The sequence below is a fragment of the Homo sapiens genome, chromosome 1 (genome assembly GCF_000001405.40).
Source record: "Homo sapiens chromosome 1, GRCh38.p14 Primary Assembly".
Lineage (NCBI taxonomy): Eukaryota > Metazoa > Chordata > Mammalia > Primates > Hominidae > Homo > Homo sapiens.
The window spans coordinates 173088560-173160648 of NC_000001.11; the positions used below are offsets into that span (position 1 = coordinate 173088560).

General features: G+C 39.4%; 1 pseudogene, besides 2 other annotated features; it reads right to left on the reverse strand.

Annotated features, from left to right (window-relative positions):
* Positions 34119–34684: an enhancer, noted in NCBI's record as "H3K27ac hESC enhancer chr1:173091817-173092382 (GRCh37/hg19 assembly coordinates)". NCBI's record gives its function as "activates a minimal SCP1, AML or CMV promoter by ChIP-STARR-seq in naive H9 embryonic stem cells {active_cell/tissue: H9 hESC(naive)}" and the evidence as "EXISTENCE:reporter gene assay evidence [ECO:0000049][PMID:30033119]".
* Positions 34711–35005: a silencer, noted in NCBI's record as "tiled region #615; HepG2 Repressive non-DNase unmatched - State 5:Enh". NCBI's record gives its function as "represses a minimal TATA promoter and a strong SV40 promoter by Sharpr-MPRA in HepG2 cells {active_cell/tissue: HepG2}" and the evidence as "EXISTENCE:reporter gene assay evidence [ECO:0000049][PMID:27701403]".
* On the reverse strand, positions 51945–53813 carry GOT2P2 (GOT2 pseudogene 2; annotated as a pseudogene).

The following is a 72089-nucleotide window of genomic DNA, read 5'->3' on the forward strand; positions in this document are numbered from 1 at the left end:
TGCCAGCACACCTGCCCATGATGTCTTCACTATTAACCGACTATGTGACAGGGTCTCGCTTTGTCATCCAGGCTGGAGTGCAGTGACACAATCACAGCTCACTGCACCCTCAACCTCCCAGGCTCAAGTGATTCCCCTGCCTCAGCCTCACAAGTAGCTGAGTCTACAAACATGAGCCACCACACCTGCCTAATTTTTTTTTTCACTCCGTCTCATTCTGTCGCCCAGGCTGAAGTGCAGTGGTGTGAACTCAGCTCACTGCAACCTCCGCCTCTTGGGTTCCAGTGATTCTCCTGCCTCAGCCTCCTGAGTAGCAGGGATTACAGGCACATACCACCATGCCCGGTTAATTTTTGTATTTTGTATTTTTAGTAGAGATGAGGTTTCACCATGTTGGCCAGGCTGTTCTCAAACTCCTGACCTCAAGTGATCCACCTGCCTCAGCCTCCCAAAGCTCTGGGATTACACGTGTGAGCCAGCACTCCCAGCCTTAATTTTTTGTTTAGAGACAAGTTGTCCCTATATTGCCCAGGCTGGTCTCAAACTCCTGGGCTCAGGAAATCCTCCCACCTTGGCCTCCCAAAGTGCTGGGATTACAGTCCTATACATTTTCTTTAGTTATTTAACAAATTCTTTTAACTTTTATTTTAGGTTTGAAGGTACATGTGAAGGTTTGCTATATAGGTATATTTGTGTCATCAGTGTTTGTCGTGCAAATTATTTAGGTATTAAGCCTAGTACCCAATAGTTATTTTATTCTGCTTCTCTTCCTCCTCCCACCCTCCTCCCTCAAGTAGACCCCAGTGTCTGTTGTTCCCTTCTTTGGGTTCATGAGGTCTCATCATTTAGCTCCCACTTAGAAGTGAGAACATTCAGAATATGATTTTCTGTTCCTGCATTAGTTTGCTAAGGATAATAACCTCTAGCTCTATGCATGTCCCTGCAAAGGACATGATCTTATTCTTTTTCATAGCTGCATGGTATTTCATGGTGTATATATACCATATATATATACCACATTTTCTTTATCCAGTCTACCATTGATGGGCATTTAGGTTAATTCCATATCTTTGCTATTGTGAATCATGGTGCAGTGAACATTCACGTGCATGTATCTTTATGACAGAATGCTTTATATTCCTCTGGGCGTATACTCAGTAATGGAATTGCTGAGTGGAATGGTAGTTCTTCTTTTAGCTCTTTGAGAAATCACCATACTGCTTTCCACAATGGTGGAACTAATTTACACTCCCACCAACAGTGTATAAGTGTTGCCTTTTCCCTGCAAACTCACCAGCATCTGTTAGTTTTTGACATTTTAATAGTAGCCCTTCTGACTTGTATGAGATGGTATCTCATTGTGGTTTCAATTTGCATTTATCTAATGATCAGTGATATTAAACTTTTCATCATATGCTTGTTGGCCACATGTATGTTTTCTTTAAAAAGTGTCTGTCCATGTCCTTTGCCCACTTTTTAATAGGATTGTTTGTTTTTCTCTTATAAATTTGTTAATTTCTCTATAGATGCTGGATATTAGACCATTTTCAGACACATAGTTTACAAATATTTTCTCTCATTCTGTTGGTTACCTGTTGACTATGTTGATAATTTCTTTCACTGTACAGAAAGAAGCTCTTTAATTTAATTAGATCCCATTTGTCAATTTTTGCTTTTGTTGTGATTGTTTTTGGTGTCTTTGTCATGAAATCTTTGCCTGTTCCTATGTCTAGGATATTATTACCTAGGTGATCTTCCAGTGTTTTTATAGTTTTGGGTTATCCACTTAAGTCTTTAATCCAACTTGAGTTAATTTTTGTATATGGGGTAAGAAAGGGGTCCAGTTTCAATCTTTTGTATATGGCTAGCCAGTTATCCCAGTGCCATTTATTGAATAGGGAATATTTTCCCCATTGCCTGTCAAAGATCCGATGGTCATAGGTATGTGCCCTTATTTCTTGGCTCTCTATTCTGTTCCACTGGTCTATGTGTCTGTTTTTGTACCACTACCATGCTGTTTTTGTTACTGTAGCGCTGTAGTACAGTTTGAAGTCAGTTAAATTGATGTCTCCAGCTTTGTTCTTTTTGCTTAGGATTACCTTGGCTATTCAGGCTCTTTCTTGACTCCATATGAATTATTTTGCTGGACTTGCAGTAAACGGTAGGTCCCATACAAATTTTAAATAGTTTTTTCTAGTTCTGTGAAGAACGTAATTGGTAATTTGACAGGAATAGCATTGAATCTGTGACTTGCTTTGGGCAGTATAATCATTCTAATGGTATTGATTCTTCCTATCCATGAGCATGGAATGCTTTTCCATTTGTTTGTGTCTTCTCTGATTTCTTTGAGCCGTGCTTTGTAAAAATCCTCAACAAAATACTTGCAAACTGGTTCCAGCTGCACATCAAATGCTAATCCACCATAATCAAGTAGGTGTCATCCCTTGGATACAAGGTTGGTTAACATACACAAATCAATAAATGTGATTCATCCCATAAATCAAACTAAAGGCAAAAGCCACATGATTATCTCAGTAGATGCAGAAAAGCCTTTCACTAAAATTCAACAACTCTTCATGTTAAAAATTCTCAATAAACTAGGTATTGAAGGAACATATCTCAAAATATTATGAACCATGTACGTCAAACCCATATCCAACATCATACTAAATGGGCAAAACCTGGAAGCATTCATTCCACTTGAAAACCAGCACAAGACAAGGATGCCCTCTCTCCCACTCCTATTCAACATAATATTGGAAGTGTTAGCCAGAACAATCAGGCAAGATAAAGAAATAAAGAGCATTTGAATAGGAAGAGTGGAAGTCAAACTATCCCTGTTTGCAGATGACGTGATTCTATATCTAGAAAACCCCATAGTCTCAGCCTTAAAGTTAACAGCAGCTTCTTCTGCTGATAACTGCAGCAAAGTTTCAGGATACAAAATGGATGTATAAAAATCACTAGCATTTTTATACAGCAACAACAAGCAAGTCGAGAGCCAAATCACGGAGGCAATCCCATTCACAATTGCCACAAGAAGAATAAAATACCTAGGAATACAGCTAACCAGGTCAGTGAAAGAGCTCCACAATGAGAATTACAAAACACTGCTTAGTTATTTAAAAAAAATTATTTTAAGGGAACCCATTACATGACAGGCACTGTTCTAAGTGCTTTGCAAGTATTAAATCATTGAACCCTCATAACAATCTTATAAGGTATGTTCACTACCGTTCACATCTTATAGATTAAAAGACTGAGGCACAGAGAGCTTATGCACTCATTTTACAGGTGAAAAAACTGGGACACAAAGTAGTTTTCCCAACATCAAACCACTAGCTAGCAGCAAAGCAGAATTTAAATCCCAGTAGTCAGGACTCAGCCTGTTTTTTTAACTTCTAAACTAAACTACCTCAATTTGTAGTTTCATTTATTTTAAAAAACAATGTACTGGTGAACCAAATAATTCTTGCTATTTACTAGTCAATAGATTGATAATAAAATAGAGATTATAACTTAGGGATAATTTTCCTGCTTGCTTTGAATCTCATATCTTCTTTAAGAGAATTGATTCCATGGCCAAAGACAATCTTGATTTTCCCAATACCCATTATGAAAATGATTTTTATAATTATAATGTGAAGTCAGGTGAGAGAGTGTAGAAGAAACCATATAGTTTTGTATTTATTCTAAAAGAAAAATTCATAAAAACATGCCAAGGTTTTTAAATGACAACATTGAGATATGAAGAGGATTTAGTTTTCCTACACTAACACCAATCAATCGACTCCAGCCACTAACTCCACAGTGGCTTTCTGGGAGCACTATGTTAAGCAGGTTTCTAAAACCATGTTTTGCTACAAATGATTACAAAGAAAGTTCAATTTTCAAATTATGTAGGAGATTGTAAACAGCTGTCTGGCTTCCCTCAGACTTTCTTCCTCCTCTGTACAAAAGGCCTTTCATACAGCTGGAGAGATATCCTTTCTCTTTCCAGTCAGCACCCCACCATGAACAGATTTAAACTCAGCAAAGCATCTAAGAATAAAATTCAAGGTGGTCCATCTTAAAGAAAGTAGCCCAACATAGCTTGAGTTCCTACTGGGGGCCACGGCATAGGCTTTCATTTATTTCACGCAAATACCTTAATGAAATGACAGTGAGTTTATCCATTTTGCGCAAAAGGAGATTGGGATACATAGAGATCAAGTGTCTTGCCAAGTTCACAGAAATGCCAAAATGTAGAGCTGAGATTTGAACCCTGTTCTGACCTATGAACAAAGGCCATGCTATTTCTGGTACAGAAGCCACTATGATACCATACAGTACAGAGGGGCATTAACAGGTGAAGGACCAACTAGCATATGGTATTTGAGCAATATATTTGGCTCTAAATTCCCTGGCAGACATGGAAAAAGAGAAGCAAACATGATAGGTGATAAAGTGTTTATTTTCTAATTTCATAAAAAGGCACAAATAGTACTTCCAGGAATTATGTATATCTGTGAGTGACATGAAAATAGTATCTGATAGTATCTTCTATTATGGTTTTATGTAAGACTTAAAAATCAAATGTACCAAATGATCCTATATAAAGGCAGAAGAATAATCTATAGAAATGTCAGATGAAAGCCATTTCTGTAAAAGATGATAATAACAGGGCCTGGCCAATTTAATTCTTGGGGTAAAAATGAAAGAATGCACACTTTAATACAAGCCAGAAAGTTGGAAGACCTCTCCTGTGACAACAAATTGTTGTAGGTCATTTCTCACTCACCATAGGCAGTATCTGATGAGTGAGTGAGAAATGTAAAAGAGGGAGAATTTTTATTCATCCTCTTGCCATCTGAAAGACAATAAGGAAAAGCATATATTGATAATGTAGCCTAGTAGTCATTTCTAACTTTTATTCAGTGCTGGATTTCTCAGCAAACATCAAAAGTGAATCAGCTACATTCCTTTGAGGCTAGGCTTCGAGCTAATTCAATATTTTATTACAGCTACTACCTCTAGAGAACCCAACTAGTTGAGGTCTATTTCCTCTTAGTGGAGGCATAAGTATGGCTGCCAAAGCCACAGATTTTCTAATTGGCTTTAAGTGTTTTTCTATGATCAAAATTAGCTCAAATGGAAAAAAGCAACTAAAAAAAGAAGTAAAGGCAATTTCCAAGCACTCACAAGCCTGAGCAGATAAATTTCACACCAATTACAGGAAGTGAAATTGTTTTTATTCCTGTTTTTAACTACAAGAAGTATTTTTCCAAAATTTTTTCTTTCTCTGAGTGACTGATAAGGTACCCAATTTCCAGAATTGTGACCAGACTTGTTAAAGTAAGCTGATTCAGGGTGCTGCTGAGTCCAAATGGGAACTGCTCTATGAACCACAAAGTCAAGCCTTCATGAATCATTAGTACTAGCTCTAGCAAATATGTGACACCAGCCACTCTGCAATACATAATCTAAGATATCTACCCTCTATCACACCCACAAGAGCCCCATTTCCCATATTTATTAACTGAAAATAAATTATTTAAGTTTAGTTGCTTTAGAGAATAAGAGGTTCACCCAGGAAACCACTGTAAGCAGTAGGCAGTAAAATAGAAAGTTAGGAGAAAAGTCACCCTTTTCTAAAACATATGGTGTTTGCCATGTAATGAGATAGCATGCCAACAGACTAACTGCTGCCATACATATCTGTACAAATAACTCAGCTACAGATTTTCTAAAGTTTTCAAAGAAAATGACCAGTCATTCTTTGTAAAGGAAAACAATGTGCTCTCAGAAGAGCATGGACTTCAAATACTTGGGAGCAGAGGAAGAATGTGTTCTGACAACCAAGAATTACTTATTGAGCACCAATTTTAAACTCAACAGTGGCACAAGAAGTTTATAATCAAATTAGGGAAACATAACTCAGAGAAGCACCATTTCCAGAACATGTCTCTGAGCTTTGGCATGACCTACTACTCTTTCCTTCTTTAAACACTCTTTGGTTTCTCTGTCCTACTTTCCACTTCTCTGTTCCATCCTCTTTAGTCTTTACAGTCAGCTCCTCTTTCCTTATTCATTCCTAAACGATTGGTATTCATGGATATTTGGTCCATGTTCTTTTTCTCTTCTCGTGTGGCCACTCCTGATGTACATATATCCGACTTTCTACTGATCATCATTATTTGGAAATTTGATTACTCAGCATGTCCAAAATGGAATTCATTAGATACCCATTTAAACTAATTTCTTCTTTTGGATTCCTTATCCTAGTGAATCCATCACTCCACCCGCTAATCAATTCAGTACCCCTCTCTTTATGCCTCTTTCTGCCTCACTGCCTCTTCTCTCATCATTTAAATCTTGAATAACTCTTGAATCCATCCATTTTTCTCTGGTCCCACTATCATTACTCAAGTTGCAACATCAGTAATCTCTACTCTTGCTTCCTCCAATTCATTCTCTACCATTATTTTTCTGAAGGAAGGAGAGGAGGGAAAAGAGAGAGCGATGAAGAGAAGGGAGGAAGAAAGAAACTGATTACAATAGTCCCCCCATGAAACTCTTTTTATGGATTTTCACTGCCTTCGGATAAATTCTGATTCCTTAGTCTGGCTGCAAAGACTTTTCCTCATATCTTGCCATTCTCTTTATCTATCTTTAAAAGAGTCTTTTCCCACTTTGCAAAAAGTGTATTTGGGAAGAGCAACAGACCAAACAACTGTCAGCATGCTGGGCTAAGTGCTCACAGAGAAATTTGAGATAATAATGTCAAATATTCAGTTGATACATATACTGAGCTTCCCTGAAGTCTCCTCTCATTAACTCCCAAACTTTCAATAAAACTCTGCTGCAAATATATTTTGTAAACAGTCCTGGGACAGAGTTGTGTGGGGGAGATGGCAAGGAACAAAACAAATAGTATTTCATGCCAAAAATAATATGAACATAGAAAAAAGACAGGCATAACCAGAATCAGGTTCAGAGTAGGAAAGTTTGCTGCAGTACTGAATGACCAAGGGAATATAGATTTGTCCACTTCCCCTCACTCCCAAAGACTTTTTGATCATGGGAACCATAGCCGACTTCCTACGGCTCCTGGGATAGGGACTGAGCCAGTCCAATCAATTATCAAGCAAAAGGTCAATGACGAGAGCTGCAGAACTTGGAGCATTTGAATTCTGTCAGTACTCATCTCACATGCCACTGTTTCCTATTTATAAGCAAGTATAAGGCATGATTAAGTCTGTGGTCATGTGGGTTCCAGAGTCATACTGCTGGTATTCAAACTTGGCCTCTGCCATTTACTGCTCGTGTGGCAGGACAACTCGGCACTTAACTTCTATGTGCCTTAACTTTGTCATCATTTAAACTGGGCAAAATAATAGCACTTGTCTTAATCGGGTTAATGTGAGGACTATAGTATACATGTCATATGCTTTGAACAGTGACTGGAACTGTTGATTGTTGATGACTGTCCTGTTTACTGAGATATCCTTAATGCCTAGGACATAGTAGATGCTCTGTAAGTATGGGTTGAGTTCATTAAGGAGAGAGTAAATTGTGTATCATTTCTTCTGCCTAATCCATTCTTTCATCTCTTTTCCCTACCTAAGAAAATTCTTCCCCATCTTTTGTTTTGTTTTGGGCCACAGGTACATCATCCTTAGTCCATGAAAAGCCCTATTTCTCTCTCTTTTTTTTAAATTTCAATCCCCCATTTCTATCTCCTTTATCCCCACAAGGACTCACTGTAACATGTCTAATATATGTCCATGTCCATGTCTGTGTCTGTGTGTGTGCGCCCAGGCATGCGCATATGTGTATATCCTTCAAAAATACAGATCTAAATTTTATATTTATATATTAATATTTTTACTGTAATGTATAAATATATTACAAGTATGACAAATATACACATATTTGAAAAATATGGTATTGATTTGGATATTTATGTATTTTAATTTTATTTACATAAACTCCCCCTGAATTAATCTCTTGTCTATACCCAGGGGAAAGCACACAATACCTCCCAGATGGGCAAATTTATAAGACTATGGCAGAATGTTAAATTTGCAATTACGAAGGCAAGAAGAGGTTTTCTGCAAAGGTTTTCAGAAGACATAAAGTGTGTAGCCACTGTGCCAGCCAGTGGGGGTATAAGGAATGGAAGCATGCTTAACCAAGGGACCTGAGGTTCTAAAGAATGTGTGGATTTACACTTAGACACAAAATGTTTAGCTGGAACTATTAAACATTGCTCTATTCAGTGCTGGCAAAGGGGAGCTAAATTAATTGCACAAAGGGCAATGGTTGCTAAAAAAAACAAAAGTCATTTTCCTAGGCATTGCACTGAAACCCAAAAAGTCTCAGACCAGATCTACTGTGAGTGGTAGGTTCCCAGCAGAAAAATAACTGGGAAGCGCCCCCTACCCCATTATTATTGCCTAGAGTTTTGTGGGCTCAAAATTATTTCAATTGCACAAAATCTATTTGGAATAGGGTCAGCTTGGACAGATTGCTTCTTCATTTTCGACTCCTGTGGTACAAAGACTTTCAGGCCCTACTCTACTACTTCCTCTCTTTGTTTCTCAGGAAGAACTTTAGGAGTCTACAGGCCCATTTATTCCTCAAGTAGAACTTTTTGCCAACCACACTTACCTCTTTGGAATGTTTACATCAGCTCATAAAGATGCTGCTGTGGGTGTTCCTTTATGGGCTGGTATTCATTTATATCCCACATCCAGGGCTGGATTATCATCATTTTCAAATCTGGCTCTATTAATTTTACTAGTTTCTCTTTAGAGAATGATATGCCACCAATTTGGGATTTATAAAATATTGCATTTGGATTCAACATTTGAAGGTAGAAATCAATGGTATCATGGGCTTCTGGCCTTTTAGAAAAAAAATAACAAACTCCCTGGGAGATTTATTTTTAAAAAATCACAGGCTGGGCGCGATGGCTCACGCCTGTAATCCCAGCACTTTGGGAGGCCGAGGCAGGAGGATCACAAGGTCAGGAGATCTAGACCATCCTGGCTAACACGGTGAAACCCCGTCTCTACTAAAAATACAAAAAATTAGCCAGGCGTAGAGGCGGGCGCCTGTAGTCCCAGCTACTCGGGAGGCTGAGGTAGGAGAATGGCGTGAACCCGGGAGGCGGAGCTTGCAGTGAGCCGAGATTGCGCCACTGTACTCCAGCCTGGGCGACAGAGCGAGACTCCGTCTCAAAAAAAAAAAAAAAACAAAAAAACAAAAAACAAAACAAAACAAAAAAAATCACAGACAAAGGATAGAGGTTTATGCTTAAAATTGAAATGTTGATTACATGGGTGACAAAATTTTCTATACACTGAACTCCCATGACTACAATTTACCCATGTAACAAATCTTCACATGTACCCCTTGAACCAAAATAAAAGGTTGGAAAGAAAAAACATTGAAATATGTGGCCTTAAATATTTTCAAATATGCTGATATGACTGGGAATCCCTGAAAAGAAATATGACTAACAGATAGGCCTGGGAAGAATATGGTTCCAGAGCATTGCTGTGCCTCAGTGAGAGGCATTTTAGAACTGGGTTTCCTACACTAAGGAGAATCATGAAGAGAGAAATACAAGTTATTTGAGAGTGGAGGGGAACAGGGAAGAGGCTTCTAGCAGGCCCAGGAAGAGAGTCAGGAAAGAAGAGAAAACAAGATTTCTAATGGCAGGGCCAAACCAGCTGTGTCATGGGAGTTTGTGCTTGTGACTTAACATCTTTGGGTGTAACTTGGCCATGTTATCCTGTCATGCTATTGAGAATTTGCAAAACTGTATTTCTTGGAATATGGTAAAAGAAAAAGGCTATTGCTGAAAAAAAAAATGGAGGAGGATCATGACTTAAAGAGAAACTGCCTCCTTTTATTTAACCCTCAGGTAGTACTTGTGGAACAGCAACCAAAAGCAGAGATAGGAAAGGAGACCTACTGATTTTAGTCCCTCTAGATTCAGTAGCATGTGCAGGAAGAGGTCCTATTGTTCCCTAGGCTGGGAGAAAGGACAAAAACGCTGTGGAACAAGAAGACAGGGCAAGGAAGAAAAATCCTGCTTGTTCCCATTTTTTCTTTCGAAGGCACAAATACTCTGAAGGGCAGGAGGAAGAGGCAAGAGCTGAAATTTCTCTTTCTTTCATTCCTTTCTTTCCTCTCTCTATTCTTTCTTTCCTCTCTTTAGTTTCCAAAGTAGCTGGGACTACAAGTGCACACCACCAAGCCCAGCAATTTTTTTTTTTTTTTTTTTTTTTTGTACAGATAAGATCTCCCTCCATTGCCCAGGATGGTCTCAATCTCCTGGGCTCAAGTGATCCTCCCACATCAGACTCCAAAAGTACTGGGATTACAGCCATGAGCCACCATGCCTGACCCTGAAATTTCTTTATTAGTAAAGAAATAACTTTGTTCAGGTTGAGAATTTTACTTGCAACTTGGTGCTTTCTTAGTAAAGGAGCAATCTTTGGACCATCGAATGCACCACAACACATATTTATTGTCACTCTTGCATGTGCTAGGTGCTGAGGATACAACAGAGAATATCAGGGGCCCCATCTTCTTAAAAATCTACAGTCTAATGGGGATTCTCTGCTTGAAGAAAGTTGCCAAGTGAAGCTTCCTGGTTTCGTCTCTCTTGGAGTGCTCTACAATGGAACAGGCTCTTGAGACCTCTTTCTCCAAGGAACTCTGATCTGGCTGCTGGGCTTGCTGCATTCCAATCCCAGGGGAAATAGTTAATGATATACATAGTTTGTCAGTCAAGGCTATTTTTCTTTTTGGTAATGCCACTGATCGGTGCAATGCTGTTGGCTGATAGTGTCCAGAAGCAAGTTATAAATCAACTCAAATGGGGTTGTGGCCTGACCTTGTGAAAATGGTTCTTCTTCTATCCAGTGACCTTTTGATTGCTTTGTAATTATCATTATTATTCTTATCATTTTTTATAAGTGGAAAGGAAATCCCTCAACACTACACAGGTAACTTTATCTTATTGAGTGATTCATGCTTTGAGAGAAACTTAAATTCACAGAAGCTAAAATAAGGAATCTGAAGGATTACCAAAGAAGTCCCTGGGTGTGAGAGTGAGTATGACAAAAGCTTGCTCTCCCTGGGCTTTTCTTGTGTTTATTTTATTTTTATTAAGATTTTTTTTTTTTTTTTTTTTTTTTTTTTTTGTGAGACAGAGTTTCACTCTTGTTGCCCAGGTTGGAGAGCAATGGTGCAATCTTGGCTCACCACAAACTCCGCCTCCCGGGTTCCAGTGATTCTCCTGCCTCAGCCTCCTGAGTAGCTGGAATTACAGGCATGCACCACCACGCCAGGTTAATTTTGTATTTTTAGTAGAGATGGGGTTTCTCCATGTTGGTCAGGCTGGTCTCGAACTCCTGACTTCAGGTGACCCACCCGCCTCAGCCTCCTAAAATGCTAGGATTACAGTCGTGAGCCACCACGCCCGGCCCCTCCTGTGTTTATTTTCTTGGAGTCTCCAGAACTCTGAATTAGGCCAAGGAGCAGTTATCTTTTCACTTTCAAGATGGCTATGTTCTCTATAGCACCCTGAGGGCACCATCCTTTTTCCATCATGAGCTCACCAACGTCTTTCCAGACCCAGCTTAACTACAGACCCCATGAAGCCTCCCCACACCTTCTGTCACAACCAGTCATTGCCATACCAACTGTTCACACCATTACAATGCCATTTGTAGTCCTGAATTGGAGTTGTTTATGCACAAAGCTTTCTGACTAAACTGTGAGTGCTTCCAGAAAAAGAGCCTTGTCTCATTCCCTTTTGAGAAATTTCCCTCCTCTGCCCTATGGAATATAACAGAAGTTTGATCTATTTTGTGGAATAAATAAATGAATGAATAGTATTTTACTTAGATGATAGTACTTTACAACTTTATTTACTATAACGATAAACATTTGGATGGTATTTTAAGAGCTAACAGAGTATAGTCAGGTACATTATTATGTTTAGTTCTTGAAATCTTACAGGGTAAAGCCAGTGTAATTAGCACCCCTTTTTTTTATACATGCCAACATTTAGATGAACAAGTTCTGGAAATGGATAATGGGGATGTAACAGTTGCACAATATTTTGAATTGCTTAATGCCACTGAATTGTACATTTAAAATTGATTAAATGACAAGTTTCAGGTTATGTATATTTTACCACAAAATAAATAAATAAAAAGGCCAAGAGAATCCAGTCTTTATCTCTAAGAAGCAGGAAGTGAGGGCCTGATTAAAAGTGAGGGTGGGAAAGAAAATGCAAGAGAATGGCAGCCTTAGAGGCAAGCTGACTAGGAGGAGGCTGTTGGAACAAGAGAAGACTGTTCTTCAGCCATGACAGAGAGACAGGGGTGAGAAGAAGGAAGTCATGGGCCAGTTGATTGGGAGAAAGGAACAGGGCCTTATTAGAGAAAAGAGTGTGGGAGTAAAGAGGGGTTTTAAATTAGAGATTGATGAGAAAATCATGACCTTTAAGGATAATTTGTTTATTTTAAAATTTTCTCTGACATTAATTTTATCTTGCCCAACCTATTGTTGTGCCTGACCTCCTAGTAGTTTGCTAATACATTTTAAAGAGGGGATTTGTAATTACTTTATAATTCCCCATTAGTTAAAAGTGGGAATTTACAATTCCTTCCATCCAGATATCTCATATGGTAACTAAATTTAGTACTTTGGTCCCTGTTTCTTTATAGTACCCTAACTAATTGTATTTGGCTTTTGTCAATGAATTCATAATTATAAAGATCCAAAAACGTGTCACCTAAAATATGTTTTGACTGCTTCTCTCCTGTGCTTTCTTTCCCATCTTCACTTTTAATCAGGCCATCATATCCTGTTTTTAATGATAAGGGCTAAATTCCCATTGTCTTTTGAGCAACACCAATGACTAGAAATACAGTTTGTATATGATTCGGGATACTTGCTTATGCTGCTTTCTCCGTCTTTTAGCATTCCCATTAAGGGACTGATATAGATAAATGTAGACCCATATTTCACAAAGCATATTATGCAGAATGGTAATGACTATTTCTTGAAATTGTTGTTTTGTCATCATATAAGTTGTGAAATAGTTAAAACAGATTTCTTTGTGCAACATTCAAACTTAAGTTCCATCACGTCAAGAATTTTGTCTATCTTGTTTTCTACTGTGTCTCCAAGGCCCAGAATAGTGCCTTACACTTAGGAGGCACTGAATAAATATTTGTTGAGTGAATGAAACTTTTAAGAGCCTTTAATAGTCTCATGTTCCTTAAGAATTTCCAAGGGAAAAAAAAATCCTGTACAGAGCTTCCTAAACAGTTTTGACTATGGAACTCCTTTTTTGTGTTTTTTTTCCCACCCAAAACATTTAGCAAAACTGATGTTCCTTGGCACACATTGAGGGGGAAATGCTGTTTAAAGACTTCCTAAATAGTTTGAGCTTCTTGTTTAATTCTTATAAAATACTGTGAGGAAAAGAAAATTAAAAATTACATGAGACATTAGCAGTGTTTGTCTTTCTGTCCAAATAAAATGACATGTGTAAAACTCTTTGACATGTGTGAAATATCACTTATAACCCATATGATTTAGCTTAATAGTTTAAAATTAGTGCTTAGAAATGTAGAGATCTGAATAAATAGATATTAGCCAGGGGACACACTACATGCTAGCACATTATCGATTCTCCAAAAGCAGCTAGTTAGCAGAGCCAGTGATAAGCACTGTTTAGGGAACCTAATATGCTATGCATTCTACCCACTAACCTTTCACATTTTCTATGGTATTCCTCCCTCCTCTTTTTAACAACTTTATTGATATATAATTCAAATACCATAAAATTCACTCATTTAAAGTATATAGTTCAGTAGTTTTCAGAATGGTATAACCATCACCAAAATTTCAATTTGGAACATTTTCATCCCACCAAGCAGAAACTCCATACCCATTGGCAATCACTCCCCTTCCCTGCAGCCCCTGGAAATCACTAATGTACTTTCTGTCACTGTGGATTTGCCTATTCTGGACATTTTAGATAAATGGCATCATATACTATATGGCCTTTTATGGTTGGTTTCTTTCACTTAGCATGTATTCAGGTTCATCCTTGAATTACAACACTTATCAAACTTTTTTATGGATGAATTATATTACATTTTATGAACATACCTCTGTCAAAAGGAAAAATCTTAAACTAATTAAATTCAACAGCATTTATTTGAGCAATTATAACCAAAACAGAACAAAGCAAAACAAAACAGAAACAATTCGAGAATATGGCAGTCCTCTGGTAGAGCAGACTCAGAGAACTCCAACCAGTAATATGATCTGACAGCATGTATAGGAAACAGAAATGTGGTACATACACACTTTAATTGGTTATGGAGTCTTCTGCAATTAACTAAAGCTCAGCTACTGTACTTAAACTCATATTGGTTTGTTCTCTTAGGCTTAGTGTGGGAGTTCAGTTCAAGTCCACGGCCTCCTACAAAATTATATTTAACACCATGTTTGTTTATTTATTCATCAGTTGATGGACACTTGAGAGAGAGAGGTGGCAGGGTTTTGGAAGAGGCATATCTGACAGTTTGACATTTTCAGTCACCTTCTGGGATCCTGGACAAGCCCCCAGTTGAAATGGGAAAAGTTCCCTTATCCGCCTCACAGGGTGTGCAACAGGGGGAGTGGCTCACTTCTTTGGTTCCTCACTGCTCAAACCCCTAAGGGGAGGATGCAGACAGGTGGGTTGTGGGGCTCCAACCCAACAGCAGTGTCTAGGGGTGAATATTTAAAGCTGAAGCTCCAGAGGGCATGTGTTACAGTGTGCTCTTTTAGTTTTGCCATCTATAGGTGGCTTGTGTTATCAGCTCAATTAGACCATATACCCTATCACAAGGACAGAGGGCTTTCTGTATCGGGGTTCTTGCCTTGGTGTACTGGAAGAATTGGGTTACATGTGGGTTTGGAGAATGAGTGCAAGGTTTTTTATTGAGTGGTGATAGCTCTCAGCAAGCTGGATGGGGAAGTCAGAAGGGGGATGGCATGGGAAGGTGGTGATTTTCCCCTAGACTTGGGCCACCCAGCAGCCAGGCTGTCCTCCAACCACCCCGCCAAACTCCACATCATTCCACTGGTCAATGGCCTGCCAATGTCTGCCAGTGCCTGTTGGTGTGCTCTTCCGCCAGTGTGTTCCTCTCAAGGTCCAGCTCCATGTGTGCACTTCTGCTGGTGCATTCCTCTTGATGTCCAGCTGCTTGTGCCTGTGCTTGCCTGTGTCTCAGAGTTTTTATAGGCACAGGATGGGGGGTATGGCGGGCCAGGGTGGTCTTGGAAAATGCAACACTTGGGCATAAAAACAGGAGTGCCTGTCCTCACCTAGGTCCATGGGCACAGGCCCGAGTGCGGAGCCCTCACCAGGGACCCGCCCTTCTCTACCCACCACTTCCCTGCCCCACTTCCATATCAATAGGGATTGCAATGAATCTATAGATCAATATGGGAGTATTGCTGTCCTAACGATATCAACTATTCCAATGCGTGAATATAGGATGTCTTTCCATTTATCTAAATCTTTAATTTTTTAAATAATATTTTATAGTTTTTAAAGTATAAGGCTTGTACTTCTTTTGTTAAATGTATTCCTAAGTATTTTATTCTTTTAGATGCTAGTATAAATAAAATTGTTTTCTTAATTTCATTTTTAGATTGCTGATTACTAATATAAAGAAATGCATATGATTTTCATATATTGATATTATATTCTGCAACCTTGCTGAACTCATTTATTCTGTTAGGCTTCTAATAGGCTATTCTAATAGGATTTCTAGTTCTAATGTATTGTTTAGGATTTTCTATGTACAAGATCATGGCATCTTTCAGTAGAGATAGTTGTACTTCTTTTCAAATCTGATTGCTTTTAATTTACTTTTTTGGCTTAAATGCCCTGGTTAGGTCTCTAACATAATGTTGCATAGAATTGGTGAGAAAGCCTTTTATCTGATCTTAGGGGGAATGTCTTTAACATTAAGTATGAATTTAACTGTGGGATTTTAGTAGATGCCTTTTATCAAGTTGAGGAACTTTCCTTCCACTCCTAATATGTTGAGTGCTTTTATATTAAAAGAGTGCTGGATTTTCTCAAATGTTTTTCTGTCTCAGTTGAAATAATCACCTGGGTTTTTGTTCTTTATTAATGTGTATTACATGTGTTGACTTTCATATGTTGAAATGACTGCATTTCTGGGATAAATCCCTGTTGGTCATGTTGTATAATCCTTCTTACATGTCACTAGATTCATTTTTGCTAGTAATTTGTGAAGATTTTTACATTTACATTCATAAGGCATATTGGCCTATAGTTTTAAGATGCCTTTGTCTGATTATGTAATGGTAGTACTAGCTTTATAGAATAAATTGAGAAGCGTTTCCTTGCCTTCACTTTTTTGATAGTGTTATTTTTTAGAATAGTTTGTGAAGGATTGGTAGTAATTTTTTTTATGTTTGGTAGAATTCACCAGTGAAACCTGAACTTGGTCTTTTATTAAAAGTTTTAAAATTACTAATTCAACCTATTTATTTGTTATAGGCATATTCAGATTTTCTATTTCTGCTTGAGTCTATTTTGGCAGTTTGTGTCCTTCTAGGAGTTTGTCCATTTTACCTAAGTTATAAAACGTGTTGTTATACAGTTTTTTATAGTTTCCCCTTTCAATCCTTCTATAAGTTTCACTAGTGAGTTTTCTCACCTCTTTATTCCTCAGAGTAGTTCAGTCACTTAAATCGTCTTTCTTTTTTTCTTGGTCAGTGTAGCTAAAAGTTTGCTAATTTTGTTTATTTTTTTTCAAATAACCAACTTTTGGCTTCTTTGATTGTCTGTGCTGTTTTTCTATTCTTTATCTTGTCTCTTTCTCCTCTGATATTTATTATTCCTTAATTCTGCCTCTTTGAAGTTTAGTTTTTTTCTTCTTTTCCTAGTTTCTTAAAGTGGAAAACCTGATTATTGACTTAAGATTTTTCTTCTTTTTAAATATAGGCATTTACAGCTATATATCTCCCTGTAAAAACTGCTACAACCATTTTCTGTAAGTTCAGTGTGTTGCGTTTTCATTTTCATTCATCTTAATGCATTTTCTAATTTCCCTTAGGATTTCTTCAACACATTGATTATTTGAGTATATTTAATTTCTGTATATCTGTGGATTTCCTAAATTTTCTTCTAATTATTGATCTCTAATGTAATTTTAGATCAGAGAAAGTAATTTGTATGATTTCAATACACTGAAATTTACTAAAGCTTGTTTTATGGCCTGTCTAATATGCGCTCTATCATGGCAAAGTTTTATGTGGTTTTGAGAAAAATGTATATTTAACCCTTTACTTTGTTGAGGTGAAATATTTTATAGATGTCAGCTAGGCCTAGTTGATTGCAGTTTAAGTCTTCCAATTCTTTCTTGACCTTTTGGGATTGAAAAGTCCGCAACTATTATTGTTTAATTTTCTATTTTTCCCTTCAACTCTACGAATTTTTGCTTATTTCATTTTGGGACTCTGTTTTCAGGTACATACATATTTATAATTAATATGTATTTCTGGTGGATTAACCATTTCATTTATTTTTTTAAATGTCCTTCATTTTATTTAGTAATAGTTTTTATTTTAAAAATCTTATTTGTCTGATACTAGTATAGCCATCCCAGCTATCTTTTGGTTACTGTTTTTTGGTATATCATTTCTATCTTTTTACTTTCAACCTAATCATATCTTTGAATCCAAAGCATGTTTTTTAGACAGCCTATAATTAGATGTTTTCTTATATATTTTGCCAACTTATACTTTTGATTGGAGTGTTTACATTTACTGTCACTACTGGTAAGTAGTATTTATGTCTGCTATTTTGCTGTTTATTTTTCGTATGTTATGTCTTTTTGTTCCTCTGTTTCTCTGTTACTACCTTCTTTTGTGTTAAATACATATTTTCTATTGTACCTTTTGATTCTTTTATTGTTTCTGTTACTATGTGTTTAAAGTTACTTTAATAGTGGTTGCCCTGGGGACTAAAATTACCATTTTCACTTAAAAAATCTAGTTCAAATTAATACTAACTTTATTTTGACAGTATACAAAATCTTTGCTCCAAAATACCTGTTCCCTCCACCTCTTCTTTGTGCTATTATTTGCATGCAAATTATATATTTATACTTTACAAATATATCAACTCAATTTTATGTGTACTGCTTATGGAGTTGCCTTTTAAGTCAGAAGAAAGGAATTAGAAACAAAAATGTTTTATATTTAATCTATGTACTTACCTTTTCCAGTGCCCTTTGTTTCTTCATGTAAAACTTTAGTTATCATCTAATGTCCTTGCATTTTAGCCTATAGCACCTCCTTTAGTATGTCTTTGGACAGCTCTGCTATTAACAGTTATCTCAGGGTTTTGTGTTGATTGTTGTTATTTTTTAAATCTGGGAATGTCATTTCCCCTCATTTGTGAAGAATAGTTTTTCTGGATATAGAATTCTTGTTTGTTAGTTTTTTTTCCTTCAGCATTTTGAATATGTTACCCACTGCCTTATGACTTCCTTCATTTCTGATAAGAAGCCTTTGTATGTGATGAGTGACTTCTCTTGCTGCTTTCAAGATTCTCTCTTGGTCTTTGTCCTTTTAGAGTTTGATTATGATGTATCTTGGTGTGGATCTCTTTCAGTTTATCTTACTTACAGTTCACTGAGATTCTTGGATATGTAAATTGATGCTTTCATCAAATATGGGAAGTTTTGGCCATTATTTCTTCAAGTATCCTTTCTACTGTTTTCTCTTTTCTCTTCTGGAACTCTCATTTTGTCTATGTTCATATACTTAATTGTATCCACAGGTCCCTGAGATGTTATTAGTTTTTCTTCATTCTTTTTTCTTTCTGTTGCTAGAACAGGATAATTTCGACTAATCTGTCTTCAAGTTCACCAGTTCTTCTGCAAGCTCAGATCTGCTTTTAAGCTCCTCTAGTGAATTTTTAAATTTCAATTATTACACTTTTCAACTCCAAAATGTCTACTGGGCTTTTAAAAGTGATTTCTATCTCCTTATTGATATTCTCTAATTGATGAGACATTATTATCATAATTTCTTTTAACTTTCTAGTTATTTGAACATATTTATAATCGATAATTTAAAGTCTTTGTCTTTAAATTATCAGTTACCCCTTGGGGACCAGTATCAGTTACCCCTTAAGGACATTTAACTCTTAGCTACCTTTTTCTTATGTATGTGTCATATTTTCATTATTCTCTTTATGTCTTATAATTTTTGCTGAATCTGGATATTTTAGTTAATATAGTGTAACAACCATACTATCAGATCATCCATCACCACCCCCAAAGTTTGTTGTTGTTGCTATTTTCTTTCTTTTCTTTTTTCTTTTTTTGTTATTGTTGTTTTCACTGCTTGTTAGGCAAGCAGCAAAGAGGAAACTAATTCTGAACTAATTCGACAGTATCTGTGGTTACTGAGTTATCTTCTAGGTTTTGTTTTAAGTTATTGTGTGACCAAAACACTGGGGGTTTGGTCTATGTCCTGCATCTCACCACACAGAAAGCCAACCACCACAACAACAAATATCACCAAGGAAGAAGGATTTAATCAGGTGCTGCAGCTGAGATGTGAGCTCAGTCTCAAATCTGTCTCCCTAACTGACTAAAAAAAAGGGTTTATATAGCAGGGAAGAAATGTAACAATGTGTAAAAAAACAGAAACTAGGGAGGGGAAAGGAAGCAATCATGATGAATGAGGGGTCCTGCATCTGGTGCAGTGACCTGGTGAGTTTCAGTTCTTTCATACTTTTTTAAAGGCCTGAAGGCATTTTCCTGAGAAAGGAACTCAGATAAAACAAATTTAAATTTCAAGCTTTAAGACCAGAAGGGTCAATTTCTATGTTTATCAAAAAGAACAGTCTATGAGACTATAGGGTTGGTTTCATTTGTTTTAATTTTAAGCCTATATGCCCTAGGGATTATCCTTGGGACAGTATACTTTATTAGCCAGCCAATGATCTGCCGAAGGTTTCTTTAAATGCTTTGCTTATATGTTTTCCACCCTTTGCCAAAGGGCTCTGTATATGAAGGCATTCCTTCAAACTTCAGGCAATTTGCAAAACAGCCTTAGATTTTACCTCCTGCTTGTGGAGGACCTCAATGTCAGCTGGGCATGAAAGGGAGTGACTGGAGCCTTCTCCTTTCTCAGGTGCAACCATGCACACAGACACAAAGACACAGACACACAGACATACACACACACACACATACACACACACTGTTTTCTAGTTCTTCAGAAATATGTCAGAGTTCTTTGAAGCTCCCTATGTTTGTGTAGATCTCCAGGATGTTCCTTCAAATTTTTGGCCATGCTGTTGTTTTTCTCTACTGAAATCACAGATTTAGCACAGCAGTGGTGGTGTTACCAGAGAATTACTATTGTTTTAGGCAACACCTTGGGAATAGAGCCTTTTTGTTGTTGTTATTGAGCTAAGCTCTGAGTCAAATCAAATAACACCAGTGCCCTGGGAATAGAAATTTTCCCAGTAGCTGCTAATTCAGATAAAATATTTATTTTATTCTATTAATGGGACTTTTAATTGAGTTCCAGAAGTAGTCAGTCATCTCTACTGTGAGACTGCTGTCTTTTTACAACTACCACACCACTGGGCTGCAGAGGTGGGTTATGAGAGAGGGATCACCCCAAGTTAAAATGACAGACTCTTTTTTTGTTTGTTTTTTGGAACAGAGTTTCACTCTTGTCACCCAGGCTGGAGTGCAATGGCACGATCTCAGCTCACTGCAACCTCTGCCTCCCGGGTTCAAGCCATTCTCCTGCCTCAGCCTTCCAAGTAGCTGGGATTACAGGTGCCCACCACCACGCTCAGCTAATTTTTGTATTTTAAGTAGAGAAGGGATTTCATCATGTTGGCCAGGCTGGTCTCAAACTCCTGACCTCAGGTGATCCACCTGCCTCAGCCTCCCAAAGTGCTGAGATTACAGGCATGAGCCACTGCGCCTGGCTGACATAGACTTCTAACTAAATTACCTGTTAATTACAGGTAGTTTCTCTTGAATTGACAATTTTCAGTTTTTTCTGTAGTTTGGTTATTTTCTAGAGTTCTGAAATAGAGGATTTTAGTTGTTTTGCATGTATTTTCTATGTTTTTGTAAGATTATAGGTCCATTGAAGGCCTTGTTCTTCCATATCAGAACACTTCTGTCTTTTGAATTTTGCTTTTTGCCATGGTAGTACTCTTGTGATTGAGTGATATGTGGGGTCATTAAACTAGGTTATTATCTCTGACCTTTATCAAGAGCAGCCTGACCAATTAATATTTTAGAGTTTCTTCTCAAATTATTTTTTGTCCCATGATATGAAAATAATACTCCTTCCCTACTAAGGAGGAAGAAGGAGGATATGATGTAATGGAAGTCTATGCTGAGAAAGAAGAAATAGAACAGTTGCCCCTTCTATCCTAATATATTATAGGAAATAAAAGAGAGTTGACTAAATGCTATGGAGAGATTTTTTATGTCTTTATTTCCCCGACTCAAGATGAACCCCAACGGGAAGGGACCAAGTGAAAACACCCAGATGCCAAGTCTGTAGATCCTGAGGGAGGGTGCTCAGAAAGATGATCCTAAAGCATCTTTACTTATTTCCCTAAGTTGTGTATGGTACTCAACCATGTGAGTAGATACTGAGGTATTGATAGGAGCAGGAGACTTGCTAAGACCTAGAGTCTGAATAAAGTGGTTGTCATATGTAAACCATCAGGCAAATGCCCTGACTTTAGATTACAGTCATGGCCACTTGCATGTCCTCTAAAAGGCCAAATGAAACCAGCTGCACCTTGATCGTCAATAGTCCAGGGAACATATTTGACTGGCTGCCCTGTAGAAGAGCCCAGAGGAGACTAATGAGATTCCAGAGAATGCTACATGATTTCCATTCATTTGTCTTCTCTGTTGACATGAGATTAGACTTGAAAAAGAGCAAGGGTCGTAGTCAAGAGGAGAAATGGGGAGAGGAAATCCGAAATTCCGAGAATTTACCCAAAAGAGACGGAGTCATTCAAAATATACTATTCAAACTGAAAACTTGTGATGCAGGAAGTAGGAAGCTAACAGTCTCTGCCCTTCCCATCCAAGGAGGTGTGGAGGAATTTTAAGAAAGATTAGACATACCACAGAAAATAAAGAAAGCAGCTAATTTTCTTTGTAGATCTAAGTGCAATGTGAGTCAATTTGTGACTGAGAGGCATTCTCTTCTCTTTTTCCTAGTCAGATGGAAATAAACTACTCTCCCTTCTAGTTGAGCATGGGTTTATGCTCTCTCCAGCTATTCTCTTGTGCACTTCCGTCATTCCCCTTTTCCTCTCTTGTACACCCAGCAGACACACCGGGGCCACAACTCCACCTGGTAGAAGCAAATTTCTGTTTGTTCTCACCACTGGGAATTTCCACGCAAAGCTTTATGATCAAGTTTTATTAAGATAGGCCTTCCATGAGGACTTCAACGCTTCTGTTTCCACCACCTTGATTACCCCCCACCTATTTCCTTTCTCCACCTGAGTGACTTCTACCTGTCCTTAATGAATCAACTTGAACTTGTCTTTTATTCCTCTGAGACAGAGGCCAGTCCTATGGGCTCTCAAGGCCCCTTACCCATGTCTGGCTTCCTCCCTCTAGCCATATTGCATGTGTTCACACACTTCTGTTTCCCTCACTGGACTGTGAGCTCCTAGATGCCTATTCCGTGTTTCATTTGCTTTTTCTCAGCACCTAATTAATATCTGGCAAACAGAAGATACTTATTTTGGTACTTGGTGTTTAAAACTTTTGTTCTGTCTCATATTTTACTACTTTGTCTGTATTTTTTATTCATTCAGAAACATATTGAGTACCTACTATAGGTCTGACATAAAATAAAACTCAATCCTTTAAGTTGAGGAGATTATAATTCTATAAAGCAGATAAATACACCTAATGGAAATACAATGTGTTTAGTACTTTGAGAAAAAATTATTGTGGAAGTAGAACAGACAAAGTCCTAACTTTTATGAAGGATCAAGTCAGCTTCATAGAGAGGATACATTTTATTTGAATCTCCAAAAATGAGCCATGTTCTACAAGAAAAGTATGGGTGGTGTGGGGAATCATTGAACAGTATATGAAAAGCAAGGAAACAGAATTCACGTTTATATGTTTAAGAATTATTCAATCCAAGAGTTGAAAGGATAAGTATAGATTGACTCAACACTTTAGCTGTATGTACTAGCTGGAACCTAGGAGAGTTTGAGTTACAACCTCATGTCCTAGGCCTAAGCTTTCATTGCCAACTTAATATCTAGGTAAAACTACAGACTTAATTATTATTTTTAGACTGCCAGTGTCTTTCATTTACTCATGCCATCATAGAGTAGAAAAGGATTTTCCATTGTCATCTCTTCCGGTTTCCCTGATAATGTGGAATCTTTCCTAGAATATCCATGTAAGGAGGTCATCCTGTAGTCTGGCCCATGTTCTTGCAGTGGTTCCTTTCAAGTAAAATGCTGAAGGAGGACATTTACTGCTTGGTCCCAAAAGCCTTCTACAATCATAAACAGTGGTGTTGAAACAAATGAAGATTGTGTCTGAAGCATATCTGGATTTCCTAACACTGCTTTGGTTTGAGGAAGTGAGTAACAGGAGAGAGGGGAGAGAAGGAAATAGTTATTTTTGTGTGTGTGAAACTCTTGAATATTCAGGTGCATGACATCAGAACAATGTCCTGCTTCTCTATTTCTCTCTCTCTCTCCACCTCTGTGTGCATGTGCATGTATGTGTGTGTCTGTCTATCTATTTGCATAAACTATATTCTACTGTTTCTCTTTCACTGGTTAAGTAAATTTCTGCCTCTTCTGTGCTTTGATGTAACTGTCATTCACTCATTCATTAATTACTAATTCAATAAATATTCACTGAGCACCTCTAATGAAATCTTAACTATAAAAGTAAAGAATAGACTATAGCAACACAGAGTATAGACATCAAAAAATATTATCTAAATATATATATATTTTTTTGAGACAAGAGTCTCACTCTGTCACCAAGGCTGGAGTGCAGTCACACAATCTCAGCTCACTACAACCTCTGCCACCCAGATTCAAGAGATTCCCCTGCCTCAGCCTCCCAAGTAGCTGGAATTACAGGCTCCTGCTACTGCACCCAGCTAATTTTTGTAGTTTTAGTAGAGACAGGGTTTCACCATCTTGGCCAGGCTGGTCTTGAACTCCTGACCTCGTGATCCACCCGCCCTGGCCTCCCAAAGTGCTGGAATTACAGGCATGAGCCACTGCACCCGCCCCTTTATCTGAAGATATATACAGTGAAAGCAAAATAATGTAAGTAAGACAAGAAGGATATCATTAATATACATTTATTTAAAAATTTTTTTTTCAGATGCCAAATGAAAGTTAAAGAACCCAAGTGTTTCCAAGATGAGAGAGGGGAGCCTCCCGAGGGCTGTATGAAGTCAAAGGAAAGATTATGGAGGTAAGGTGAGGTGGGGGAATGTGTCCTGACCTGAGAACTGATTAACAGGGGTGGTGAATATTTACTTTTGGCAGTAAGAGAAGGAGATGTAATTTGTAAAGGGCAGACAGAGGCCTTCCAAAGAGCCAACAATGTTCTAATTTTTGAATGAGGTGTTAGTCACATGAGTATTCTTTTTATGATATCTCAGTAGGCTATTCATTTGTTTTATTACATTTTCTGTATGTGTTAAGTTTCACCATAAAGTTGTTTTGAAAAGAGATTAATATGTGAGTAGACTCTATTCATTAAAAATGCAGGGTTCGCTAAGCCTCCATTATGATACTGGGAAGTCACAGATGAGTAAGACATAGTCATGGCTCTCAGGAAGCTCCCATTCTTCACATCAGAAGGAGGGGGGCGGTGACTGGAGATGAGCTCAGAAAGGTAGTTGGAGACAGGGTCATGAACACTGAGTATGCAATGCTAAGGTACTACAACATTTTCCAGTATATAACAGTGAGCCACTGATGGGTTTTGAGCAGATTGTTGACATGAGATTTTCATTTTGGAATGACAACTTTGGTTATTACATAAAATGTGGGCTGAGGAAATTAGATAAAACTTGGAGTACAACACCTGATAAAGTATTATGTTGTTTTCACTTTCTGAAATATGTGTTTTCCTTCCCCAACGAGTTTTAAGTTACTGGACAGTTGTGTCACAATCTTATGTTTTCCAGAAGTGTACACAATTCTTGTCATAGAAACACAATACATAAAATTTAGTTGCTTTGATCCTTTTTGTTAGAATAAGAGTAATATAATAGAAGGATTAGTGGAATGAATTAATGGGCTGATGAATTATCTTAATGTCATAGCCTCATAAAACCTGCTGAGTTGTGCCCAATCTTATCAACATTATGAAGTCAGCTCCTTAATTTGTATTTGATTCTGAATGCATTCGTCCCATCTTCATCTTCAATCTCCTTCACCATACCAGGAAAATTTAAAGAGCTATTTGTAGCAAATAAGCCCTCAATCTGCATATATCGCCATAAAAAATATAATTGCAAGTTTAAGGCAGGGGGGTGGGGACAGCTCTAGAATTTGTCTCTGGGAGCTTGATTACAAGGTTGCAATCAAGAGTCACTGCCCAGAACATGGCTTTGAGAAAACATTGATGGGAAAGAAGGAAGACAAGAGCCAAGGACCAGAAATCATGTTATTGGAGTCAACAGTTCCTGAACTTGATAATGCTTGCATCATATCTATAGGGAAATATGAGAATATGAGCTATTTTTAGAATTTTATTTTCCATGCTCTGACAAGAACTCTTCCCTTTTTATTTTTCCTAAGGGTGTTTTTTTCTATTTCTTTTGAGTCAACAGTTTTGAGTGGAAAATGCACTAGAGCAGTAAAGGAGGAAGGAAACACCAGAGAACCTCAGTGGTGAGAACAAGAGTTCCAGTTTTTACAGGAATTTCACGTGGCTGTGTACATGTATGTGCATGTATTTCCAAGGTTGGCGTGGAGAAAAGAGAGGGGGTAGTGCAGAGGACTTTGGCTTTCTCTGCTAATTTTCAACACTTCCTGGATAGAGAAAAACTTCAGGAAGGACCTAAGAAAACATGACAGGTTAAGTGCAAGTTAGAGACCAATTTGAAAAGCTATATAAGACCCCCTTGCTTTAAAACAGTGAGAAAATAAAGGTCAGCCAGTGATCAGGTTTGAAGGTATTTTATATCCACCTCCAACAGTGAATTTTATGATGGAAATTCCACTGGAAGTTTATCCAGAAAAAAGAAAAGCAGATTCTATGAGGAAAAAGAAAATATTTCTAAGCACTTTTACTCCTCACATTCTCAGGTCCAGTTATAGAAAAATAAATGGAGACCCACGTACCATATTTTAAATATTTTAAAGTTATAAATCAAGCTAAGAGGCTGTTAAATGAAATGTTTTCTCATATTACGTTGATTACAATAGTTTAGAAGAAAGTGATGAGCCATAAACACTTGCACATGGGCAAACCAACCTGCCCATCCAGGCTCTGTCTGTATCCCTGCAAGGAGAAACCCTGTGGCCATCCTTTGGGCCTAGAGGCAGGTCTTCTTTCAGGAACACAGGCCTGGGGAAGAGGCCCATGAAGGCCCTGGAAAAGGGACTGGAACTATTTGGACAAGGAGTTCTGTATACCTGGAGAGAGGTCTCCAAGTGGGAGATCCCAGGCTCTGGATAGGCATGTCCCTTAGCCTCCCATACTCCTTACTCATGAGTTTCTGTCTATCTGTCTATCTATCATCTATCTATCTATCTATCTATCTATCTATTTATCTCTCCTTAGGTTAATTTAGTCTAAACCATCTTTTCTGAGACTGGGCCTAGACTTACCTGGTGTATGTAATGCCACATTGTACTCACTTCATAAATGACAGCATGTACTGGTTGCTGAACTACAAGTTTAAAAAAGCACTTAGCTTCATTGGATAGTGAATTAATAAGGAATTTCTGAGGCTTCTCTGAGACCTAGATTAGTGAATAATGTATAATGCGTTCTATTTTTTCTCCTCTCACCCTTTTCAAGTAATACTATTAGTCAAGATAGAATAGACTGTGCTTCAAAAACAAAATGTCCATAACTTAACATTAGAAAAACTTAAGTATCACTCATACAAATTCCACTGCAGGTGTTGCAAACTCTTCAGGACCACTATTCTCCATTCTGGGATTCAACAATCTAGGTTGTTTCCTTCTCTGCCATCTCAGTAGGAAGCCTCCATATTTGCTGAGGCAAAGGAAGGGAAGGAGAAAGAGTCACACACTGGCAATTAAATGCTGTAGACCAGAAGGTAACATTTGTCATTTCTGTGGCTGCCATAACAGATTATCACAAATTTGGTGGCTTGAAGTAACAGGAATTTATTCTCTCACCATGCTAGATATTGGAAATCTGAAACCAAGGGATCAGCAGGCACATGCACTGCTGTAGGAAGAAGAATATTTTCTCTGAAGGCTGTAGGAAAGAATTTTTTCTTGCCTTTCTCTATCTTCCCGTGGCTCTTGGCAATCCTTGGTGATCCCTTGGCTTATGCATGCACCACTCCAATCTCTACCTCCATCTTCATATTATTCTCTTCTCTGGCTCTGTGTATCTTTTCTTCTTCTTATAAGGACACCAGTCATTGGACTTAGGGTTTATCTGAGTCTTAACTGATTATATCTTCAAAGACCCCATTGCCAAATAATGTTGCATTCTAAGGTTCTGGCTGGATGTGAATTTTAGGGGGATACCATTCAACTCACTATACACACCCAGTGTCCAGAGCTAATCACATAGCCCTGCCTAATGTTAAGAAGACTGGGTAATACAGGTAAGTACATGGGATATTTGGTGCTATAAATGGAATGCTCGTGTTCCCCTAAAATGTTTATGTTGAAGCCCTAATCCCCTACATGGTGGTATTCAGGAGTAAGGCTTTTGGGAGGTAATTTGGGTTAGATGGGGTCATGTTGTTGCCATGATGGGATTAGTGTCCTTATAAAAGGAGAGAGAAGTTTTTTTCCCTCATGTGAGGGCATAGTGAGAAGGCAGCCATCTGCAAGCTGGGAAGAGTCCTCACCAGGAACTAAATGTGCCAGTACCTTGATCTTGGACTTCCCATTTCCAGAACTGTGAGAAATAAATGTCCGTTATTTAAGCCAGACAGTCTCTGGTATTTTGTTCTAGCAGCCCAACCTGACCATGGCAGTGAGTCTTACTATTTCTGCCACAGATATAAGTTTCAATTTTCACCTAAGAAGAAAAAAGAACATCTTAATTTTTACCCCTTTTTCTTTATAGCAAAAAAATGTCATAGCATAATATAATCTTAGAGCTGGAAATAATTTGAGAGATTTCTTAGGCTATGAAATGAGGATTAATTTCTTTTTTTTTCTCTTTGGGTATGCAGCCCCAAAATGAGTATCTTCTTGTTGGGGAAGCCACTAACCCAATTCCAGGCAATGATTTCTATTTTAACAGCCCTGGAAAGTGTTCCTAACAGTAAGTGAAATCTACCTTTCTATGATTCCCATATGTTAATTCTGCATTCTAGAGGCAGATAAGGCCCTCTCTCTGCCACATGACATCTCTACTCATATTCAGAGCTGGCCCTCATGCCAAAGTTCTCTCTTCTCAGGGTAAGCATTCCTAGTTCCTCAATCAAATCTCTTGTGACCGGGTATCACATCTCTTCACTATTACAATTATCTTCTGGATGAACTCCAGCTTGTCAGTGTCACTTCTAAAGTTTTCTCAGAGGTGAAAATAGTGCATAGTCTGGGGAGCACTGAGCAGACTATTTTGCTTCCTTTATCAGGAAATCATACTGGTCTCAAATATTGTTGATTTAAACTCTTAGCTATTAAACTTTTAGCTATTGTTTACATGTGCCCTTACAAAGCCCCAGAGTATCTATCCAGTGAATCTGCTTTTCTTTCATTTGGGTTTGTTTTTGGTCCTAAATCTATAAATTTACATTATCACTGTCATTTAACTTGCTAATGCTGTCCATAACTTTAGAATTTAGAGACATTTTTAGATCCTGATTCTGTTATCCAATGTACCCCATGGGGGTTACACCTTTGAGTCAGGTTCAGGTTTGATCAGCTTCTCCAAGTCTTTGTTGCTTATTATTACATTAGAACCTAAGTCAAAGTTTTTGTTACTTGTATATTCAATGGAATTTTTGTTTTCTGGGCCCCAAACTCTTTTGAATGCTCAATAACAGAACCCTTTTTCCAAATAAATAATATGTGAAACCACGATATGTAAAACAGACAAAAGGGGAATTAGGATGGGTGACTCCAGATTTGGCCAAATCAGCTTCCTCCTCCCACTGAGAACTAATCTTAATACATCTCTTTGAAACCCTACAGCTCCTTGGGAACACAGTGTGAAATGTGTACCTATTATACAAGGTGTTTCACAGACTGATATCTTGAAGCATTTTGCTCATAAGCGAGGTGCAGAGGCCACAGAGGTGAGTATTATGTGGTTGGCCCTCCTATCAGAAACAGTATGGCATAGTTAGTGGTCAAGAGCAAAGCATCCAGACCCAGATTACCTGAGTATGAACTCTAGTTCCACTCCTAGTAAGATGTGTAATCTTGTACAGGCTACATAACTTCCCTGTGCCCCAGTTTCCTAAAATGAGGTCCAGGAAAGAAAAAAATATCTTTTCTTCCCATTGGAGGTTTATGGCTGAGGCTCGTATGAAAGTCAGATTAACAAGAGAAAAGCATGCAAATTTATTTAATATGTTTTATGTGACACAGGAGACTTCAGAAATGAAGACTCAAAAAAAAAAAAACAAGGAAATCTGTGCATTTTTATGCTTAGTCTGATAAAGAAGTGGATAGTCCTAGAGAAGTATGCCTGAACAAAGCGGGTAGGATCTAACAGTAATAAACTGGGGAAAACAGCAAGTTCTGTTTGTTCAGATTCTTCTCATGTCTCCTGTGTCTTCAGAGATAAGGACGTTCCTTGACCTCAGATATAAGGAGGGCACCTCTGTAATGAACATTGTATGACCTGCTTCAGGGAAAAGGGAGAGGGGAAGGTGAGAGAAACCTTCCTGCTTCTGCTGTTTTCTCAAATGCCAAGGTGCCATATTTTGAGGAAGTATGCCCTGCACCTCATCAGAGCACAACAGTACCAATTTAATGAGGCTAATAATAGTACCAACTTCATCAAGATGCTATGAAGACTAAATGAGTTAATACATGTGAAATATTTAGATCCATGCTAACACATAGTAAGAACTACGTAAATGCTGGCTTTCATTATTAGAGCTTTGTTGCTCTGATTTACCGTGTGACCATGGCAATACTCACAAAGCTTCTTAAAATATATGATGTTGTTTTCCACTAGATTAGATGCTTCCACATTGGTCTGAACTACCATTTGAAATGCTCGATCAAAATTTTGGTAAGAAAAAATGTCAGAGACTGTGAATAACTGAGTGAACAAATATTTTTTAAGTGAACTAACAGATGAAATCTATTGAAATTGTAGAACAACTTTCCCTGTAGAGGTGTATCTAACACAATTCAGCTATTATTACTGGCTCTCCTTTGGCCTCCAAGAAGGGAATAAGTAATGGGCCTTGTCCTCATAGGCTGACTTTTCTTTCTTTCTTTTTCTTTCTTTCTTTCTTTCTTTTTCTCTCTTTATCTCTTTCTTTTTCTTCTTTCTTTCCTTCTTTCTTTCTCTCTTTCTTTTTTAATATATGCTCTTGCTCTGTCACTCAGGCTAGAGTGCAGTGGTAAGATCATAACTCACTGCAACCTCAAATTCCTGGGCTTAAGCAGTCCTCCTGCCTCCACATCCCAAGTAGCTAGGACTACTGATGCATATCACCACACCCAGCTAATTTTTTAAAAACTATTTTGTAGCAATAGGGTTTCATTATGTTGTACAGGTTGGTCTCAAACACCTGGCCTTAAGCAATTCTCCACCCTCGGCCTCCCAAAGTGCTGGGGTTACAGGCATGAGCCACTGTGTCAGGCAAGGCTGAAATGTTTTTATCTTTCCCAATGTACACATGTATCTGAGCCACGCATATAATTTTGTTCAAGCAATAACCACCAATACATATAACAGATGCTTCATATGCTTTCTAGATTTTTCTCTATAGTTGCATCGTGGAATTATCCTTTTTCCCTCAGGATAATTATGTATTTATTCATGAAATATATATCTTTTTGGGCTATGTACCTTACAAAATGTTCTTTCAGGACCTTTAGGGTCAGATGTTTCTATTGTATAATCTAAACACTGCTTAACAAAATGCACCAATTCTGCTTGACTTTGGAGAACTAACCTGCAGATCTGTACCCTTGAAGAGGCTGCACAGGCATTGGCCTACCTGGTAGTACATAAGCCCTTCATCTCTTACCCCTCAAAAATCCAACATCCCTGAAGGCCAATGTCCTATATAGCCTTCAAATGCAAATATTCCTGAGAGTGGTAATTGTTGAGATAAATTCACACAAATATAACACTTGTCCTGAGAAGGACTTGAGAGAGAGTGCTCCTGGGGCACAGCAGAGCCTGGAAAGAGAAGGGTCAGAGAAGCCTGAGCACCCAAAACAAACTGCTTTATAGCTTAACCTAGAGTGAGCATGCTTTCTCCAATGCAGCCTCAGATTTCTTACTTGACCAGCAGAGTAAAACTGCAAGAAACATAGGAGAAGCAGTTGTTCTTAGTAAGGGTGAAGAAGGCTCATGAAAAGAGCTGAACAAACTGGGCGCAGGCGCCCAAGATACATGCTAAATTGTGATCAGAGATCTGTCACTCACCAACAGGTCCACACACAAAATTTGTGAAGCCATGGTAAGAGTACAAAGGGAGGCCCTCATACTATACATATAAATACATGAATGTTACAATCGAGTACCAAACTGTTAAATAAAACATATCCTCCCCTCTTACTTGGAGATATGGCTTCATAATAATCTGGAGGGCCCACTCCCACCTCATCCCATCTCTGATGAATACCACTATTCTTCAGCCTCTCTGAAGCATAGGGATGCACATACCACAACTGTGGTTTACCCTCTGAAGGATGAACCCAGGGGAGAGATCCAAGCAAGCCCTAGAAGCAGTAAGTTTAGGAGTCCACCAGCTCCAGATAGGCATAACCGTCTGGCCTGCCAACTCCTCACCAGGGAAGAATGCAGCCGAGGAAAGAATGGCATGGTGCCTAGGGCTGGCCACATTGGTCCTGGGGCCATGAGTAGGGCCCACGGACTGCCAGCAGTACCTACACATGCACGTTGCCCCCAGAAACAACCTGCTTGCCCCCAGAAGCAGACCTCATCAGGCTTCTGGACTCTATTGTTTACTCCAAGAAGAAGAATCTAATGAGATGTTGCCTTGAGAGCCACTATGACTCAGTCTCCAAGGCCTCCTCACATCCTGAAGACTAGCCCAGTGGGGATAGGAAACCGGGAGCTAAAAAGCTTCGCCAATTTGGACGAGCTTCTGAGGCAGCAGCTCTCAGCCTAGATCACATCCTAGATGTGAGAGAACTCCAGGGCTGGAATTCTCTGAAGCTTTATCCTCGGGCAAGCAGTTACATCGGGAACATTTAATAATGAGTGCTGAGGCCACACGCGGTGGCTCACGCCTGTAATCCCAGCACTTTGAGAGGCCGAAGCGGGCAGATCACGAGGTCAGGAGACCGAGAACATCCTAGCTAACAGGATGAAACCCCGTCTCTACTAAAAACACAAAAAAAAATTAGCCGGGCATGGTTGCGGGCGCCTGTACTCCCAGCTACTCGGGAGGCTGAGGCGGGACAAGGGCGTGAACACGGGAGGCGGAGCTTGCAGTGAGCAGAGGTGGCGCCACTACACTCCAGCCTGGTCAACAGAGCGAGACTCCGTCTCAAAAAATAAATAAATAAATAAATAAATAAATAAATAAATAAATAAATAGTGCTGAAGATGAAAGAAAAATTTTCCGTCTGTCATCCATAAAAAAACAAATTTTGATCAGCCATGCTAGGTTAAATATTGAATTATCTTTCTATTTTCTATGGAGAATATTACAATGTATTGCCATAGGAAGAGCCAACCAAAGAATATGCTGCCATAAATGTACAAATAATTATGATAGAGGAGTGATAGACAGACACTGTTTCAATTTTATCTTTAAAAGATACCCAGGAAGAAAAAAAATACAAACCACAACAGTTGTTGGCCAACCCACTCCCACAGTTTCTGTATAACAATTATTAATACTTTGTGAGCATTTACTGTGTTCCAAGTATTATTCTACTTGCTTTATATAGATTATCACATGTAATCCTCATTATCCCCATTTCAGAGATGGGGCGTGGAGTAGTTAAATAATGTTCCAGAAGGCATCCATCTAGTACTTGTTGGAGCCAGGATTTGAGCCCATACATCTGTTTCTCCAGAACCCACACTCTTAACTCCACTGAGACTATCTATCTTCTTGGATCCCCATTAGGCATGAAAATAAAAAGCTGTATCCTAGTCCCAACTACTAGTCATACAATCTTGGGCTACTATATTTAAACTCTCTGTTATTGTTTATAAAGTAGGAACAACAATAATAACTCCCTCATAGGGCTGTTCTAAGGACTAAAGGAAAGCTACAAAAGTGCCTAGTGTAATGATAGTGTAATGCTAGATATTATATAAGTATAGGTCCCTCTCTTTCCTCTTTTCTTCTTTTTTTTTATTATTTGGCTACTTGGCTACTTGAGCTGCTTTCTTTTCACTATTTGAACATGCAATTCACAGTAATAATATTGGTTTCCCTTTTGGCATATTTACTAATTAAATATTTCCATCTTCCTATCTTAGAACTTCCATTTCTACTGTAATCACCAGGTTGCTCATTTTGTTTGTTTTTGTAAAGCACCATAAATCTTTCCTTTTAGGAAAAGGCAGGATGTAACTTACAAATTATGTAAATGAAAGTACAAGGTTCTGTGGGCCATCATAACTCTGTCATCACTCCTGGAAATGGTCTTGCAAAGCACATGTCTGTCAAGTCAGCAGTTCTGTTTTGACGCAGAAGGACATTTATTTCATCTGGACAGCCTTCTACTTTCTCTAACTACAAACTTCCAAATTTTGTGGGTGGGTCAGAAATATGCTGTGTGAAGTAAATGTGCTGGCCCAGATCTGGAGGATCGATTTCCTCCCTTGAAGAGAACAAGCCATTTTATTCCTTGCTTAAAGTGGCCAAGAGAAAGACCCTTCTACAGGGACCAAAAAAAAAAATCAACTACTCTTTACAATCAGGCAGGTCGAGTGAACCAGAACTCAGATTTCCTGCTCTGCAGCTGTGTCTCCATTCATTGAGCAAATGCGGGAGCTTCTTCCTCTTACCACTGGGCAAGAATGCAATTTTTTTTCCTAACAGAAAGAAAATCCCCTCTGACAGTTCCACCCACTAGAGATTACTCTGGTGCTGGCCCAAGCTATTTGCATCATAGCTGCACCCTCCAGGCCCCAGTTGCATCACAGAGAAGCGGAAGCCCCGGAGGGATACTATCTCTGCCAGTTTCTCTAGGTTGCAATTAATTTTAAAAGTGAAACCAACCATATGCTTCCTTTACTTAGCACATTCCTGGGACACTGCAGCTACTTGCTGGATAAGCCAAGCAAAGGAAGCAAAAAAGCCTTGGGCTCAGAAGGCGTAGACAGCTTCCTCCTTTTGGCATTCAGGGAGCCCAGTTCCACTCTCAAACCTTTGTTAATCTGCCTTTAATTCCCCGAACTGCCTGTTCTCTAGTGGTCCGATGAGCTCCCAGCTCCTTAATACCCAAATAAGGAGATCAGGGCTGGTTCCTGCTTCAGCAGAGACTGAGAGGCCTAGAGTAAATGGACTCGGAATTAAGTACTCAGGTGACCTCCGGACTTTGAACCTGACATGTCCCTGCTGGGGAAGGGTTGTCAAGGCACTGAAAGACTACACTCATTCTGAGTCTATAAACTGAGCATCTGTGACTACGGGCAATGTTTAGAATTGTCAGAGGCTGGCTCTTGGCCTCTCTCTCCACCACTTCCTTCTCAGAAACTCAGAGCACCCTAAGAACTTTTGCTGCTTCTTGGTCCCCAGGATTCCTACGCCCTCACTCATTTCCCTGCCTCCCCCAGATATCATTCCGTTAAGCAATTCCTTGTTAACAAACAATTGCTGGCTTTGCATTTCTCTTTCCTCCAAAATCGCCGAGGCCTCTACTTACTGCTAAAAAAGAGGACTCTGTATAATTTTTAAATGAAGAGTGTTGTTTTTACCTAAATCAATCTGGCCTGGTATATGACAACAACAACAAAAGAACTCAAGGATAGAGCCAAAAAACTCGCCAACCAAGCAAGTAATTATGCTGAACCCCCTTGGGCACTCTCTAATTAGATGTTCTGGGCCCTCCCGATTCTTAGTTCTTTAATACCTGTTTTTCTCCTTCTCTTATTCGGACCTTGTGTCTTCCATTTAGTTTTTCAATTCATACAAAACCGCATCCAGGCCATCACTAATCATTCCATACGACAAATGCTCCTTCTAACAACCCCACAATATCGCCCCTTACCACAAAATCTTCTTCAGCTTAATATCTCCCACTCTAGGTTCCCACGCCGCCCCTAATCCTGCTCGAAGCAGCCCTGAGAAATATTGCCCATTATCTCTCCATACAACCCCCGAAAAATTTTCACTGCCCCAACTCTTCAATACTATTTTATGTTATTTTTCTTATTGATATAAAAAGACAGGAATGTCAGGCCTCTGGGCCCAAGCTAAGCCAACATATCCCCTGTGACCTGCAAGTATACATCCAGATGGCCTGAAACAAGTGAAGAATCACAAAAGTGAAAATGGCAGGTTACTGCCTTAACTGATGACATTCCACCATTGGGATTTGTTCCTGCACCACCTTAACTGAGAGATTAACCTTGTGAAATTCCTTCTGGCTCAGAAGCTCCCCAACTGAGCACCTTGTGACTCCCACCCCTGCCCGCAAGAGAAAAACCCCCTTTGACTGTAATTTTCCACTACCCGCCAAAATCCTATAAAACGACCCCACCCCATCTCCCTTCACTGACTCTCTTTTCGGACTCAGCCCGCCTGCACCCAGGTGAAATAAACAGGCTTGTTGCTCACACAAAGCCTGATTGGTGGTCTGTTCACACGGACGCATGTGACAATCCTGACTTCTTTTATTCTGCTGATGCTGCACCCCTTGACACTTACAACACTCCGGTGCCTTACATATTGTGAATTAAATAGAATTTAAGGTATTCGACAGTCTATTATCTCATTTTCCTGTACTGCCCTAATTCCTCCCTCATTTTCCAATATGCTTTCTTCTACATAATGAGATCTCAACCTGGATGCCCTCCTTGGGAAGATCACAAACATTGTTGACTCCATGCTGCATTGCCAACCCTGACCCCCGTGACAGCCACGCTCTTCCCCTTACTCTGCCCTTAACATCCATATCATTCTGACCCTACAGGACCTCAACCACTACCCACTCCCCTTCATCTACATTACCTCAAATTCAGCCTATCCTTCAAGAACATTACCTTGAAGGCCCATGTTACCATCCATATCTTATATCAAATGACATCAACCCTGTCTACTCTGACAGCCAATGATTTTTTTTCTTCCGGCTGATGGAAGAGCCTCTACCAGAAGATTTACTTTATTATGACAGAATAATATACCATAATATACCAAACCACCTGCAGATACCTACCTTCTGACCAGACTCCAACATTAACTAACTGTGTGAGATAGAGCAAGCCTTATTTTCCTAGGTATAAAATAAAAGGGTCTAAATGAAACAACCTCACAAATCAAGCATCTCTATGGGCCACCTGAACTAAATCTTTAATCCCTCCTTTCTTTACTTCAATATTTTTAAATAATACCTTTTACCTTTCAATAATAATAATAGATGTTAACATTTCAATACCTTTTAAATAGTACCTTTTACTTCAATACCTTTTAAAAGAATTGGGAAAAATTTGTAGCAAACTTACTAACAGAAATGAAAAAGTAGTCCCGACAGAGAGGATGATGTCCCAAAGGAAATGTTGCAGTCAAAAAAAAAACTTCACATGAAGAGAACTCTCAGAGATATTTCACAACATGGAAAGCACACAGGATAAGATGTTGGAAACAGATACAAACTTAAAAAGGAGTATGACAATTCACTGTTGACCAAAAAAAAAAAATCAAACTCTGTAAAATATTTAAAAAGGTTTATTCTGAGCCAAATATGAGCGACCAAGTCCTGTGACACAGCCCCAGGAGGTCCTGAGAACCAAGGTGGTTGTGTTACAGTTTGGTTTTATAAAATTTAAGGTGATAGAAGTTAAAGGCAGAAATCAACCAATACATGGATGGTGTACATTGGTTCTGTCTGAAAAGGTGGAACAACTCAAAGGGCTGGCAGGGAGCGGGCAGTGGGGGCACACTCCAGGTCATACATAGAGTTGAAGATTTTCTGATTGGCAACTGGCTGAAAGAGTTGTTATTATCTAAAGACCTAGAATCAATAGAAAAGAATGTCTGGGTTAAAATAAGATGTTTTGCAGACCAAGGTTTTATCATGCAGATGAAACCTCCAGTAAATGTCCAGTAAATGTCTCTAATCAGACTTAAAAAGGTGCCAGACTCTTAATTAATATCTCCTGGATCAGGAAAAGACCTGGAAAAGGAAAGGGGATTCTCTACAAAATGTAGATTTTCCCCACAAGAGACAGCTTTCCAGGGCCATTTCAAAATATGTCAAAGAAATATATTTTGGGATAAAATACTTTCATTTATTTTAGGTCCTGCTGTTATGTGATGCTATACTAGAATCAGGTAGGAATTTGGTGTCTTATTGCTACAAAGAGTCTGTTTTGTCAGTCTTAAGATGTGTTGTAATACGAATGCAGTCAGCTGTGCCTGAATTGCAAAGGGAGGAGAGTACAATGAGAAATGTCTGACTCCCCCTTCCCATCATGGCCAGAACTAGTTTCTGAGGTTTACTTTGGTTGATTTCCCTTCTAGAGGAGGAATCCATTCAGTCGGTTGGATGTGCTTAAGATTTTATATATGGTTCACATCACCAAGACAAGGAAAAGATGTTCACTGTTTTATAAGAGGGCAAATACTGTTCAAGCTACACTTGATAAGTTTTCTACTTCTCAGTGTTTTAAATTCTGAATGTTCTAGTGTTTAAGTTGCAGTATACTAAGTATTAGTTTTATACATTTATAACCGAGAGTAAGAGAGTTTTTAATGTTTTGACCAAAATTTTTAGCGGTCATGTTAACAATTGTGATTCTTCCCATTGATTATTGAGATTGCACATTTTTCGCTTGCACAGTTATTTTTATGACGCCACACTACTGAGCAAAGTGAGAGCTGTTTATATTGATTTGCATATTTATAAGTTGACATTTCAATTTTTCATCACAAATTTAAATAGTTGCTATATAGGTAAAGGGAAAGTTTCCCGTTCAACCTCAGAAAGTTCGCTAAAAAATCAACTCATAAAAGGCAGATTAATAGGAGAAAAAGCATACAAATTTATTTGATCATAGCTTTGCATGACGCAGGAGCCTTCAGAATGAAGTCCCAACTTCCTAATGCAGAAGCTTATATACCATCTTGAGGTTACAGAAAGAATAGAGGCATGGATCCTGGCAAACTAGGTATGGGACAGGGAGAAGAGGAATTCTGTTGAAGAACAATAAGTAATTACTAGGCAGAATTCAGTGGACTTGCAGAACATACAATGGTCTAGGACAAAGTCTATTAGGCCTGCAGAGCAGGCAATGGTTTGTGACAAAAGTCTGTACAGGTTTTTTAACAGACGTTAGTCTTCCTTCCTGCGATATGCATTGAGGACTGAACTTTGACCTTTTGTCTTTTGCCCAAATTCCTATCTAAGGGACCTTCGGAATCACACCCTAGAAACCATAGATTCTGGTTTGCTATTAACCTGGTATAATGTGGATTCCTTTCCAACCCGACTTTAGTATAGCATCACACGACAGAGAGCAGACCCTCTGTATCTTAACTCAAGCATTTCTTTCTACCGACTTCAAGTGTTTATACAACAGTTTAACTCTCTCAGTTGTCATCTTGAGAATCCCTAAAACCCATCTATGATTTGTAAGCCCCAGTTTCAAGACGTCTGCCTGTTCAGGCCGGACCAATGTCCTGCCTGTTCAGGCCAAATTTTGTATGTATTGATTTATTATTTTACTTGCAATTTCTGTCTCTCTGAAATGTGTAAAACCAAACAGTAGCCCAACCACCTCGGGTGCGCTTTCTCAGGCCCTCTTGAGATTGTGCAACTATGGGCCGTGGTCATTCATATTGGCTTATAATTAACCTCTGTAAATATACATTGGCAGAATTTGTGTTTCTCATCATCGGGGTTCAGTTAATGAAAACTCATGGAAGAGACCAAAGGTTTTTGTTTTCTTCTCTTGTAGGTCCAGACTTTAGGTAGATAAGGAAATTTAGAGAGCAACTTCATCCTATGCTTTGGGAGAAATGGGGGAAGGTGGGGGCCTCAGAGAGACTATGAGGCTCAAAGTCCAGTTCAAAGCAGCATATTTTGGAGTATCTGTTTCCAGGCTCTAACACTACTAAAGATGTAATTTCCAGCAAATTTCTCCTTGAAGTTGTGCAAAATATGCAAGTGAACATTGACTGGTGCCTAAATAAAGGAGGCTTTGTACATATCGGTATTTTAAATCTTCCCCACAACACACACACACACACATCCACCATAACCACCCCACACTTCTCTCTTTGGAGTTCCTTCTTATGTAAAGTGGGAGAAAGATTTTCTTTTCCTAAGCAAAGTTTGAAAAGGACAACCCAGCATATTCTCAGGGAGAGTTTTATGGAAATTGAGGGTCTGGAACTTGTTTTCCCTAAAACTACTTGTGGCCACATACACCTTAATTTTGGTGCACCTGCAGGGTAAGTAGTGCCCCAGTTTAAAGACCCTGGCTATTAATATCCTATGACGCTGATCTAGAGCCCAGTTCCTTTCCTCTACCCTCACCCTCTCTTTCTATGGCTTTGGTTTTATTGAACTAGTGGCACCTTTCTCAGCTGCAGTTCATGGAGCTATTAATATGTCATGGGCTTTCTGGCTTGGTTTGCTGGCTTTGTACTGTACTCAGCCAGTGCCTACAGAGGGTAAGCTGCGCCAGGTTCTTGTGAATGAAAAGAAAGGAATCATCACAAGGCACACCCCATTGCATCTTTTCCCAAGCAGCTTCCTGCGTACTGACTTGTACTAACAATGAAAGGGAAATTTCTTAGGTGTAATTTTCCACACCCCAAGTTCAAACAGCACAAGCTTGCTCAACCTGAAGCCCACAAGGAATGTTTTACAGATAATCAGTATGTTCTAACTTAATTCCTCACATCTCTTAAGAAGGATCACTTACATCTCTTAAGGAGTCAGCCAAGTCAACACGATATAATAAAACCCAATTGGAACTGTGGACCCAGTGCTGCCAGGACTCTCTTTCAGTCTCTTTTGTTTTTATATATTTTTCTGCATATGGGCCTCATCCTCTCTCGTTAGTGAGTAGTTTTCTTTATTATTATTATTATTATTGTTATTATTTTACTTTAAGTTCTGGGATACGTGTGCAGAACATGCAGGTTTGTTACACAGGTACACACCTGCCATGGTGGTTTGCTGCACGCATCAACTTCTCATCTACATTAGATATTTCTCCTAATGCCATCCCTCCCCTGACAGGCCCCAGTGTGTGATGTTCCCCTTCCTGTGTCCATGTGTTCTCATTGTTCAGCTCCCACTTATGAGTGAGAACATGCGGTGTTTGGTTTTCTGTTCCTATGTTAGTTTGCTGAGAATGATGGTTTCCAGCTTCATCCATGTCCCTGCAAAGGACATAAACTCATACTTTTTTGTGTGTCTGCATAGTATTCCATGGTGTATATATGCCACATTTTCTTTATCCAGTCTATCATTGATGGGCATTTAGGTTGGTTCCAAGTTTTCGCTATTCTGAACAGTGCTGCAATAAACATACATGTGCATGTGTGTTTATAGTAGAATGATTTATAATCTTTGGGTATACACCCAGTAATGGGATTGCTGGGTCAAATGGTATTTCTGGTTCTAGATCCTTGAGGAATCACCACATTGTCTTCCACAATGGTTGAACTAATTTACATTCACACCAACAGTGTAAAAGCCTTCCTATTTCTCCACATCCTCTCCAGCATCTGTTGTTTCCTGACTTTTTAATGATCGCCATTCTAACTGGCATGAGATGGTATCTCATCGTGGTTTTGATTTGCATTTCTTTAATGACCAGTGATGATGAGCTTTTTCTCATATATGTGTTGGCCACATAAATGTCTTCTCTTGAGAAGTGTCTGTTCATTTCCTTTGCCCACTTTTTGATGGGGTTGTTTTTTTCTTGTAAATTTGTTTAAAAGTTCCTTGCAGATTCTGGATATTAGTCCTTTGTCGGATGGATAGATTGCAAAAATTTTCTCCCATTCTGTAGGTTGTCTCTTCACTCCGATGATCGTTTCTTCTGCTGTGCAGAAGCTCTTTAGTTTAATTAGATCCACTTTGTCATTGGCTTTTGTTGCCATTGCTGTTGGTGTTTTAGTCATGAACTCTTTGCCCATGCCTATGTCCTGAATAGCATTGCCTAGGTTTTCTTCTAGGGTTTTTATGGTTTTAGGTCTTACATTTAAGTCTTTAATCCACCTTGAGTTAATTTTTGTATAAGGTGTAAGGAAGGGGTCCAGTTTTCTGCATGTGGCTAGCCAGTTTTCCCAATACCATTTATTAAATGGGGAATCCTTTCCCCATTGCTTGTTTTTCTCAGGTTTGTCAAAGATCAGATAGCTGTAGATGTGTGGTGTTATTTCTGAGGCCTCTGTTCTGTTCCATTGGTCTATATATCTGTTTTGGTACCAGTACCATGCTGTTTTTGTTACTGTAGCCTTGTAGTATACTTTGAAGTCAGGTAGTGTGATGCCTCCAGCTTTGTTCTTTTTGCTTAGGGTTGTCTTGGTGATATGGGCTCTTGTTTGGTTCCATATGAAATTTAAAGTAGCTTTTTCTAATTCTGTGAAGAAAGTCAATGGTAGCTTCATGGGGATAGCATTGAAACTATAAATTACTTTGGGCAGTATGGCCATTTTCACGATATTGATTCTTCCTATCCATGAGCATGGAATGTTTTTCCATTTGTTTGTTTCCTCTCTTATTGCCTTGAGCAGTGGTTTGTAGCTCTCCTTGAAGAGGCCCTTCACATTCCTTGTAAGTTGTATTCCTAGGTATTTTATTGTCTGTAGCAATTGTGAATGGAAGTTCACTCATGATTTGGCTCTCTGTTTGTCTATTTTTGGTGTATAGGAATGCTTGTGACTTTTGTACATTGATTTTGTATCCTGAGATCTTGCTGAAGTTGCTTATCAGCTTAAGGAGATTTTGGGTTGAGATGATGGGGTTTTCTAAATATACAATCATGCCATTTGCAAACAAAGACAATTTGACTTCCCCTCTTCATATTTGAATACCCTTTATTTCTTTCTCTTGCCTGATTGCCCTGGCCAGAACTTCTAATACTATGCGAATGGGAGTGGTAAGAGAGGGCATCCTTGTCTTGTGTCAGTTTTCAAAGGGAATGCTTCTAGCTTTTGCCCTTTCAGTATGATATTGGCTGTGGGTTTGTCATAAATAGCTCTTATTATTTTGAGATACATTCCATCAATACCTAGTTTATTGAGAGTTTTTATCATGAAGGGGTGTTGAATTTTATCAAACGCCTTTTCTGCATCTATTGAGAATCATGTGGTTTTTGTCATTGGTTCTGTTTATGTGATGGATTATGTTTATTGATTTGCATATATTGAACCAGACTTGCATCCCAGGGATGAAGCTGACTTGATTGTGGTGGATAAGGTTTTCGATGTGCTGCTGGATTCAGTTTGCCAGTATTTTATTCAGGATTTTTGCATCGATGTCATCAGGAATATTGACCTGAAATTTTCTTTCTTTTTTTTTTTTTTTTTTTTTGTATCTCTGTCAGGTTTTGATATCAGGCTGATGCTAGCCTCATAAAATGAGTTATGGAGGAGTCCCTCTTTATCTACTGTTTGCAATAGTTTCAGAAGGAATGGTACCAGGTCCTCTTTGTATCTCTGGTAGAATTCGGCTGTGAATCTGTCTGGTCCTGGGCTTTTTTTGTTGGTAGGCTATTAATTACTGCCCCAATTTCATACCACCACTGGGGTATGAAAAAAAACTTTTGCAGCTAGCTCGCTGTCTGCCCAAATGGCCGCCTAGTTTTGTGCCTGAAACCCAGGGCCCTAGTAGTGTAGGCACCTGAGGGATTCTCCTGGTCTGCGGGTTGCGAAGACCATGGGAAAAGCGTAGTATCTGGGCTGGAATGCGTTGTTCCTCACAGCACAGTCCCTCATGGCTTCCCTTGGCTAGGGGAGGGAGTTCCCCAACCCCTTGCACTTCCCAGGTGAGGTGACATCCCACCCTGCTTCAGCTTGCCCTCCATGGGCTTCACCCACTGTCTAACCAGTCCCAATGAGATGAGCTGGGTATCTCAGTTGGAAATGCAGAAATCACCCACCTTCTTCATTGATCTCACTGAGAGCTGCAGTCCAGAGCTATTCCTATTCAACCATCTTTCATGGTGAATTAGCTGAATAGTTTTCCATATGTTTGGGTAAACATATAGAAAACTCTTGAATTTGACCTCCTACAACTTCTACCATATAAACCAAAATTAAAATTCTAAGCCTTTCAACTGACTGATGGATCCTCCTCTTGGCCAAGGGCATTCCAAAGTAAACCTGATAATCTATTTCTGGGTTCTGGCCATGATGGAAATGATGTGGTGGGGTGGGGGCAGGACAGACACGCCTTACTGTACTCTTCTCCCTTTGGAATTCAGGCACAATGAACCAGCATTAACATTAAAACAGAGATCTTAAGCCTGACAAAACAGACTCTGTAGCAATAAGACACCAAATTCCTACCTGACTCTATATAGCATCATATGACAGACAGCAAGCCATGATAGAAATGGAAGTATTTTACCCCAAAATACATTTCTTTGACATATTTTGAAATGGCCCTATAAAACTGTTTCTTGTGGAGAAAATCTACATTCTGTAGAGAATCCCCTTCCCTTTCTAGGTCTTTACCCTGATCCAGAAGAGCTTAATTAAGAGTCACACTTTGTTAGGTCTGATTAGAGATATTTACTGTCTATTCTCTCTGAAGCCTGCTACCTGGAGGTTTCATGTGCTTAGTAAAACCTCAGTTTGCACAACGTCCTATTTTAACACAGACATTCCTTTCTATTGATTCCAGATTTTTAGATAATAACTCCTCCAATCGATTGCCAATCAGAAAATCTTTGAATCCACCAAACCAATTATACATCTTACATGTATTAGTTCATGTCTTATGCCTTCCTAAAATGTATAAAACCAAGCTGTAGCCCAACCATCTTGGGCACATGTTTTCATGATCTTCTGGAGCTATGTCATGGTCGCCATGTATACCTCAGAATAAAACTTCAAAGACTCTTTCATTGACTCTCCATTGACAACCACAAGAGTTGGACTTCTCTCTCTCATTATCTCTCTCTCTCGCTCGCTCTTCTTCCCCCTCAAGCCCAAAAGTCCTTGAGCATAGAATTCATTGATTAAAGGATTAAAGTGTGGGAGACCAAGGCAATGACCAGAGATTTGGAACAATGCAATATGTTCATAGAAAACCAAAATACTTTGATGGAGTGGAGAAAAATCCAGTCGTTAAGACCATCAGTGATCTTATATAACATATTTGGGTTTTGCTTTGAAGGCAATGAAGGTGTCATTGAAGGATTTTAAGCAGAGTAGTGGCAAGATCAAAATTCATTTTAATGCATGCACTGTAGCCTGGAGAGAGGACTTGGAGGGGATTGAGTTCATATGGCCATGCATCAGTGCCAGTGACCTGCAATATTTCACTTGCCCCCTGCTATCTGTGAGACAATGCATGTGAGGGGTATAGGTAACAGGGAGTAGCCTTCATTTCTTTCCCTTGAGTGAGGAAAAAAAATTACTTTTAATCGCACATTTGTAAACTGCTGCCAGAGTGTCTCTATTTGGGCTACCTCTATTGGAAACTGTCTTGTACTTCTTTCCTAATTTGACCTCTCAAGGAGTCAAGTCTTGTTGTCTGGCCTTGTCTAATTGCTACGGGACAGTTTTCTTGTTGCTTTCTTCTCAGACATATTAGTTATTGTTTCTGATTAATAGTTCATGCCTGGCAACCCTCAGGAAAAGTCTCCAAATCATCCATGTCACTGATAGGGTTAGAAGCTGCTATACATAAACCCTCTTTTGTTCCCTGTCATTGAGAACTGACATTTCATTATCTATGTGTTACTTTCCCTCTTAATGAGCAATAAGCTTTGTTTGACATGAGCGGCAGATGAATTTGCCTAAGAAAATTTGCTTTAACAGAAGACTGTCCAAAGACATTCTTGCTGGACCTGAGAGTTAGCTACATGCTAGCAAGCATGAATCATCCTTAGACGTCTATGAAAACCATAAAGACAGTGTGTAAACGTCACAGTCCATAGGCTACAGGCTTTTGTTCTTTAATAAACTGCCATTGCTAAAGGGGGAAAAAACTAAGCGTACCATACACTTTACCTCAGAACCATTTTTATTATTTATGTAACTCAGTGGAGTCCAGCTGAAAGGTTGAAAACAACCTAATATTTTGGGTAAATTACCTCCCTTAAAACAAAGCCCCTTTGTTAGTGAGTCAATGAAAAAAACAAAGTAATGCTGAATCGAATCTTCAGAGGACAAAAACCAAGAGAAAGTAGGAACTCAGGACAGGCAACATTTGAGTGGATAATGGCACATTTTCTAGAATTGATAAAAGACATCAATTCTCAGATTCAGGAAGCCCCAAACAAACAAGGTAAATGAAAGGAAACCTGCATCTAAACACATTGTGCTGAATATGGCCATAAGCACTTAACATCTGTTTCCAAACTTCTTCTGTGTTTTGGGTCTTGTTTTGTTGTTAATGTAGAATGCTACAGGCTCCATGTGCCAGATGTTCTCAGCCCAGGTCCTGGATGTGGCTTCGGTTCTGCCTGTGCTCTCTTGTGAGACTTGGAAGCTAGAAGTGAGGTAAGGCCATCTTCCTGCTGCAGTTTTTTCCAGCCAGTAAGGTCCGGAGACATGAATGTTTCAAGGAAGTGGCACAGCCGGACTCTGATCCAGTACTTGACAGCCACTGGCATGCAGGACTACAGGCATGTGAGGCAGGTTTTGGCGGCTAGACAGCATTCTCCTGTTTAGTCACCCACCCTGTGGAGTGTCCTGACTTCTAAAGCATAATTACAGTGGTGGTCCTGCATGTAGTAGTGATGACAGCCCTTGACACTCCTCCTGTGTTAAATCTCACCTGCTCTCAGTGTTGTCTCTTTCTCGTCACTCATAACCTGAGGATGATCATGTAGGCCTCCCATGACCCAGACCTTCAAACCAACTAGAGAAGGAATGGAAAAGATACATACAGAAAGTCATCTCTCCTTAATGCATTTGGCTCACTCTGAGGGGCAGCTGCCCACTCCTTCTCTGTCTCTGTCTCTGTCTCAGGTGGAGTTCCCTATTCTGGGTGCCTGGCTTAAAAACGTTCATGTTCGGCAAGAAATTCAGCAAGAAAGCCCTGCAGTGCTGAGCCCAGGGTAATAAGACTTCCACCACCGAACCCTCTGATAAATTTCCTCTGTCTTTATTCAGGGAACCCTTGTAAATAATCAGTCTCTTCTACATTGTTTTTCTTCCTTTTCATTTTAGTTTCTTCTTTGATGAGATTCACAGTCTTGCAAGTGTAATTATAGTTCTTGGAATTGCTAATTCCACCTTAATATTTTTTTCCTTAACAATTTATCTTTTTTGGCTTTTGTTTTATTTAATTTCTGATAATATTCTTAGGACTTTGAATAGATGTGCTTTCTCTTACTAAATAAGTGAAATGCTTTATCTTATTATTATTTTTAATATTAATAGTAAAAGCAATGAAGACTGAATTGACTTCTGAGCATCTCTGTGACCTCACCCCAAAAGTTTTCTTTATTATGAGTTCTCATTTTTGTTATTTTCTCCAAATATGTTATTTGCTGATTGGCTTACATGTTATTTCAGTGGTTATACTGGAGAGTTTTAAACATTTTCCATATGATTTAGTTGTGATTTATTTAAATTCTTGCATCAATAATAGTTAGAACAATAAATCATTACTTACAATAATCTTTCATTTAATTGCACTGTGACCAAGCAACATAATCTGAAGAATTTCTTATGTTGTTAGTTTATTCAGATTTTATGTCTCGTTTTTATGTACATTTTATAACTATCAGAAAGAAAATAAATCCTATGTTTTGGGGGTATATACATCTATAAACTGCTACAATTTCTACTTTTTAAAAAGTACTGTGTATTGAGCACATACTCATGACAACTGTTGTGCTTGGTGCCTTACATATGTGTTCCCAAATATTCGATAGTAACACTATCAACCTCAACATATTTGATAGTAAATATTAACACTGTTTTACAGATGATGAAACCAAGGCTCAGATTTTTCTTTAATGTTTCAAATGTTGTAAACTGCTTGTGATATCTAAAATATCTCACCCTGACTATATTTCTGTTTTTTCTTAATTTTTGATAATTTTTCCTATGTATTTTGTTTATATATTTATCTGTGCCTAGAGATTCCATATGTTTGTCTTTAATGTTAATTATGCCTTTTACCAACATAAAGTTACTTTCTTTATTCTATTTGTTGAGCTTCACTTTAAAACTTTGGCACTGAAATGATGACTCTAAGTGGAGGGGATTAAAAGGAAAGGAAGGAATTTGCAGGTATAATCCTCAGTAATTTCTATTTATTCCATTTATTTTAAGTCATTCCATTTATTGTAAGGTCTCTTGCAGATGCTCTAGACTTGGGGCCAGTAGATTATGAGCTTTACTGTTGACTTATTCAGGATTTTAAAAAAGTAATCCTGGTCTCTACCTATCTTGCAGGCATGTTGTAAGGAGATAATGAAATAACAAGTATTCCTTTTGATTATTTTAAAGACCTATGTAAATTGAGCACAGAATTATTTCTTCACAAGGTTTCCCTCTCGCCTCTCCCTCGATGAAGCCTCTGACCTTACTAGGATTAATATAACTGTTAAGTCTCCTGATTCCTGACCTCAGAATCCTGAGACACTGATCCAAGGAAAATAATTCTATCCATTAAGGAATTTCTAGTACTTTTGTATTCCCTGAGAGAATGCTAAAGAAGCAAAAGTCTTGTCAATATTCACTGATGTTCTCAGTCAAAAACTTACATAGATACTTGAAGCCAAACAAAATATGTAGATGTCTGAAGCTGTGAGTCTCCCAGATATCACTTAAGGTATATCCTCAAGACAAGATGTCACAATCTAAAACTGCTGTGCAGCAAACTGAAAGGAAACTCCCTCCTCAATGAGCCAAATTCCTAGCATAGTCTCTCTCAATTTCAGAATTTCCCATATTTTTCTGTCAATCTCATTCATCCAGGCATTTCCCATTGGGTTAATATGGTTTATTTTCCCTTAAAAATATTATTACTCATTCTTAAGAATCTTCTCTTCTGGCTAAATCATTCTAGCAGGTGATTTATGCGACTGTTTTTCCCTGACACACGCCATTCTGCAACTATTTTGTTTGCAATTACAAATCTGCTTATGCAGGCAGCAAACACTATGTTTTATTCATTTCTGTATCCCCAATGACTAGCTTACTACCCTTGCATATGGGTTTGCTGAATTCAGTTTATTGGATTTTCAAAGCACTTTATTTTTAACAAAACATATACCTGTCTTTTATTTCTATATCAGGATGTTAGAAAGGGATGTCTGCCATCTCATCTCACACATAGGAGGGTTTTTTACTTCTGTGGACTGCTGAGAGAGCTTAATATATGACCACTATAGTTGAAAGACATAGGGCTTTGGTTTGAGGTCTGATGAGAATCTTGATACAAAATGTGGGCTAATGGTTCCAGTGGCTGAAACAGGGCATGTGCTGTTATATTGAGATGGAACAATACTACTACAGTTTGTCAGGGTGAGGGATGGTGATGGGAACCATGTGTAAAAAAGAGCCTTGGGGGCTTATCCTATATGGCCACCTAAGGAGGCAGAAGAACCCCAGCAGCAAAAACCTGGAGATGAATATTACATTACCAGGAGCTACAGGAGGCATAAGTGACCATCTACATTAGAGAAGTGTCTGCTAAGGACAAGGAAACTGAAGCCTGAGAGGCCTGATCATAGCTTCCAAAGACCCAGAAAAGAGCTTCTTGGAAGATTCTGCTTTAAACATCTGCCGTGTTTAAATTGACTTTGTTCACTCAATTCAACTGATGCTTTTTCTATCCCTTTTATACTCCCTAGTCAGCAAGTCCCGGGGTAAGAAAGAAGATCAGAATAAGAAGCAACCAATCACATCCCTCCTTCCCACTAGAGGCTTCCAGGCTGAAACAGGCTGATACAGGGAGAGGAGGAGAAGATGCACGACTAAGTCACATTTTGAGATCTGTTTAATAATAATTCTAATTTCTTGTTCTCACTTATTTGTGAGATATAAAAATCAAACAATTGAACTCATGGAGATAGAGAGTAGAAGGATGGTTACCAGAGGCTGGGAAGGGTAGTGGGGGTTTGAGGGAAAGTTGGAGATGGCTAATGGATACAAAAAAATAGAAAGAATAAATAAGACCTAGTATTTGACAGCACAACAAGGTGACTATAGTCAGTAATAATTTAATTGTACATTTTAACATAACTAAAAGAGTCTAATTGGATTGCTTGTAACACAAAGGATAAATGCTTGAGGGCATGGATACCCCATTTTACATGATGTGATTATTACTCATCGCATGCCTGAATCAGAACATCTCATGCACCCCATAAATATATACATCTACTATATACCCACAAAATTGAAATAAATAATTTTAAAAAATAATAATAATTATAGTTACTGACTTCACACTGTGCTTATTATTTTAAATGTCCTAAATAGAAAAGCCTTGGAATTCACTGGAGTTTCCATCTGGGAGTAGGGAAAGATGATCTCCTCTGAATCAACAATAACAAGGTGGAGGGAGATAATTAACTTGTGCTCTCCTTTATATCATGACTTATACATGATTGATCCCTCTACTACAGGATACACTCAATGACCAGTGAGGGATGAGGGGCAGGTGTAAAGCCAAGACCTACAAAGGTTATCTAGAGCCCATAGAATGTCAGCTAGGTATCTGTTGCAAAAAATAGAACCTACTCTGGCTAGTTTAAGCAGAAAAAAAATATATTATGGGATATTCAGTAGCTCAGCGGGCTGGAGAAATAAGCTTATGACTGAGTTTCCAAAAACTATTCCCAGAAGAAACTCACCCTATAACAGTGCTTCCACCATGGACCCATAAACCAATCCACTGGCATCTTCACCCAGTCTGTTTTCTCACATGACTCACTCCAAAACTGCAGGTCCAGTTGGTGGACTCTAGATCACATGCCAGCACCATTCTAACAAACAAAGGGAACAATCATAATAGGGGAACAATCAAAATATAGAGTACATTTACAAGATGTTGGACAGCCAAAAATGACAGAAGTCCTCACCTCAACGTGTATAGTATCTAGTGTGCCCTGCACACTCGCTTTTCTTTCTTGTTTTTTATTTTTAACTTTTATTTTAGGTTTGGGGGCACATGCGAAGGTTTGTTACACAGGTAAACTCATGTCACAGGGGTTTGTTTAGATAATTTCATCACCCAGGTATTAAGCCCAGTACTCAATAGTTATCTTTTCTGCTCCTCTCCCTCCTCCCACTCTCCACCCTCAAGTAAACCCCAGTGTCTGTTCTTTCTTTCTTTGTGTTCATAATTCCTTTTTTTTTTTTTGAGTGGAGGGGCATCTACAGTAATTTTATTGTAACAGAGAAACCAGACTGCAATAAGCCTACATGATTAGAGCAAATGATGATTCCTTCCAGCGGGTGAAGCCTGAATCCTGCTGGCAGCACATAAAGCCTAGAATATCCTCTTTCTTGGCACCACCCTGCGCCACTGGACTCACAGTGTGAGATGAGTGACTGCACAACCACATTCAACAAAGGGAGGAGGTCCAACTGGGCAGAGCCAACATCCCAACTGGAGAAGATTACACAATCATTCAAGAGGATGCTGAGATAAAGTACAGTTACCTACTCTCCATGATTCTTTGCTGAGAAAGGTGAGGGCTTGACATCAGCAGAAAATTATGTTCTTGGGCCAGGCACAGTGGCTCACGCCTGTAATCCCAGTGCTTTGGGAGGCCGAGGCGGGTGGATCACGAGGTCAGGAGATCAAGACCAGCCTGGCTAACATGGTGAAACCCCGTCTCTACTAAAAATACAAAAAATTAGCTGGGCATGGTGGCGGGTGCCTGTAGCCCCAGCTATTCGGGAGGCTGAGGCAGGAGAATGGTGTGAACCTGGGAGGCAGAGCTTGCAGTGAGCCAGAACTTGCAGTGAGCCGAGATCGTGCCACTGCACTCCAACCTGGGCAACAGAGAGAGATTCCATCTTAAAAGGAAAAGAAAAGAAAATTATATTCTTTATTCTTAAATAAATCCCGATAGGATGGGGTTGATTGTCAGTCAAGCAGTAGAACGGGATGAAAATCTACATTAGTTAAAAATCTTTGTGCGGTAAGGAAAAGAACAGCAATGACAAGGGAGAAAAGAGAGCCTCCTCTTTTTCTTAAATAAGACAGGAAACCACATTATTTTCCTTGCTGTAGTGGCAGCAGATTCACTGGTTTTTATAAAACATAATTTCTGCAACGCGTTCTGTTGATAAGGTTGCTCCATGATGGGAGGACAGTCACGAGGCCAACTGTTCATGACAGAACTAGGTCTTCTCTCAGTGCCTCTAATGTGTGCTATTTCTCATGAGGAACCTGACACTTCAGTTAAAGCTTCTGAAATATTGCAATGGCATAATTGGCAGGTTTTTTGGTGTGATGACTTTCTTGCCCATGTAAACTCTTCGAGAAAAGTTGGAGATAAAAGGACAGGGGAGAGTTTGGTTTAGAGCCACAATGTTCCAGATGCCAGCCACGAATGCCTCTGCCCTGTGTCACTACATGTTCTTTTCTGAGAAACATTCAATCACTGAGTGTTACACACTATGGTTGAAAGAAATGATCCACTCACCACCATCCACCCTCTCTCATCCTCTGTGTGAATATCCCAATAACAGAGGCTGAAGACAGAAAGTTTGTCCCTGTTTCTTCACACCAGGGACATTACTTGGTGACCTGGTGAATGGCATGGGCAAGGTAGCCCATGTTGCTGGAGGTTATCCCTGCCACAGAGATGCGGCCGTCCTTTGCCATGTAGATGGAGAACTCCTTGGTCAGCCACCCCACCTGTTCAGGCTTTAGCTCTGTGAAACAAGACATGCCAATTTGGTCAGTGATGTGTTGCCAGTTGTGAGTGGAACCCTTCTTCTTGAGGTTGAAGACCAGCTGAGTCCGCATGCTAATGATGCAGTCGGCCATGCCTTTCACTTCTTACAACCATTGTTTTCACAAACCTGGGGTGTTTGGAATGGTAGAAGCAATCTGGGCCCCATTGAGGGGAGAGTTGGAATACATGGGACTAATCAAGATCTTCAACTGTGACTCTACCCTTTTGGCTTCATCTGCATCTTTGCAGACCACAGTGAAGGCTCCTACATGCTCACCATATAAGCCCATGTTCTTGGCATATGATTGGCAGAGACAAACATTAATGCCCTGTTCGATGAAGTGGTGCAGAGCCCAGGCATCCTTATCACCATCACCACTGGCAAAGCCTTGGTAGGCCATGTCAAAGAGCGCAAAGAGATTCCTTTTCTTCACAACTGTTGCTATTTCCTTCCACTATTCTGGGCGTGGGTGCAGGCATGCAGGAGAAGAACACTTTGCTCTAGTATGTTTTAAAAGTCATCCACAGCGCCCGTGAAGTCAAAACTGCAAATCTTGGGGTCATAATACCGATAACATTGTAGCTGCATGCCAGCGTCCCTGAAGATGGGTGTGTGATTTACCCAGCTTGGTTTCGGTAGAAAGACATCTCAGCTGAACTTAAAATATCTTTAGAGAAAACTGGCTCCGATCCTTAAGGCCCCAGTTCCAGAAATGGTCTGCACAGTGACAAACTGGCCACTTTTCAAGACTTTGCTGTTTTCACCCAGGGTTGGTTCTACAGATGCCTTGCAAAATTCAGCCAGTCCCCCAACTGGCAGGGATTCCTTGTCCACATTTTTTGCAGCAATCTGGGCCTCTGCCTTGAGCACGCTAGGCAGCATGTACGGCTTCCCATTATCATCCCAACTCCCAGATTCATCTTTTTGCTATTGATGTCCCTCTTAAAGGCTTCAGTGACTCCCAGGATGGGATCTGGAGGTCCCATTTCCACATGGGTCCACCAGGAGCTGGCTCTGGCAGAGGCTGCAGCAGCAAGGCCTGGGTGGAAGGCTGCGGTAATCCCGGAGAGGAGTGCAGCAGGGCCATGGTGGATGGTAGGAGGGCAGTGTGTTAATAATTTCTTATCGTTTCGCTCCCACTTATAAGTGAGAACATATGGTATTTGGCTTTCTGTTCCTATATTAGTGTGCTAAGAATAATAGCCTCCAGTTCCATCCATGTCCCGGCAAAAGACATAACCTCATTCTTTATAGTGGCTGCATAGTATTTCATGGTGTATTTGTACCACATTTTCTTTATCTGTCATTGGTGGGCATTTAGGTTAATTCCATGTCTTTGCTATTGTGAGTAGTGCTGCAAATGAACATTTGTGACATGTATCTTTAAGGTAGAATGATTTGTATTCCTCTGGGAATATAACCAGTAATGAGGTTGCTGGATTGAATGGTAGTTCTGCTTTCAGCTCTTTGAGGAATCACCATACTTATTTCAGCAATGAACTAATTTACACTCCCTCCGACAGTGTATAAGTGTTCCCTTTTCTCCAAAATCTCACCAGCATCTGTTGTTTTTTGACTTTTTAATAATAGACATTCTGACTACTGTGAGATGGTATCTCATTGTGGTTTTGATTTGCATTCCTTTAATGATCAGTGATATTGAACTTTTCTTCATATGCTTGTTGGCCACGTGTATGTCTTCTTTAGATAAGTGTCTGTTCATATCCTTTGCCCACTTTTTAATGCGGTGGTTTGTTTTTCTCTTGCAAAGTTGTTTAAGTTCCCTATAGATGCCGGATATAAGATCTTTGTCAGATGCATAGTTTGCAAATATTTTCTCCCATTCTGTAGGTTGTCTGTTGACTCTGTTGATAGTTTCTTTCATAGTGCAGAAGCTCTTAAGTTTAATTAGATCCCACTTATCAGTTTTTGCTTCTGTTGCAATTGCTTTTTGTGTCTTTGTCATGAAATCTTTGCCCATTCTTATGTCCAGGATGGTATTGCCTAGGTTGTCTTTTAGGGTTTTTATAGCTTTAGGTTTTCCATTTAAGTCTTTAATCCATCTTGAGTTGATTTTTGTATATGGGGTAAGGAAGGGGTCAGGTTTCAATATTCTGCATATGGTTAGGCAGTTATCCCAGCACCATATATTGAATAGTGAGTCTTTTTTCCATTGCTTGTTTTAATCAGCTTTGTCAAAGATCAGATGGTTGTAGCTGTGTGGCCTTATTTCTGAGTTCTGTATTCTGTTCCATTGGCCTATGTGTCTGTCTTTGTACATGTATCATTCTGTTTCAGTTACTGTAGCACTGTAGTATAGTTTGAAGTTGGGTAACATGATGGCTCCAGCTTTGAACTTTTTGCTTAAGATTGCCTTGGCTATTTGGGCTCTTTATTGATTCTATATAAATTTTAAAATATATTTTTCTAGTTCTTTGAAGAATGTCATTGGTAGCTTGATAGGAATAGCACTGAATCTGTAAATCCCTTTAGATAGTACCGTTTTAACGATATTGATTCTTCCTATCCATGAGCAGGGGATGATTTTTACTTTTTTGTGTCTTCTCTGATTTGAGCAGGATCTTGTAAGTCTCATTGTAAAGATCTTTAACCTCCATGGTTAGCTGTATTCCTAGGTATTTTATTCTTTTGTGGCAATTGTGAGTGGGATTGCCTTTCTGATTTGACTCTCTGTTTGGCTGTTTTTTGTGTAGAGGAATGCTAGTGATCTTTGTACATTGATTTTGTATCCTGAAACTTTGTTGAAGTCATTTATCAGCTGAAGGAGCTTTTGGGCCAAGACTATAGGGTTTTCTAAATATAGAATCATGTCATCTGCAAACAGGAATAGTTTGTCTTCTTCTCTTCCTATTTGGATGCCCTTCATTTCTTTCTCTTGCCTGATTGCTCTGGCTAGGACTTCTGATACTATGTTGAATTGAAGTAGTGAAAGGGAATCCTTGTCTTGCACCAGTTTTTAAGAAGAATGCTTCCACCTTTCGTCCATTGATTATAATGCTGGCTGTGGGTTTGTCATAGATGGTTTTATTATTTTGAGGTATGTTCCTTCAGTACCTAGTTTATTGAGAGTTTTTAACATGAAGGGATGTTGAATTTTATAGAAAGCCCTTTCTGTGTTTGTTGAGATAATCATGTGGTTTTTGTCTTTAGTTTTGTTGATGTGATGACTCACATTTATTGATTTGCATATGCTGAACCAACCTTGCATCCTGGGGATGAAGTGTACCTGATCATGATGGATTAACTTTTTGATTCAGTTTGCCAATATTTTGTTGAGGATTTTTGCATCAATGTTCATTAAGGATATTGGCCTGAAGTTTTATTTTTTTTGTTGTTGTGTCTCTGCCAGGTTTTGATATCAAGATGATGCTGGCCTCATAGAATTAGTTGGAAGGAGTCCCTTTTTCTCAATTTTTTTGGAATAGTTTCTATAGGAATGGTACCAGCTCTTATTTTAACATCTGGTAGAATCTAGGTTTTCTAGTTTGTGTGCATAGAGGTGTTCATAGTATTTTCTGATGGTTGTTTTTATTTCTATGGGGTCAGTGGTAACATTCCCTTCATTATTTCTAATTGTATTTAATTGGATCTTCTCTCTTCTTCTTTATTAATCTAACTAGCAGCCTATCTTATTTGTTTTTTCAAAAAACCAACCCCTGCATTCCTGGATCTTTTTAATGATTTTTAATGTCTCATTTTCCTTCAGTTCAGCTCTGATTTATGTATGTTTTGTCTTCTGCTAGCTTTGGGGTTTATTTGTCCTTGCTTCTCTAATTCTTTCAGTTGTGATGTTAGGTTATTAGTTTTAGATCTTCCTAACTTTTTGATGTGGGCATTTAGTGCTATAAATGTCCCTCTTAACACTGCCATAGCTGTGTCCCAGAGATTCTGGTAAGTTGTATCTTTGTTCTAATTATTTTCAAAGAATTTCTTGATTTCTGCCTTTTAACTTCATATTTACCCAAAAAGTCATTAGGAGAATGTTGTTGAATTTCCATAGAATTGCATGGTTTTGAGTGATGTTTCTTAGTCTTTACTTCTATTTTTATTGTGCTGTGGTCCAAGAGTGTGTTTGGTATAATTGTTGTTCTTTTGCATTTGTTGAGCATTGTTTTATTCCAATTGTGTGGTTGATTTTAGAGTATGTGCCATGTAGTGATAAGAAGAATGTGTATTCTGCTGTTTTGGGGTAGAAAGCTCTGTAAAGGTCTATCAGATCCATTTGGTCCAATGTTGAGTTCAGGTCCTAAATATCTTTGTTAATTTTCTGTCTTGATGATCAGTCTAATACTGTCAGTGGAGTGCTGAAGTCTCCCATTAATATTGTGTGAGAATCTATCTCTCTTTATAGGTCTCTAACAACTTGCTTTATGAATCTGGGTGCTCCTGTGTTGGGTACATATATTATATTTAGGACAGTTAGGTCTTCTTGTTGAATTGAACACTTTACCATTGTGTAATGCCCTTCTTTGTCTTTTTCAGTCTTTATTAGTTTGAAATCTGTTTTGTCCGAAATGAAGATTGCAACTCTGCTTTTTCCTGTTCTCCATTTGCTTGGTAGATTTTCCTCCATCCTTTTATCTTGAGCCTATGCATATCCTTACATGTGAGATGGATCTCTTGAAGACAGCATACCATTGGGTCTTGCTTCTTTATCCACCTTACCACTCTGTGCTTTTTAAGTGGGGCATGTAGCCCATTTACATTCAAGGTTAGTATTGATATGTGTGAATTTGATCCTGTCATTGTGCAGTTAGCTGGTTACTATGTTGGCTTGTTTGTGTGGTTGCTATATAGTGACACTGGTCTGTGTATTTAAGTGTGTTTTTGTGTTAGCTGGTAGCTGTCTTTTCTTTCTATATTTAGTGCTCCTTTCAAGATCTCTTGTAAGGCAGGTCTTGGCTTTCTGACAGCCAAGTTTCCATCAGTTGATATGGGATATTTGTTGCACAACAATTTGTAAAAGATTTGGCTAACTTTGGCTGAATTTGCTACAACTCCAAAAAGAATCCAGATACACCATGAATTTTACTTACATTCATTCTATTCTGACATTGGCCAGGAAGATAGGAGTAGGTGATAGGAGGAGGGAACTCACATTTCTCTCACATTTGCTTATCTGAAGAGGATCTTATTTCTCCTTCACTTAGGAAGCTTAGTTTGGCTGGATAAAAAATTCTTGATTGAAGATTTTTTTCTTTATGATTGTTGAATATAAGCCCTCAATCTCTTCTGGCTTTTAGGGTTTCAACTGAGAGGTCCAGGGTTAACCTAATGGGGTTCCCTTTTTAAGTGACCTGCCTTTTCCCTCTGTCTTTAACATTCTTTCTTTCTTTCTTTCAATTCAACTTTGGAAAATACTGTGATTTTATGCCTTAGGGATAATCTTCTTGTGTAGAATCTTTCAGGAGTTCTCTGTATTTCCTGAATTTAATCTTTAGCAAGGTTGGGGAAGTTTTCATGGATGATATCCTAAATTGTGTTTTCCAAGTTTTTTGCTTTCTCCTGCTTCCTTTCAGGGATGCCAGTGATTCATAGATGTGACCTCTTTACATAATACCATACTTCTCAGAGGTTTTGTTCATTCCTTCTTTTTCTTTTCTCTTTATTGTTGTCTGACTGTCTTATTTCAGAGAATCAGTCTTCTAGTTCTGAGATTCTTTCCTCAGCTTGGTTTATTCTGCTGTTAATACCTGTGGTTGCATCGTGAAATTCTTGTATTGTGTCATTCAGCTCGGTCCGACCCATTAGTTTCTTTTTTATACTGGATACTTCATCCTTCAGCTCCTGTATGGCTTTGTTGTGATTTTTATTTTCCTTGGATTGGGTTTTGCTATCCCCCTGAATCTCAATAATCTTTGTTCCTATCCATATTCTGAATTCTATTTTTGTCATTCCAGCCAGTTCAGCCTGGTTAAGAACTCTTGTTGAAGAACTGGTGTGGTTGTTTGGAGGACATATGACATTCTGGCCATTTGAGTTACCAGGGTTCTTGCTTTGGTTCTTTCTCATCTCTGCATGTGGATGTTCATTTAACTGCAGTTTACATTGAGTACAGTCAAGAGACTTCTTTTCTGGATGTCTTCACCAGATGGAGTCTTTGTGTAGGGTCTTTGTTTGAAGCTGACTTCTTGTCTCTGGTTTCAGAGGGGGTTATGTTAATGAGGGACTTTTGGTGTTGAAGCTTTGGGGTGTGATTCAACATGTGGCACTTAGGCTTATTGGTCAGTTGGTAGATTCTTGCTCGGTCCTGTGGCTCTTCTATGGTTCCTCACAGTTTCAGCCATGTTCTCTCTCAATGCTCTGAAAGTGTGGATTCCTCTCCCCCTTGAGTGCTGGCTATAGATTGCAACTTGGCACTCCTAGGCTGCCCACTGCAGCTCTGGTACAATCTCAGTGGTTACGTTCCTTCCACAGCTTGGAGGTAGCAGAGGAAGGGACCTCAGTAGTGGTTGTGCCAAAGGGTCTTTTGCTTGTCTCCTGGAGGCTCCAACCCAGAGAGATGCAGGTCAGCAATCAGATAGTGCAATCACCCTAGAATGGAAGGCCTGTGCTATGGGCTCAAACCAGGGGTTCCCTGTCTGGTGAGGAGCAGTGGGGTTGTGTGGGACCCGTGGGAGAAGGACTGGTCTTTTTTTGGGTTGATTGCAACTTGTTGGAGGTGTGGATAAGACACTTAGGGTCTTTGTTCCTTCATTAGTCCAAGGGGAACAAGGACTGTGGCAGACTCAGTGACAGAGAGGTTTTCAGTTGCCCCTGGAAGCTCTGTCCAGGGAGTTGCCGAATTACTACTGACTCAATAGCTCTGGTGGTTGGTGGCTGGAGGTCCAGACCTAGAGTACCTTCCCAGTGAGGAGATATGGGAATGGACATCCATCTAACAGTCTGGCCACTTTTCCGTAAGGCTGCTGGGGTACACTTAGGGGTCCACTCCAGTCCCTAGTTACCTCAGGTTTTCCAGTACCCAAAGGTATCACCAGCGAAGTCTGCAAAACAGCAAAGATGGCAGTCTGACTCTCCCTCTGGGATTTTCACCCCAGGGAGTTATGAACCTGATGCCGGCCTGAATGCACCTGGGGTAGGTGACTGAAGACCCTGGTTGGGAGGTCCAACCTAGTGAGGAGGAATGGAATCAGGGGCCTGCTTTAAAAAGCAGTCTGGACACATTTTTGTAGAGTGGCTGTGCTGTGCTGTGGGTCCACTTCAGCCCCCGATCACCTCAGATACTCCAAAGCCTGAAGGCAGGATTGGTTAAGTCATCAAACAGCAAAGATGGTGGGCTGCCCCTTCCTCTGGGAGATCTGTCCCAGGGAGGTTGCAAACCTCTGTTGGCCAGAGAACCCCACTAGGGGTGGCTAGAGATCCTGGTTGGGAGGTACTGCCCAGTGAAGAGGAATGGAATCAGGAACCCACTTAAAAAAGCAGTCTGACCACATTTTGCAGAGCAGTTGGAGGACTGCCTCCACCTCTCTTGAGAACTATGTTGGGGCACTGCCTCCACCTCTGGTCGGCTTGGACTCTCCAAAGCCTGAAGGCTGGAGTGGCTAAGTCAGTCTGGGAGTGCTGTTCCAGGGAGATTTCAAATTTCTGTCAGTTGGAGAACAACGGTTGGGGTGGCTGGAGGCCACCCAGTTGGTTGGGAGGTCCCACCCAGTGAGGAAGAATGGGATCAGGGACCTGATCTAAAAAGCAGTCTGGCCTGGCTTCTCTTTCTGATCATTACTCTTTAGAGTGTTTCTTGCCTTTTTCCAAAGTTTGACGAGGAAAGTCTGAGTCTGTATCTTTTCTTAACTATATGCCTGTTCAGAATTCACAAAGCCTTCAAGTTGCAAGTCTGACTGCCTAGCATTTTCACTGTTTCTGCTACTCAGCCAGAAGTCTTAAAGGTCAGTGATGGCTTACCACATTCATGAAACCTTTTCAGGGAGCTCCAACTCATGATGACTTATTTTTTAAATACTGTAGCCATTCATGTACGTACCATTCATTTACACTTGTAACATCTTGCACTATATTGTTATTTGTGATATTATGTGTAAAGGCAGCTAAAATAGAGTGAAGAAAACTCCATCAGGGTTATTTCTCACAGGCATTTATATATATATATAAATATATATATAATATATCTGTGTGTATGTGTATATATATATATATATATATATACACACACATATATATATGCACCTCTCATGCTTGCTACTTGATAAATGTTCACTAAATGTTTGTATAATTATCACATTTAGAAGTTTGAGGCCAGGCGCAGTGGCTCACGCCTGTAATCCCAGCACTTTGAGAGGCCGAGGCGGGCAGATCACGAGGTCAGGAGATCAAGACCATCCTGGCTAACACGGTGAAACCCCGTCTCTACTAAAAATACAGAAAATTAGCCAGGCATGGTGGTGGGTGCCTGTATTCCCAACTACTCGGGAGGCTGAGGCAGAAGAGTGGCGTGAACCTAGGAGGCGGAGCTTTCAGTGAGCCGAGATCGCGCCACTGCACTCCAGCCTGGGCGACAGAGCAAGACTCCGTCTCCAAAAAAAAAAAAAAAAAAAAAAAGTTTGAATATCACTGGATAGTAAGCATCTGAAAAACAATCTGAAGTCATGTGATCAAAGTTTTGCCACTTTCTTGGCATGTACCCACCCCTACCTAGTGCTTTATTAGAAGCCTGCCCACAGAATATACTCAACTCAGTGCTGGATTGACACCCCCATATCTCAGTATCTCAGCCCACTCTGACGTCATTTCTGGAAGCACTACTGGCTTTCAAGCTTTCACAATTCTCTGAAGGATTCTGCAACACCACAGCGTGAGTAATGAGGACATGTCATAAGTACTATGTACAACTTGTAATGAAGGTTGTAGATCAATGTCAGTGGCTCTTGTGGAGTCTCTGGGGTTTAGATAAACCCTCACAAACACCTGGATCTGGACTAGCATCAAATGGCCCCCTCCTCTGAAAGTCAGTCCCCACTTCCACATATAAGTGTCTTCTACAATAGTGTTTCCTAACCAGAGGAAATAATTCTTCTGTGTGTTGGCTTTAGTGCCTCTTTTTCATGGTGTGGGTTTTATGTGTTTTCTTGTCTTTTTATTGAGGCACCTAGCTTGGGGCCTGCCTATTCTGGTTTCCTCACCTGCCCCTGGTCATCACGGGAAAGGAGTGGGACATGTGGCTAGACCTCAACTTTTCCTTTCTTCTTCTGGCCCCGACACCCATGGCCACTGCTTCCCACTGCTTAGCACAGCAGCCTAGTTACTCCAAGAAGAGCAACTCACTTCATCCCCCGATGAAGGCTCCAGGGTGCCCTCCCACTTCTTGTACCTGTGGATGTTAGGTTTGGAAGCCTCCCACCCACTCCTACCTCCACAGTGATTTTCTCTTGTTTGTGATTTGGTTCATAATTTGGAGGCTTGATTACTCTGTAGATTGGCTCTAGTAAGCTTTTTATCCTTCCAATATATCTCAAAATTTCACATCCACTAATATAGTAACCATCTCAGTTCATTAGGCTAGTGTTTGTTACAAATCAGTAGTTCCCCGATCCTAAGTTTTCATAACACTTTATAATTTACAAAACTATTTTGATTCTATCATTTAATTCTTACCACAACTTTGTCACAAAATTTTATAAATGAGGACAGTATGATTCATAGAAGTATAGTGACTTTCACAAAGTCACATGGCCATAAATGAAGAGGATGAGGAGATCTGTGTACTTTATACCATCAGAGGTAGGTCACAGGATACTCAGCTTTCCCGCACCTCCCAAATGCCCTCTACCCATTGGAACAACTATCCTGCCTACAGAACTTACATTCAAACTCAGTGAATCCTACAACCATGTTGACTGGAACTCCTAATTTAAGCCCATCTCCATGATTACATTTTCATTCATTTTTAAGAACTCCCCCACCCTAGTACTTTCATTTTTAATACTTTAGTTACAAAGAAATCATCTTTTTCTTACTAATGTCAATCAGTTTCAGCATCTACCTAGAACACTGGGCTAACAAGATTTCTGAAGCTAAATTCAGCATAGTAGCAGAGAATGTCAAAATCAATTAGTAATCTGCCACTATAGGAAAGGGGATGGTGATGGCCTCTGAGACATTTAAATCTATTCTTTCACCACTCACACTGCCGCCATATCTCCTCCCCAACACCTCTGTTTTCTGACAGCCAAGTTTCCATCAGTTGATATGGGACTATTTGTTGCAAAACAATTGTTAAAAGATTTGGCTGACTTTGGCTGAATTTGCTACAACTCCAAAAAGAATCGAGATACACCATGAATTTTATTTTCATTTCATTCTATTCTGATATTGGTCAGGCAGATAGGAGTAGGTGACTGTTGATAAAAGTCCATCAATATGTATATCTTCAGTAATTTTTAAACAGACACAAGTAAAATTTTATATATAAGTTCCAGAAATGCAGCTTCTCTGGTCCTTAGTCCCAAGTCTCCTTTTCAGAATTATAGAAGTCCGTCTGAGTGACTTACAAGAAGAAAATTTAGGAAGTAATCTGTCCTTTATTCAGGGATAGAACACAATGTCAGGAAAATTAAGAGCTAATTTTTCCAACTCTTGAAACTTAGCTACTTTATTTATCAGTCTTTGAGGGTGGGCATTTTATTCCTTAGCCAAATCACAAAAATTAATGGAAGATAACTGGGTGAGGTGATGCCTATGTTAATTATCTTGATTGTGGCACTCATTTCACAAAACATCATGATGTATACCTTGAATACATACAATTATTATTTGTCAATTATAACTCCATAAAACTGGGGAGACATTCTAGTTAAAAGAGTGATAGAAAACTTATTCTAAATAAGCCAAGCAAATGTTCACCCAGGAAAACAAAATTGAATATATTTCTGTGTATATATACTTATTATATGTATACACATATAGAAAGAATATATATGTATGTGTGTATACATATATATGTATATGTATATATACATATGTATATATATGTGTGTGTGTGTGTATATATATATACACACACAGCTCCTAAAATGAGGCACTTGAAACTAGACAGACATTAGGGAAAATGTTAAAGCTATTTTGAATTTTTGTGTTTTGTAGTTTGAATGTTATAATTGACAAAATATAAGATAGCATTCTTCTAAGTTGCACCACATTTTCTTATACTACCAATAAATAAATTATATTGCTAATTTTAACAAAAAAGAATTAATGGAAATCCCAGGTCCTCAGCTTTTAGTAACAATTTTTGATGTTACCTGCCTTAGACTCACAAAATCAAGTAAATTATGAATAGTATAATTGAATCTTGGCCAACAAATACTTCAAGCCAAGTTTCGGCCTCTCCCTGGGCATAGACCCTAAGACAAGCTAACTTTTGGCAAATCATTTCTTCAGAAAAGGAACAAAGAACATGAAAGTGTGAGTAACAATAAAAACTGAGGAGAGAAAAGTCAAGCTTGCACAAATTGTTGATGATATCATTATAGCATCTGACACATGGCAACACACTCCTCCAGGCTCATTACTCAACCATAAAAGAGCCCAATTGACTCCTTGGGATCTGCTTATTTAAATTAGAGATGGTGTTTGCTCTGAAGAAATACTCATCCTTAATTGAATTTTCCTCTAAGCCATGGTTTGTGGGAGGTGGTGAGGAGGAGGAGAAACAGCGAGGAGTGCATATTGACAAAGGCTCCCAGACAAAAGTGGAAGGCTGCTATCTTCATTTGTTTCTGTGGAACTGGAGGCTGTGTCATGCAATATCAGGAGAACTAAAAGGACCACCTAGTTCTTTCACAGGAGTTATGCTCTGCCTATTTTTGTAGGTAAAATAGCCCAATTAGAAGCAGATAATTAAGATAAATACATCATTTTCACTTTGGTGTGAATTTATCCATCCATCCATTTATCCATCCATCCATCCATCCATGCATCCATTCATTCTCCAGTCATCACACATGTACAGACTGGCTGTAAGGTGCCAGGATTCCTGCCAAATATTAGGGATAAAACTGTAGACAGAAGACAGCCCCTGCCCTCATTGAATCTAAGACCTAGTGAATGAAACATACAAGTGATTTAGCAATTAAAATTGATACCAGGCAAAACACAAAGTTCAGGATGTTTTATGGGAATACATAGAATAAGTATCCAGTCTCAGAGTTAAAAGGAAGCTGTCCTAGAATAAGTGATCACTGAATCTAGAAAAAAGAGCAGACATTATAAAAGGAAGGAAAGAAAATATTTCAAGCAGAGAGAACAGTGCAACAAGTTTAGAAAACTGAATGTAGTTTATTCTGCTTGAGATGTACAGCATTAAGGGTAGAGGGCAAAAATAGGTAGGCTTTGTAGAAGGTGAGGCTCAAGAGACAGGGAGCAACCAGGTCATAAATCTATGAGCAAAACTTAGAAATGTTGTGTCACTGTGTCACTGTGAGAAATGGAAATCACCAAAAGAATTATGGCTGAATAGGAACAGCTCTGGTCTACAGCTCCCAGCATGAGCAACGCATAAGATGGGTGATTTCTGCATTTCCATCTGAGGTACCGGGTTCATCTCACTAGGGAGTGCCAGATAGTGGGTGCAGGACAGTGGGTGCAGCGCACTGGGTGCGAGCCAAAGCAGGGAGAGGCATTGCCTCACTCGGGAAGCACAAGGGGTCAGGGAGTTCCCTTTCCTAGTCAAAGAAAGGGGTGACAGACGGCACCTGGAAATTTGGGTCACTCCCACCCTAATACTGAGCTTTTCCAACAGGCTTGAAAAACGGCACACCAGGAGATTATATCCCGCACATGGATTGGAGGGTCCTACGCCCACGGAGTCTCGCTGTTAGCTAGCACAGCAGTCTGAGATCAAACTGCAAGGCGGCAGCGAGGCTGGGGGAGGAGCGCCTGCCATTGCCCAGGCTTGATTAGGTAAACAAAGCAGCCAGGAAGTTCAAACTGGGTGGAGCCCACCACAGCTCAAGGAGGCCTGCCTGCCTCTGTAGGCTCCACTTCTGGGGTCAGGGCACAGACAAACAAAAGCAGTAACCTCTGCAGACTTAAATGTCCCTGTCTGACAGCTTTGAAGAGAGTAGTGGTTCTCCCAGCACTCAGCTGGAGATCTGAGAACAGGCAGACTGCCTCCTCAAGTGGGTCCCTGACCCCCGAGCAGCCTAACTGAGAGGCACACCCCAGTAGGGGCAGACTGACACTTCACATGGCAGGGTACTCCTCTGAGACAAAACTTCCAGAGGAACGATCAGGCAGCAGCATTTGTGGATCACCAATATCCGCTGTTCTACAGCCACCAATGTTCTGCAGCCACCGCTGCTGATACCCAGGCAAACAGGGTCTGGAGTGGACCTCTAGCAAACTCCAACAGACCTGCAGCTGAGGGTCCTGTCTGTTAGGAAAACTAACAAACAGAAAGGACATCCACACCAAAAACCCATCTGTACATTACCATCATCAAAGACCAAAAGTAGATAAAACCACAAAGATGGGGAAAAAACAGAGCAGAAAAACTGGAAACTCTAAAAAGCAGAGCGCCTCTCCTCCTCCAAAGGAGTGCAGCTCCTCACCAGCAACGGAACAAAGCTGGATGGAGAATGACTTTGACGAGTTGAGAGAAGAAGGCTTCAGACGATCAAATTACTCCGAGCTACAGGAGGAAATTCAAACCAATGGCAAAGAAGTTAAAAACTTTGAAAAAAAATTAGACGAATGGATACCTAGAATAACAAATCCAGAGAAGTCCTTAAAGGAGCTGATGGAGCTGAAAGCCGAGGCTCGAGAACTACGTGAAGAATGCAGAAGCCTCAGGAGCCGATGCCATCAACTGGAAGAAAGGGTATCAGTGATGGAAGACGAAATGAATGAAATGAAGTGAGAAGGGAAGTTTAGAGAAAAAAGAATAAAAAGAAATGAACAAACCCTCCAAGAAATATGGGACTATGTGAAAAGACCAAATCTACGTCTGATTGGTGTATCTGAAAGTGACCGGGAGAATGGAACCAAGTTGGAAAACACTCTGCAGGATACTGTCCAGAACTTCCCCAATCTAGCAAGGCAGGCCAACATTCACATTCAGGAAATACAGAGAATGCCACAAAGATACTCCTCGAGAAGAGCAACTCCAAGACACATAATTGTCAGATTCACCAAAGTTGAAATGAAGGAAAAAATGTTAAGGGCAACCAGAGAGAAAAGTCTGATTACCCACAAAGGGAAGCCCATCAGACTAACAGCGGATCTCTCGGCAGAAACTCTACAAGCCAGAAGAGAGTGGGGGCCAATATTCGACATTCTTAAAGAAAAGAATTTTCAACCCAGAATTTCATATCCAGCCAAACTAAGCTTCATAAGTAAAGGAGAAATAAAATACGTTACACACAAACAAATGCTGAGAGATTTTGTCACCACCAGGCCTGCCTTAAAAGAGCTCCTGAAGGAAGCACTAAACATGGAAAGGAACAACCGGTACCAGCCACTGCAAAAACATGCCAAAATGTAAAGACCACCAAGGCTAGGAAGAAACTGCATCAACTAATGAGCAAAATAACCAGCGAACATCATAATGACGGGATCAAATCCACACATAACAATATTAACTTTAATTGTAAATGGGCTAAATGCTCCAATTAAAAGACACAGACTGGCAAATTGGATAAAGAGTCAAGACCCATCAGTGTGCTGTATTCAGGAAACCCATCTCACATGCAGAGACACACATAGGCTCAAAATAAAGGGATGGAGGAAGATCTACCAAGCAAATGGAAAACAAAAAAAGGCAGGGGTTGCAATCCTAGTCTCTGATAAAACAGACTTTAAACCAACAAAGATCAAAAGAGACAAAGAAGGCCATTACATAATGCTCAAGGGATCAATTCAACAAGAAGAGCTAACTATCCTAAATATATATGCACCCAATACAGGAGCACCCAGATTCATAAAGCAAGTCCTTAGTGACCTACAAAGAGACTTAGACTCCCACACAATAATAATGAGAGATTTTAACACCCCACTGTCAACATTAGACAGATCAACGAGACAGAAAGTTAACAAGGATATCCAGGAATTGAACCCAGCTCTGCACCAAGCAGACCTAATAGACATCTACAGAACTCACCACTCCAAATCAACGGAATACACATTTTTTTCAGCACACCGCACCTATTCCAAAATTGACCACATAGTTGGAAGTAAAGCACTCCTCAGCAAAATGTAAAAGAACAGAAATTATAACAAACTGTCTCTCAGACCACGGTGCAATCAAACTAGACCTCAGGATTAAGAAACTCACTCAAAACTGCTCAACTACATGGCAACTGAACAACCTGCTCCTGAATGACTACTGGGTACATAACGAAATGAAGGCAGAAATAAAGATGTTCTTTGAAACCAACGAGAACAAAGACACAACATACCAGAATCTCTGGGACACATTCAAAGCAGTGTGTAGAGGGAAATTTATAGCACTAAATGCCCACAAAAGAAAGCAGGAAAGATCCAGAATTGACACCCTAACATAACAATTAAAAGAACTAGAAAAGCAAGATAAAAGAACTAGAAAAGCAAGAGCAAACACATTCAAAAGCTAGCAGAAGGCAAGAAATAACTAAAATCAGAGCAGAACTGAAGGAAATAGAGACATAAAAAACCCTTCAAAAAATTAATGAATCCAGGAGCTGGCTTTTTGAAAAGATCAACAAAATTGATAGACCACTAGCAAGACTAATAAAGAAGAAAAGAGAGAAGAATCAAATAGACACAATAAAAAATGATACACGGAATATCACCACCGATCCCACAGAAATATAAACTACCAGCAGAGAATACTACAAACACCTCTATGCAAATAAACTAGAAAATCTAGAGGAAATGGATAAATTCCTCAACACATACACCCTCCCAAGACTAAACCAGGAAGAAGTTGAATCTCTGAATAGACCAATAACAGGCTTTGAAATTGTGGCAATAATCAATATCTTATCAACCAGAAAAAGTCCAGGACCAGATGGATTCACAGCCGAATTCTACCAGAGGTACAAGGAGGAGCTGGTACCATTCCTTCTGAAACTATTCCAATCAATAGAAAAAGAGGGATTCCTCCCTAACTCATTTTATGAGGCCGGCATCATCCTGATACCAAAGCCAGGCAGAGACCCAACAAAAAAAGAGAATTTTAGACCAATATCTCTGATGAACATCGATGCAAAAATCCTCAATAAAATACTGGCAAACCAAGTCCAGCAGCACATCAAAAATCTTAACCATCATGATCAAGTGGGCTTCATCCTTGGGATGCAAGGCTGGTTCAACATAAACAAATCAATAAATGTAATCCAGCATATAAACAGAACCAAAGACAAAAACCACATGATTATCTCAATAGATGCAGAAAAGGCCTTTGACAAAATTCAACAATGCTTCATGCTAAAAACTCTCAATAAATTAGGTATTGATGGGATGTATCTCAAAATAATAAGAGCTATTTATGATAAACCCACAGCCAATATCATACTGAATGGGCAAAAACTGGAAGCATTGCCTTTGAAAACTGACACAAGACAGGGATGCCCTCTCTCACCACTCCTATTCAACATAGTTTTGGAAGTTCTGGCCAGGGCAATTAGGCAGGAGAAGGAAATAAAGGGTATTCAATTAGGAAAAGAGGAAGTCAAATTGTCCCTGTTTGCAGATGACATAATTGTATATCTAGAAAACCCCATTGTCTCAGCCCAAAATCTCCTTAAGCTGATAAGCAACTTCAGCAAAGTCTCAGGATACAAAATCAATGTACAAAAATCACAAGCATTATTATACACCAATAACAGACAAACAGAGAGCCAAATCATGAGTGAACTACCATTCACAATTGCTTCAAAGAGAATAAAATACCTAGGAATCCAACTTACAAGGGATGTGAAAGGCCTCTTCAAGGAGAACTACAAACCACTGCTCAAGGAAATAAAAGAGGATACAAACAAATGGAAGAACATTCCATGCTCATGAGTAGGAAGAATCAATATCGTGAAAATGGCCATACTGCCCAAGGTAATTTATAGATTCAATATCATCCCCATCAAGCTACCAATGACTTTCTTCACAGAATTGGGAAAAACTACTTTAAAGTTCATATGGAACCAAAAAAGAGCCCGCATCGCCAAGTTAATCCTAAGCCAAAAGAACAAAGCTGGAGGCATCATGCTACCTGACTTCAAATTATACTACAAGGCTACAGTAACCAAAACAGCATGGTACTGGTACCAAAACAGAGATATAGATCAATGGAACAGAACAGAGCCCTCAGAAATAATGCCACATATCTACAACCATCTGATCTTTGACAAACCTGAGAAAAACAAGCAATGGGGAAAGGATTCCCTATTTAAGAAATGGTGCTGGGAAAACTAGGAGCCATATGTAGAAAGCTGAAACTGGATCCCTTCCTTACACCTTATACAAAAATTAATTCAAGATGGATTAAAGACTTAAATGTTAGACCTAAAACCATAAAAACCCTAGAAGAAAACCTACGCAATACCATTCAGGACATAGGCATGGGCAAGGACTTCATGTCTAAAACACCAAAAGCAATGGCAACAAAAGCCAAAATTGACAAATGGGATCTAATTAAACTAAAGAGCTTCTGCACAGCAAAAGAAACTACCATCAGAGTGAACAGGCAACCTACAGAATGGGAGAAAATTTTCGCAGGCTACTCATCTGACAAAGGGCTAATATCCAGAATCTACAAAGAACCCAAACAAATTTACAAGAAAAAAACAAACAGCCCCATCAAAAAGTGGGCAAAGGACATGAACAGACACTTCTCAAAAGAAGACATTTATGCAGCCAAAAAACACATGAAAAAATGCTCATCATCACTGGCCATCAGAGAAATGCAAATCAAAACCACAATGAGATACCATCTCACACCAGTTAGAATGGTGATCATTAAAAAGTCAGGAAACAACAGGTGTGGAGAGGATGTGGAGAAATAGGAACACTTTTACACTGTTGGTGGGACTGTAAACTAGTTCAACCATTGTGGAAGTCAGTGTGGTGATTCCTCAGGGATCTTGAACTAGAAATACCATTTCACCCAGCCATCCCATTACTGGGTATATACCCAAAGTATTATAAATCATGCTGCTATAAAGACACATGCACACGTATGTTTATTGCGGCACTATTCACAATAGCAAAGACTTGGAACCAACCCAAATGTCCAACAACGACAGACTGGATTAAGAAAATGTGGCACATATACACCATGGAATACTATGCAGCCGTAAAAAATGATGAGTTCATGTCCTTTGTAGGGACATGGATGAAACTGGAAACCATCATTCTCAGCAAAGTATCGCAAGGACAAAAAACCAAACACCGCATGTTCTCACTCATAGGTGGGAATTGAACAATGAGAACACATGGACACAGGAAGGGGAACATCACACTCTGGGGACTGTTGTGGGGTGGGGGGAGTGGGGAGGGATAGCATTAGTAGATATACCTAACGCTGAATGACGAGTTAATGGGTGCAGCACACCAACATGGCACATGTATATATATGTAACAAACCTGCACATTGTGCACATGTACCCTAAAACTTAAAATATGATAATAATAAAATTTAAAAAAAACACCTCAGTCATCCCACTTTTATATGGCTTTGACTTCTATTAAATGCTATTAATAAAAAAAATAATTATTTAAATAAGATAGATTATTTTTCTCTCATGTAAAATTTTGGGGCCAAGGAAAAACTTCCCCTTCACCCTCTTAAAGTTCACTGAAAATTACTGACAAGGGGCAGCTTAATGCGATAAAAAGCATACAAATTTATTAACATGTACTTGGAAGCCTTCAGAATGAAGACACACTCCCCACTCTTTAGATCATACCTTATTGGTCCAATTATATTTCTACACAGCTTCTATCTGGATCCTTCCTGGCCTCTCTGAGCATGCATTTCTTCCTTCTGGGTATCGGTAGAGACTTCTCTGGAACAGGGGTCTTATGACCTACAGTCAAACAAGGTAGATCAGATAATTTATTTATGGCCAGTTTTTACAAAGAAATGTGGAGTCAAAGTGAGAGTAATAATTTTAGGTTTTATGACTGGCTTTGGGAAAAGAGGGTTCTAGTTTCCATGACCCCACCTTGGGGAAAAGGGGATTCTAGTGTCTCTGGTTATCCTCAGGGGAGAACGAGACTGAGAAGAGGCAGGAGAATGTAAGAAAAACTTTTGCTTCTGAGGCTGTTTCCGAGGCCTTCATTTTGTGGTATTTTCCAAGTTTTCTGAGTCCCAACAAAAACAAGACCAGGAGTAGGCAGTCCAAATTACCTCCATGATGAAAGAAACATCAAAGATC